The sequence below is a fragment of the Zonotrichia leucophrys genome, chromosome 4 (genome assembly GCF_028769735.1).
Source record: "Zonotrichia leucophrys gambelii isolate GWCS_2022_RI chromosome 4, RI_Zleu_2.0, whole genome shotgun sequence".
NCBI classification, from domain to species: domain Eukaryota; kingdom Metazoa; phylum Chordata; class Aves; order Passeriformes; family Passerellidae; genus Zonotrichia; species Zonotrichia leucophrys.
Genome location: NC_088173.1, coordinates 3,392,836 through 3,464,924, shown reverse-complemented (window position 1 = coordinate 3,464,924; position 72,089 = coordinate 3,392,836). Strand labels below are relative to the sequence as shown.

The window sequence follows — 72,089 nt, the reverse complement described above, 5'->3', positions numbered from 1 at the left end:
TCAACAGCATCACAAAATATTTTTGAATCATCTTGCAATTATCTGAGCAATATGTTCATTCTTCTTCTAGGTTATGGGAGAATCATGTCTGTCAAAACCCTGCTTTTTGGAATTTCTACCTTTCCTGTGAGACTGAGCCTAAAAATGTGATTTCAATAATTTATGATAATAGAGAATCTGGCCTAATCTATTTTTCTTATACATAGAGTCTTTGTGTCATTTATGCTGTGGTCTTTCCTTAAAGCTTTTTGCAAATAAGTGTCCCAGGGCAGGGAAAAGAATGGGTTAAGCTGAAGGGAACCATCTGTTTCCATTTCAAGTATTACTTTAAAGGTTTGAAAACTTTGTAAATGTCACGGTTTTCTTTTTGTGGCCCTTGGCTGAATGGGAGATGTCATCAGATGACAATGAGCTTCAAGCTGGTTTCCTATTACTTTTGACAGGTTGTTCATTAAGCTATAATAAATTGATAGAACTGAGGGCTGTAAAAGGTCTGTGACTTTTTCCCAAAGATGTACTCTGTCTTGATTTGAAGGTCTTGGTACTTCATCACTCTTGCAGTTGAAAATTAGTTGAGTTTCCAATTTGAATGTGTTCAACTTGACCTGTATTCCCTTGATTCCTGGTTTTCCTGGAATGGCTCAGCATCCTTGTAGGTCTCTTCTTGAAAAGGTAGGCAATATGACTTAAATTTACTCATGGTTGTATCTTCAGTTTTGTGCCATGACTTTCCACATGTGGGCACCAGAACTGGAAGCATCATTTCCATTTCAGTGCTATCAATAAATGCACTGAAGTTTTCCCAGGTTCATATACTGAAGGAATATAATAACCTTCCTTGCATCTTTATAGCATTGAGAATAATGATAATTCTGTTTATCATTTATTTGTCCATTTTAACTCCAGATTAATTTAAAGTCATTGCTTTGACAATACACCTTTCACTCTGCAGGCATGATTTGCACTTTTTTTTCTATGGATATAATGTGAATGTGATTTTATTAAAATATTTTGTGGGCTTAATTGTTTCATGTGCTGAATTACTTCAGATCATTCTATATAACACTTCCATCTTTGCCCTTTATCATCCCACCTGTTTTTGTCAGCTGTAATTGTTCTAAGATTGCATTAACCTTACTTCAAAATCATTTATGAAAATGTTCTATATTCCAAAATCCATGCCAATCCTAAGGGTTCATATTAAAATTACTTGAGTTCCATAGTGTTTTTCCTTTCATGACTATTTCTAGGTGTTCGTGGGCCACTTTTTAGTTCACTTATTATGTGCTTTATTAAAAAAGCATAGTGTTGATTTTTAGATCATATGATCAGTTGGTTATGTGTAAGTCAAATACCCTATAAAAGTTTAAATATGTCTTCACAGATATCTTTCTTTAAAGAAAATCTTGACCTCATCACATACATAAATAAGATTTGGTCCATAAGGTCTGCTTTCTATAAAGTCATCATCCTTGGCTGTAATTATATCCCAACATTGGACTTAAATGAGGATTTTTCCATGTTAAATTGTAATCATGCTGAGGGATTTACCTGTTTTTTCTAAATGTATAGGCACCAATTAGCAATCTTCTGAATTTGTTAAAAATATACAGCAGAGGCAGTTACCTCATTAGGAAGCTGTAGCCTGTCACTGAAGTGAAAGAAAAATTTTGAGCATGTTGTCAAAATATTTTATATTTTAAAAGGCTAATCTGGAGAAATTATTTTTGTCACGAGACCATTTTTAATGCTGTTTTCATTGGAAGAAAAAATTAAATGAAGTACTATTAGTTAATAGTTAATGTGTTTGCTTAATATGAGCTTAATCAAAGCATCTCCTCCTCTCAATGAAATCCTTTGTCTCATGTAAATAAAGCAAATTAAATATAATTTATATCAAATCACTAGTTAAAGCACCATGACAAGACAGGAGGCAGGAGGATGATATAATTATTGGTTTTGTCCACATTTTAATGCCCCTTAGAAGTCAGACCAACCTGTGTAGGATTGAAATTCAGAGCATGTGTCCTTGGTTCAAGGACAGACTGAGCATCTGGCAAGAGTGGCAAGCTCATTCTTTGTATTGGCACAAAATAAAGCTGAATCTAAAAGCTTTAATCAGATAGTGGCAGGGAAATTCAGCACTTTATGGGTGCGAAGAAAGAGACAGAAGAGAGACATCATCAGAGGTGGCTGAGAGGCAGCCTGGAGCTCCATGGAATGCCCAGTCCCCAGAGACAGCTGCAATCGAGCTGCAGCTGTCACATGAGTGAAGGAATTATCTAAACCAAGAGATCTGGTGCCTTATCAAGATAAAATAGATCACCAATGGGAAATCCTTAAACAAACAAGATCAGAGGCAAAGGAAGAACATGGCAGAAGCATGTGTGGGGAGGATGAACCCAGAGCTCCTCCAGATCTGGAAAGGTAAGAGTATGAATCACAGGTTTCATTTTGTGGTAACAGAAAATTAATCTGGCTAAAATTCTTGATGGAAGCTTCCCAGCAGGAAGAGAAACAACCATACCCAAGTCACCTGTGTTCACCAGAACAAGGGGAAAGCTCTGATGGTGGTAGGCTGTGTACTTTGAATGCCAGGATGTGGATTGTCGGATCTCAAGATCTCAGTCCTGAGATGCTGAGCCACCGAGACCCTGGGGGGGCTCGGGACTCCTGGAATGTTGCCAGAAGTGTCTGGTAGCTGGACTTTAACCCTACACAGGAGACGACAAGGATGAGGGCTTCACAGGGTGAAGGGTGAAAAGATTAGCTAATTAGAGAGTGAGACACAAGGTTTAAGATTTATGTACAGGGGGGTTTGGAGGAGTAAGATGGAGGAATTGGGGTGTGTCCTACCCTCCTTCTTCTTCCTCCTCTCCTCCATCTTCTTTGGCCACGGTGGCACTCCTGGATTGGTTATTACTAAGAGTACACCGAGTTATAACAATAGATGGTATTGGGGAAAAATGATAAATATTGTACACGTAGCAAAGGGTATAAAGATACGTGGCTGCCCGGGAGAGAGGGACAGTGTGCCCATGGCTGACTGCTGAGCAGATCTCTGGTGGCTGAAAGAACATCTTTTAGATAAACAATTAATAAACATAAAACCAGAAAGAAGAACTGAAGCCTCTTCTCGTCCTTTGACACGCGGGCTGCCCCAAGGCCACCTCCGGGCCGTCCAGGCCCCTCAAACAGCCGAGATAAACCGGACACTTGGCGTCCCTGGGTGGGCTCGAACCACCAACCTTTCGGTTAACAGCCGAAAGGGGCCTGTGTATGTAGATGTCATGCTGGCATCAGGAAATGGCGTTCCCTAAAGCAGAGAGCCCACAGCAGAAAAGAGGGAATGATCAAAGTCTGTGCTCTGTAATATCACTCTACATTTTACTTTGTCTTCTGTGTTGCTCTGTGTTCCAGGAGTGAGCAGACATACTTCTGTATGCCAATAATTATGATGTTTTTGATGATAAATTCTTCAAGGGCAACCATGTTCAACTTGAAAAATACATAGTTTTTCATGATTTATTAAAATATCCTGTTTCACTCATATGCACCTGTTTACTCTCTTTTTGTAACAATGGGGTGAAGAAGCAATCTTCAGAACTGTTGTGACAGTAGGGGAGTACCTTAATTTATTGCTAGATGAGGCTGGCAGATAACTCCTTCTTCACTGGGAGCAAGGGGAAAGCAGGAAAGGATGTGCTTTTAGATGCTTCCAGAGCTAATCTTCTAAAACTTGAAGCATGAAAGCAATTAAACTCACTTCTGTCTTGTTTGATCACAATTGAAATAACTCTGAAATAATTAAAAGGAGCATATTTTTTTTCAACCTGAAGCACTGATAGAGCAGCACTCAAAAAAAGAAAGGGCATCAAGCAGCGAACATGAGCAGCAGTATCAGAATCAGAACACGGTATTTTTTTCTCAGAATTTTGTTGTATTTCCTCTACACCGCTTATTAGATAGCAATGAGTATGTTATAAGGGTTATCATGGTATCCATGTGCACTATTACTTTCTGAATGTTTGATCTCATTTAATTGCCATCAGATGACATTGTGTCTAGAACTGCTTCAGAGTTAATTGTGCACAGGGAGATGAGAGGATGTCACAAATATCTAGCAAGATCAAATACACCTACAATTTAACAAAGATCAGTACAGTTTGTGAGCAGATTCTAGTTTACATTTTTCTGCCATTATTTCATTGCAAAATGACCCCATATATTACATTATGTTTACCTAGTTAACAACAGGAGAAAAAAGTCATCACTATGCAATATACTTGTGGAACTAAGGTAGTGGAAAAAGAAGCAAAATAACCTTTGTCTCTAATTTACTTTAAGCCAAAATTTATTTTGTTTCCTTATTTTTCCAGCTTGCATTTTGAATTCAAATGACAACACAAATCATGCAGGGACAATAAGCTTTGTTAATCAGAAATGCAAAATAATATTTTGAAGTCATATAAGAAGCTTCAAACAAATATTTGAAAATAATTTTGTTTGTGCTCTTCTTTCTACCTTACCAGTTTGGGACACAAGACAGAGGCCCTTTGAAGTCCATTTCAAAATGAGATTTGCAGTGCTTAGTTTGGTATCTAAGAATCATCGACTTTGATAGAAGACCCTGCTTCAACAAATGACATTTGTTTCACTAAATAAATGATGTGCTTTCCTTATTTACAGAACTTCTGTCCTTAAATCCTTTGAAGAGTTGTGCTGATAAATTTAATGTATTACTCCCTAGAATCTTTGGATGTTCTTATACAATGAAATAATTTCAACAGATGGTTAGTGTACAACCTCAGAATTCCAGCAGATGTCAGCAAGATGTGCTTGACTAGGTTTATCCTTGAGGAATCAGATATTTCCAGGTAAGAAATGGATCTGTGTACTCTACCCACTTCTGGCATTCCTCTCAACAGTTTATGTATGACCAGGATTCTTTTGCAGTACCAGAAATATTTTGAGTCACTGTTTTATTGTGAATGAATTTTTTCACTGGAAGTTATTATTTTATGTGCTCTTCAAGCACATGTACTTTTATCCTGCATGTTTTACAAATACAAAGGAAATCTGCAATATTCATGATATTTGCAGATAAGATGAAATTTGAAAGAGAGAAATAGTCAAACAGGAAAATGAGAGCAATTAAGAATGCCTGCAGAAGACAGAAAGGAGTTAATTCTATATGGTCAAACTCTAGAGAAAAAATAAATAGACCAAACAATGAAAAAGTCAGTGGTAGGGAGAAAGTTTATATTAAACACTGGATGGCAGACTTACAAGTCCAGTTATTTTATGATTAAATTTCTCTAATGGTTTTTGTAGCAGCACTAGTCCAAATTCAAAATATTAGAGAAATTATCCTCACAATACATTGTTATAACACCATGACATTATTTTATAGATTTTACAGCTGAGAAGCTGGTACACATGTAGATGTAGCCTTCACAGAGCAAAACATTCTCAAGAGAAGCAATTTTCTGGCTTATACCAGACAAGCTCAAGAGGCATTCACCAAGTGAGGACATGGGAACTTCTTCCAGACTGAAGCCAGAGAGGTCCTCTTTCCACATCAGGAAAAGAAATTGTGCTGCTTTAGTGCTGATATGAATTTTAACACTAGAATTGTTCAGTTTGACTAAAAAGAAAGAAAGAAATGGAGTTTATAGTGAGTTTACATTATGGGCAGAAAGGACTTTTTATATGTCCTATATATGTCCTATGTCTCCACTAGCAAAATGCAGAAGATATGCCTGCTTTTTGTGACTTTTTGGGCCCAGAAAACTTTGGGTTTCAGTTCTGGACATGACAATATCAAAAATAAGCAGACTGTTTTTCAGTAACTACAGCAAAAAAAAAAAAAAGGTCCGGAATTAGCAAAAGAGATGAAAAATATTTATGCTAAGAATACTTGGTGATAATTAGCACTTAAATTAAAGATATGTTTCAAATTGTTAACACCCAGCATCCCCTTTGCAATGTTGGTTTATATGTGTCAAATAACATTTTATTGCTAGTGCTATTCAGTTTCAGTAGGATTGCCTTAGCCTTCAAGGTAGCCAAGATTTCTGCTGCAAAGGTTGCAGGAAAGGCATTTACCCATGGAGGAGGCAATGGCTTTTTGTCTAGAGCACTTTTAGGGTTCATGGATGTGACCCAACCTGGTATGCTCATTCTGCAGCAGAAACTTGAATCAAAATTTGGTTTGTTCAGTAAGTGGAGTGTCTGAGTCTGTCATCTGTCTACAGGTAATCTTTCAGTCCTTCTTCTTGGCATTTTTCTACTTTATATTAAAAATGTACAGTTAATTTTCAATATTGTTTTACCTCTGTGGAATTAGAAAGGAGATCATCTACTGTTCTTTTGTCCTCCGCAAGATCTAAATTTAATTTGCTCTATTTTAGACCTACTTGTAAGAAATCAAACAAATTAATTTGTAAGAATTAAACAAAAGAATGTTTAAAACTAAAAAAAAAAAAAAAGAAAAATAAAAGACCTGACTGCTGATTAACATTTTAATATTCATTCCCACTTTCTTCTGCTTGCTGGGACCATTTTGTCACTGCAGAGGACAGGATCTAATACTTACCTGACATGCCATGCTCTCCCTTACTCCCTCCCTCTGCAAGAGCATTGAGCTGCGCTTCTGACCATGGTTTAGGACTGGACTGTTGCTGTGCCTCATAGTGATATGCAGAGAAATGTGTGAAACAGGCTGTGTTGTGCCCCAGGCACTGCTCAGGAACACAAATTGCACTATCCCAGGGCAGCCCCACAGCAGATCTTTCTTCCCCAGAAGCTGCTCCCTCTCCTCCAGGAAGCTGTCTCAGCAAGGAGGGTCCTGGGCAGCGCTCCTGCCAGCGCTGCTTGTGTTGTGCAGGGACAGTCATTATTGTCTGTTTGCTTTCTCAGTCTCATTTTAAAATCTTTTGTTGCTTTAAACACAGGCAAAGGAATAGGATAAAAATCTTCACCAGATGGCAGCCTCACTGATGAGAAGGTGCTGACTTTTCTCACTTTGTGATTTGTTGAAGCTTCCTACTCTTGCTGTTTTAATTTCACTTTGTTGGCTTGTTCCCAGTGAACCTGTTTTCCCCATATGTGAATATTCTTTTTTCTAATCCGAGGTAACACTGCTGGCAAATGTCCTTGGATGTAAAGTGATCCTTTCTTTTTGTCTTGTGATCAATAGCACTTGTTTTTTTTCTATGTCAAACATATCTTTACATGTGGTCCAACAACGGGCCAACATAAAAGCACCATGTTATTTGACCACTTTTTCTTGTGTCTAAATGGATGCTCAAGGATTTTTCTTTGTATCTAAGGCAAAGAAAGTAAGGTAAGTTTAGGTCATGTCTCTTGGGTTTCCAAGACCTCAAGATAATGTATTCCCATATTTCTGAGATTAATTTTTCACCTGTTTTTCTACACAACTTGGCTATTGCCACATGACGGGTATGCATTGTAGTGTGTATTTATTTATACAAATGTATAGTGTACAAATTTATACAAATGTATTAGTGTATTTATTTATACAAATAAAGGGAAAAGGATTTGAAGTTTATCCCATTGTACGTAGAATGAGGGAAAACACAGAGAAAGTAAACACTGGTTTGCCATAGATATTTATCTTTTGCAGGACTGAACTTCTAGATCACCTCTTGCCATGTAAAGAGGTGATTAGTACAGTGAAAAATATCCAAGGAGAGGCAGGCTAGCTATGATGTGTTACTAAACAAGAGTGCAAGGGCCTTGAGAGTGGCTTTGATGAAAATGACATGGCACTTTTTGCATCCAGCTTTTCCCCCTCCCCAAAGTGGCATCACCTGTTTTGTAACCTGGACATATCCTGTGAGATTCGTAGTTAAGCATAGGACAAAGCTGCACTAGGGAAGCCAAAGGTTTAGCAATACCAGCAAAGATGGCAAACTCAGTCTGGCTTTTATTTTTTTATTATTATAGGTGTAGCCTCAAACCCAACTGAATTATCTTAGACCAGATGGAATGTGGTTTAGAAGCACTGAAGATGCCCAGACAGAAACCAATAGATTCATTCACATTTCAACTTGGCTAAAGTCCTGCTTAAGTTTTTCTGCTTAAGTCTTGTTTCTCCTTCCATAAGGAGAAAAGGCCTCTTAGAATAGCTATTAACCCTCTCCTTGGGGAAATTCCCAGAAGTTTAGGCTGGGTCCAGCTTCTTCCTGGACTGACTAATTTGGAAGAAATACTTGAACCCACATCTGCTTCCAATTCAGAGGAAGGAGATGAAGAGTTCTTTGTCTGAAGGTCATGGTTTGGAGCCATTCTACTTTGTATTAAACAATCATCCAATGACATGAGAAGGTGAGAAAATAAGAGAACAGACAGTATTTGCAAGAAGAGTGGTGAGCTTGCTTAGTGGTGGATCTGCAGCTGATGCACGGTGACTGATCCTGTCTGTGTTTGCAGTCAGTTGTGATACACAGTAAATCAATAATAAAGATGATTTGTGCTCCTCCATTTGATGTGAGTTTGGGAGTTTACAACTGGATGATTGTGGAACTGGTTGTCAACATGAATGTTCCTCTCTTCTCAATAAAAATGGATGTGGGAAATGGAACCATTCCTGAAGCCATGCCCTATTGATATTGGTGTCTTGTGATCAGGAGCTTATTTTGCTGGGTCACTGTGCACATCTGTCTGAATCCTCATCCAGAGGGAAAAAAAAATACATTTATATGTCCATATTTATATATAAATAATCAAGGAATAGATTTTCTGACTTCACAGACCTCTGCACATTAACCAATATTTCTGAAATTATTCTTTCTTTTGTTTCATTTAAACAACTTCTGCAGACATTTAATGTGGAAAAAATAAAGAGGTTAAGAGATGTGTTTTCTTTTTCTCATTAATTCTGTTAGACACATAAGGACTGTAGAGTAATTAACATATTGATTTAGAGTAAATATAAATTAGCCTCATAATTTCTCACGTGAAAGCTTGGGGAATAAAAGCTTGATAAAAGTGCTAGAAAAATGTTTTGATTTTCTATGGATGTAAATTTTATGGTCAAGGAATGGGAAGGAAAGGAGGGTTATACATCAAGCACTGACATTCTTTTTCATCTAACAGATTTCATCTTTCTAGCTTTCCACATCAAGAGCTAAAGGCAGACCGTAATGACTGTGATTAAGATATGCCCTCTTACATCAGGGCACAACGTTATGCCTGGTTATTTGAAGGGGAATAATAAACACCACAAAGCTGTATTTTACTTGGCTAGAGCTCTTCTTGTATTAACCAACACACTGCAGAAAAGTTATGGGATAATGAAATTTTATAAGAGGACTTTTAAACATAAAACAAGCATAATTACTGAAAATTTATGGGTCATTTATTCAACTACTGTAGTAGTATTCTGGCTAGATCAAACATTTGGCTAGTGGACTAGAATTTTTTTTTTTTTTTAGATGAAAGAAATCAATAAGAAATAGTATTGTCCTCAGACCTGTAGCCAGCCTGACCTCTGTCTCTTGTAGATTCTTCTGTTCAGCTATAAAAGAGTCATGGGGCTATTTCCTGAGCCTACAGAAAATCTATTTGCTTCAGTGCAATCAAGGAGGAGCAGCAATATATTACTAGAAGTAATATTTTACTAGTGTATTAAATCACCACCTGTTAATTAAAATGAGACTTAAGGGGACCTATACCTGGAAGATTAGATCATAAAATCTGGTTTCTAAATACTTAAATATTTAAAACATCTCAGTGAAAGCTGCAGTTAGGATGGAATTCTCTTCGGAAAAAAATGCTCTGCCTTGCTCATTGGTGATTTCCAGCATCTAAGTATATTTTCAAGATATAAGTCTGAAAACATAACAGTGTTAACTAATAGCAGAACTTTTTATCAGAATTTAAGAGGGACAAACTGAGTTCAAACTAAAGAACTGTCTTGCTCAGACTGTGGTTCTAACAGTTTCTTGGGGGAGGAGACAAACAGGGCAGGTGTTTCCCTGTTCTTGCATTTTGCACAAATCCTAACATGTCCCAAAGCCATGTATTTCTAGCAGTTAGTACCTCTATCTGCGAACTGTACTGGATACAGAGCTTATGGAGTTTGCAAAGCCCTTTGTGTGGATTTACAGCAGAAAAACAAAACAATCTTCATTTCTTTTCATCTTCCTTCAAAGAAAGATACTCCATTCCTTTTCTTGCTTTACTCTCTCAGCACCTGCCACCTTCCTCATTAGATATTCAGGTGAAGCGATGGGAAAGACTTTGGCTGAGATCCTTCTGCTTCCTTCTGCCAGGATGAAATTCACTGAATCATGTCCCAGATCGTGTTGGATTTGAATATCACCCTTGACAGACAGATGAGCGGAGCCTTATCACAGCCTGGGGGCTGATGAGGTGATGGGACTGTGACAGGGAATCTTCTGGGACTGCATTATCCAGGTGCAGAGCATCCATGTGTCCTAAGTGTGATGGAATGAAAACTCCAGAGGGAATTTGTATTGCAGATCGTGTAAACAGGCAATTCCAAGGCCATAAAAAATAAAATTATCTATGATACAGCACTTGGAGACCTAAACTCTAGGGTACAACTTGTGCCTATCCACTCTGAAACTTCTCATGTACTTCAGAGAGTCAAAAAAGTGAGTGTGCTCTAGTGCATACAGATGAAGCCATGTAAATCTCTGCCCTCACAGACAAAACTGTAGTCCTGCAGTCCAAGCTAAAGCCATATATTTAAAATAAGGGAAGGTTCTCTTCTTGTCCTAGCTTTTTCCTGATACACTTTGGTGAAGTTAAATACAGCTCTGGAGCCAAATGAAATAATTTTTTTGTGAGAATGAATGAGGATGTATGGAGAGAAAAATATTTTTATTTGTCTATTCAAGTCTTGTATAAACTCTCCTAAAAGTTGAATTTGATTAAATGTCAAAACCAATTCGCTTGGGATCAGAAACTCTACATTTTGAAGGAAGTTCATGTCAGGATAAACCTCCTTTCAAAATATTGTTACAAGCCTAGCACAAAGGTTCAAGTTGATTCCCCTTCTCCTGGACTTATTCCAGTTTGAATGAACAGGACCTGGTGGCTGCTCTCTAACTACTCCCAGGCAGTCTTTCCTAGCAGGAGAACACTGTTGAAAATGTCACAGCTAATCATAATATTTAAAATCACTGGCACTATTAAACATGCAGCGTTTGTTAAGGAACATGAAAGAACAGCAATAAATGGTTTTCTGTGTAGTTTGAGATCTGGCTGTACCAGAAACAAAATATTTGCCACATCAAGAGCTTTTAATGATTGAATATAGACCAGAAGTAAACATCCCTAATGCAAATAATTTGTTGGTCAGATGTGAAAGCTTGGACTAACCTTAGGTCTGTTCACTGTTGGAGATGAGGATCTTTCAGTGCTTCTTTGCCTTTTCCTCCCCTCCCAGACTCTTATCCAGACTGTTTTCCCAAGGTCTGCCAGAGCAGCCCTCGTCTGTGTGCTTGTAAACAGCCCTTTGTCCATCTTTCCTGCAGGATTTCTCCCCAGACAGCGATGCAATGAAAATGTTGTTGATGTCCTGTTGTGTAAAGGTGGCTCTCCAAGCCCCTCCTGTGGGGCCCAGGATGAAGCTCAGTGGCAAACTGGCTGCCCGGGTAGTGCTGGCTCCCTCTCACTTCCACCTTCTGCTGAGAGGCCAAAAAGCATCTCAGAGTATGTTGCTAAGAGCAGTTTTTTATTTCTTCACAAGAACCTAATGAAAATGGATAATGAGGTTCATTAAACTGGACAGTGGTTCTAGGGATTCACCAGGGTTAATTGCCGTTTATAGTGATTAGCATAAGAACTAGCTCCCCTAAATTCCTTTTGCAAGGAGTGGAGAGCAGTAAGCACTTTACAGGGAGGGTTCTGCAGCCTGGTTAAGCCGTCTGCTACTGGATGAAAGGGAATTTATTCCAGAATTGCCTGATTTTCTCCATTAACTCTGAATGAATCACATGGTGCCTGGCTCAGGTATTACTCTATCACAGGGGACAGCAGACCCGGCCTCTATATCTTTAAAGAAACAACTACTGCCGATTTCCTTCCCTCTAGATACATTTACAGTACAGGAAAAGCTGAAAATCACTTAGGACAGAAGTGAGTGGTGTTCTGATGCAATGAATATGCTTGCAAAGTCCTCTACATACTTACCAATATCCAGAGATCATCTATTCTGTTTAAGTTGTATAAACAAAGGGACTGAATCTAGCAAAAATTAGTCATAACACTGTTTTGTTTCTTGCTATGAATTCTATAAAAGTCACAGCAGTTTTAGAATCTAAACACTGTTTTTATTTCAAACCCACTGATGCATCACTAATTCCTGCACAGAGTAAGAATTTCATCTTGAGACGTTGTAGAATAGTTTTGCAAGTTAAAGCAAGCTACCCACCAATGTGATCTGTGACTAGACTGCGATTCATTTTGGATTAGGAGATGATACTGAGATCCATTTCTTAGGATCTACCTGTATTTTTCCATGCAGCAGTGAGCATGGCTTTTTGAATAGCCTTTTTCCTTTTAGCAACTCAAAACACATTAAGGAACTATCCAGCTTGTGAGAAGTGCTTCAGTTTTTCTTTTCATTAGCATAAATATTTGTAGAAAGTTTTGTTCCTTGCATATTATAAATACTGATCAAGTGTTTATATGTCTGAAAATCCTACAAATAAAGGTCTCAGAGGAAAACAATATAGGAATTATGCACTTACTGATTATTGTCTCTGTGTGACTGTTCAAGTTAATCTCTGAAAACAGGTTAGTTTGTTACACAGGCTGTTTATAATGCATATTTTCTTGGCATTTTATCTACATGTGTGTGAATATTTATATGTGTGTGTAGGTATGGGTAGTTTACTTAGAAATGCATTGCAAATTAGTTATTCTTAAGTTCCCTGTAGCTACTGGCTGACTTTCAAGCAATCACAGGACAATCCATCATAAAAATTCTTGATTTATATTCTGATTATAGGAACATTGATGCCATTTGAATACATTTGCTCTATGCATTATGCATACAGAAGTATGCATATTATGAAATACGTTTATCTATTTTCTCTACTTGTGATATTTTTTGCATGCTAGTCCAGGTTTATGTAAGCAGCTTTTCAAGGGGAAGTTCTGAGCACCCAAATGAAATTAATCTGATTTTATCTTTTCATTTGGTCTGAGCAGAGACCAAAGTATTTGCTGTGTGCCTTGTGAGATGACTTTTTAGCTGTTGGGGTTTCACTCACTTGGGGTCACCAAATGTGGTGGTGTTGTTGCGAGGGTCCCCAGGATGAGGTGAGAGATTAGAATTGACTCCAAGTTGTCAGAAGACTGATTTATTATGATATGATATGATATGATATGATATGATATATGATATATTACATTACATTACATTACATTACATTACATTATATTATGTGAAAATTATATACTAAAACTATACTAAAGAAAGAGAAAGGAGACATCAGAAGGCCAGCAAAGAATGAATAATAAAATCTCATGACTGACTCAGAGAGTCTGACACAGCTGGCTGTGATTGGCCATTAATTAAAAACAATTCACATGCTGGGTAAACAATTCTCCAAATCACATTCCAAAGTAGCAAAACATGGAGAAGCTGAAGCTTCCCAGCTTCTCAGGAGAAAAAAATCCTGGCAAAGGGATTTTTCAGAAAATATGTCAGTGACATTTAGCAGACTAAATGATGACCAGTATTAGACTATTACAGTTGTCCAGGAACAAAGGCAAGTTATTACCAGCAGCCCATTATTTGCTGCACGAGAAGTTAAGCACTTTGGGGAGCTACAGCATTTCAGCAGGGGGGTCCTTCTGCCACAGCTGCTGTGAAGTTTGTGTGGGCTGCTCTCAGAGAACAGGGATCCCCTCTCCCTCTGGGGCTTTGCTAAGGCCTGGAGAAACCAACGTGGTTATTGAAATGAAAGCAAGGACATCTCTTCTCTTCCATCCCCCCAGCAAGGAAACACACAGCACAAAGAGTTTGTGTTCTGCTCCTCTTACAGGGGTGTACACAAGCACAGAGTTTCTGTAAAATTCTGTTTTCTGCACTGGCAGGGTGTGACACGTGTTTGCTCTGTTTCACTGGTGTGTGATGTCAGGCTGTGGAGCATCAGATTCAAAAATGTGCTTGGGCAGCATGAACCACCTCCTGTCTCACACAATAGAGGGCCCAGTGCACAGGCAGAAGGGAGGAACACAGAGTCCATGCTGTGAAAGCAGTCTGAACAGAAGAGAGCCAGCTGAAAATACGACCTTTTATCAGCTGCAGGCTGTTGTCATGAGTGACAAAAGCAAATATGCCTAGCTCTTGTGTCTGGCTGGGAGCAAACAACACTGCAGCCTGACAGAAGCATTTTAAATTGCTATTTCCCTCAGCATGGGAAAGATGTGGCTGATATTGATGTGAGCTGGTACCCACAGCCTGAACCAAAAGCCTGGGATGTTCCTGCAAGTTACGTGTGATGCTGGTGGGACCTCAGAGCAGGGATGTGTCACAGCTACAGAGAAAATGAAAGTTGGGCCTCTCCTAGAGGGAGAAAATCTGTTCAGCTGCCTTCAAAAATGTGCTGAAGAGGTGAGATTGAACCAGTTACCTACCAGTGCTGATGGAGGAAGCCCTGTCTTGCCACTTAATTTTCATCTTTTCAGTCCTATAGCACTAAGGAATGTAAGCTGACAGCACAATGCAGAGTTCTCAGAGGCTTAATGTGTTAGTGTCAAATGAAACAAAACCTGAGCTTAGCTTTTTAAAGGATTTTGTATGCTACAGATAGGAACTGAAAGACTTTTATAAATCAGCTCTGTAGCTTTGGGGAAGAAAAGGGCGAGATGAGCATCAGGAAGGAATAGTGATGGACTAATTAAATGGATTAATGGATAGCAACAATAAAATGGTGCATTTGCCTACATAATTAGTACCTGCTTGGGTTTCAGAAACTCAAGGTAATTGAAGCTGCAGATCATGCAGTAAGCTGAGAAGGATAAAAAATACATTTCTAAGACCTAAAAAACCTTGAAATTGTGATGATAATTACTAAATTCTAGGTTTGCTGGTTCCTTTGTTTCCACTTCCTGAGCTGTGTCACTTAATGTTGTATAAATGAATATTAATTTAGCCAGAAAAAGTATATTCCCATATAGAAAAAATCTTTTGTTTGGTGTGATGGAGAGGGGCTGAGGTTTGTCTGACTGTGCCTTTTAAGTAAATCTTTCCTTCCTGCAAGGAGGAAGGAAAGTAGGAATAGGCTCATGCAGAGGAGCTGGGTGCCTGGGCTTGCATCTTTGAACACAGGTGGCAGCTCTGCTTCAGTCCAGGATGGACGTCTTGGCTGTTGCCAGTAACCTTCAGCTGCATGCTGCTGGTGCCTGAAGTCTCCTGCTCAATATATTTGTGGAGTTGCTTCCTTTTAATTTTAATGAAAGAGAAAACATTATTTGAATAGCAGTTTTTCAGAATTGGTTTTGAGTGATCCCATCACACAAGTGGCTGAGCAGCAGAGGTGAGCACAGATCTTCCTGGAGGAGCAGAGCAGCAGCAACACCCTGGGGCAAAGACCTCCATCCAGCATGGATGGACCTAGGAGAAAACTCATTCCTACTACCATGCAGTGAGGACCACAGTGCAAATCAAGGAAAAACCTCAGGAGAGCAGGGAAAAAATTTGCCTGTTCAGATCTGAGATAGATGTTCATGTAACAGAAAATGTCTCCTGGTAGTGTTGTTCAATTGGTGGTCATGTTGCAGAGGGTAGCTTCACTTTTGACAAGCAGACTTCTTCCAAGCCACAACTGTTTTGTTAAAAAATCCCCAGGCAGTCATAATAGTGACAGCACAGTCTGAACCACTTCCTGTGGGTATCTTCTGTGCCATCAATCTTCTCCTGAGCAGCTGGTGGTTTCACCAAGGTGCGTGTCCTGGCACAGGCTTGACAAGTCACCCTGTGGGGAAACTGAGATTTCATAAAGGCTTTTGCACCTTGGTGCCTGATTATACACAGTACAAGTGTGTGCTGAGCAGATGGCTTTCCAAACCTCTCTGATTTGAAGAGCTGAACCTGTCTTTCTGAGGATGCACTCTTCAGTACTATTTATAAGGCCTCAGAAAACACCAGGAAAACTTTTCAATTATACTATTGCTTCTAAAGTACTTATGTGCTTACAAAAATGCCAACTGTACTGGTGACCCCCACTTAAGTCCAGTTCTCTGGGTGCATGCAGATAGTATGTGTGGGAAAAAATTCCATTTCATTTCAGCATCACTCAGTTTTTCATAGTTCTTCTTGTAAGATTTTGTAGAATTTTGTTTGGATATTCAGTAGAGGTTGCTATCTGGCTTAAGTAGTTAACAGATGATGCCATTTATGAAATTCACAAAAGCTTAACCTGGGAAAATACCACAATGAATAAAACTCCCCTTTATTGCATTTAATTTCCATTTGATATTTACTTTTCTTTCTTTAACCTTTATTTATCCTCAAGTCCAGGGCTTCATGGCTGGTTTACACTTAATTAAATACTTAAGCAGAAATCAGTATGAGGGTGTTTTACAAATCTGGTTCTTACATAACTTTGTTAACTGTCAAACAATGTGAAATGTTGTAATAGGACACCATAATTTAGCAGATAAGGAGGGAGTTAGGATAGCACGTGCAGCTTGCTTTTTCTTATGAGTGCTTGCATGTGATGATTTCTGAGGCCTTGTTAGCATCAGACCCCCAGCCTCCATCGGCACTTTAGACTGATTAAATTAAAAAGTGTTTAGTCCTTCTGTGAGCACCTACAGTCAGAATAAAGTAACCTTTGGTCAGCTTACCACTAAGGTTAATTATGCTAAACTGAAATAACATTTTAATTCCAGTTAAAATGCAGGGTTCCTGCCACAGGACTTTAGTGTGCAGATCACTTTACTGCTGTAGGTGTGCACTGTATCCAGATGTTGCTGCGGGGTAAGGTGGAATTTAAAAACCAGAGGCAGCTGTCTGTGTGCTAACCCTGAGACAAACAGTGGGTAAATGGGGTAAATTATCTTCCATTTTCTGAGTGGCAGAAAGATGTACAAACACAGCTGCAAGAGTTGTTAAAGTTCGGCTCTAAATTCACTGCATCTCACCCCTTGTATCCTATTTGTGTGTTGAGAGCCTTCACTAATTCTGACTGACTTTCTTTATTGCTCCCAAACAGATGAACTTTCAGTCTTTTCACTCTCATTGTCTGTTAATTTGTTTGTTTTCTTTGCAAGAAAATGTTATTTCAAATACCTCCTGTTGGTTATTTCCCCTAACAAGCAACTGTCATTCCATAGCTGAAAGGGACAGGCTGTCCCAGGAGAATGCAGCTCCCCTTGAATTTCTGCATTCAGAGTTCTGTCTACACTGTCATTGAGGAAGCCTGGAATTGCTTAGGAGCTGAATTTGGAGAGAAGCAGTCCCAAAACAGAGCAGTGGAGCTGGCAACAATTCTACTGACAACAGTTGAACCACCGGCTCCATTTTTAGCATAGCAGGAGCCCCATCTGTTTCCAATATTAAAGTATACACAGATAAAATGCTGCTCTAGCAAACTGGATGTAAAGATGGTGTGGCCACAGTTTGCAAATATGCATTTCTTTAGAAAGATAAAAATTGTATTTTGAAACATGAGTACTCCACAAGTCCTTATTTTAGTTCTGGGACTTCATGTTGCTGTATGTCATGGTCACTTTTTATTTATGTCCCCTTATGTGTCATGGTAGCTGTGAAATGAGCAGGCACATTCAATTCTGTTCAAGGCTGTTCAATTGGTGCAGTAAAACCTTTCAAGTCTCTTTAGAAAATGGATTTCTCTAAGACCATCTCTGTAAGTTACATCTTTTATTACCAAACATGAAAGTATTTTAACTCCATGATGTCAACAAGGAGCAACCACAGCTGGCTTCTGATGTCAGCACAAAATGAGATCCATGGCAATGTCTTCTGCTAAATCTAGAGAACATTTTATCCTCATTCCTTCACTCCCATGCAGGATGAATCAGTGCTACCTCACTGATTAAAGGTAGTGGAGTTACAGTAGCAGAAAATAATTTTAAGGTGGCGGTGAAGTGCCAAAGTATGTGTTGTGTTTGAGGTGGATTTGAGATGCAATGCAGAGATACAGTGATTCATGTAGTTGTCTTGACCATACAAACTATTTCCATAAACCAGCTAATTTTGGTCATTTCTTAAATACTCTTTTGTTTCAAGCAAAATAGGTGTTTCAAGTTTCTTATCTTTTATTCTAGAATAGAACTGTGTATAGTTTGAACTTCCCAGGTGTAACTGGAGAAACAAACGCAACTATTTTTTCAGAGGATTCTTATGTAATAAGGCACCCGACTTGCACAGAATATAGCTGTTCTCTGGCAACTAGTCAGAAATACACAGAACATTGGAAAGCTGCAAGAACAAAATAAAAGAAAAAAAGCAACGATAAAAGCAGAATGAGCCATCATAAACACAATTAAAAGATAAACAGGAACATAAAGAAACAAAAAGGAGCCAAAACAAACAAGAAACAAAGCTGGAGAGCCAGATAAGACGTTAAAAAAGTTGTAAATGGCTTGGAAGTTGGGATGAATTCTAAGAAAGTGCATGTAAATAAATTTTACTTGTCTGTTCTTGTTTTACCTTTCCTTCTGCAGGCAACACTTCACTGAGTAATGCCTTGTCTTTACCAGTCAGTATAATTGTCTAGCACCATACACAGACATCCCACACAAAATGTAAATCCAGAGTTTTGCAGCTGCTTGGGCCACTGCCCTGTCATCACTCAGACTGTACAAGCAAGGACCCAGCCAGAGCTAGAGCTGCCTTCCCACTGGGTTATTCCCTTCAGCTGACCTGCCTGGAGCATGGTTGAGCTCAACCATCTCCACCAGCCTTGTTCTGGGGAGTCTGGGCTGTTTCAGAGGTGGTGAGACCCCAGCCAGGGAGGGGTGCAAGCTCTGAGAAGGATCTTTGGCCTGGGGAAGGCAAAGTGAAAAGGCAACACTGGGGTAATCTGGTTTTTCTGTCCACTGTGCTTTGGATCAGCTCTAGAACTTGCTCTCAGGAAGATAATAGTTCTTCTAGTCCATGATACTAAATTTCAGGTTTAAACTCCAGTAATGAATGTTTTCTGCTGTCCCTCCCCGCCACGCCCCTTTTCTTATTTCTTGGCAGTCTCATGAGACACCTCCTTCTTCTGTACCTGAGTCTTAAAATGCAAAAAGCACCAAGGACTTTCTGGGGTGTTGGATCATAATGAAAGGGATTATTATGGGCTGCTACTGTTGTTTCTCTGTTAATAAAGAATTAGCTATTTGAAGCAAAGGACATTGTCTGGAGTTCTACTATGCAACAAAGTTATCAAGGAGAAATAATGCAGCAGACAATGATTATTTCATAACTCATACAGAAAGCTATGATTAAATCTCATGATAGGATTTATTGAATTTTGAGAAGAAAAAAGCTAAGGCAAGATAGTAGAATAAGAAGTACTGAATGGATGATGATTTACAGACAATAAGAAACTGCATCTGTGCTTCTGCCTCAGGTGTCAGATTTGGTCATCTCACAGATATGCACTCTTCAGTGTCAATAAAGGGAAAATTAAAAGCCATTTCCAGATTTTTCAGTATGGTGGCATTGCATTTAAAGAAGCTCATGACTCACACTGTGTTTACTTCATCAGGAAGACTGACATTTAGAAGGATGTATTTAGTAAGAGTGGTTGTATAGACGAAGAAAATTAGTTTCTCCTAACTACACTTATATGTTAAGCACTAGCAAGATGTTTAGATCCACATTAGAGATGAGGCCTAATTTTCTTCTCAGTCATGCCTGTGTTAATTAGCAGTAATTCTAATGCAGCAGCAAAGTGACTTGGTAAAGTGACAGCAAGTATGAGCTTTTCCTTCTTATGTTGCTGCTGCTGTTGGCAACAGACGAATTTTCATACATTTATTTACATTAAACAGAACCCAAATGCATTAGACATACCAATGAAATGCTTGGTTTAGCACTGGACAATTGTAGCTTTTGTGTTAATTTTTCATCTATTACAAAGCTAAAGTAGACATCTCTGTGTGTGGAGACACTAACTAGGGAACACAATTTCAGTAATTTTTTTGTGGCTTGGCAGTAAGCATTGTTAGCCTTGACTTTTTCAGTTGCACATGAGGCTGACATTTTCCTACAACAAAGGGGACATTTTCTTCTCCTTTTAAAAGATTTGACTTGTACTTTTCTCAGGAATTATTCTTCTTTGGTTATTACGACAAACAGTGAGGGCTGCAAGACCAATTTGTTTCAGAAGCTTAAAAATCCCTGTTTATGCAACAGAGACACATCTTTTCAGCACAGAAGGGCTATGAGTGCCAAAATGGGAATGGACAAAGCCTACTTTTCTGAGAGTATCATGTTTTCCCGTTTGTCACGTCTGCAAGAGGAAGAAAACATTTTCTCCCTGATTTAGCTGTGTGATTTATTACACTTTCAGCTCTTGTAGCAAATTTCTAGCTGCTCTTCTTAGTGATTCTGGGACATTCTTTACTGATTCAGGGGAAGGAAATCTCCAGAATGGCTTCTGCTGCCTGGAGTAAGACCAAACCATTGATGAGAAGGGCTATATTTCTGGGATCTCTAAATGCAAGCACAGGTTTTGGTGCTGCAGATATACCCAAGGCTGAGCTACAGCCACTTCATGACAGAGCCTCATGTAAAGTGTGTTATACTTCTTTTGCCTTTTTTTTTTTTTTGGTGAATTTTTTTGGTGAAATTTTCTACTTTCTGAAGAAAATGTGGATATTTTTTTCCCCTCCATAGTGGAAAAGAAACCATATACTTTAACCAGCTTGGGTTAAACTTACTGACAGATCGAAGTATATCCTTCTGCCATGCTAGGGAGATACACAGGTGCTGTTGGAAAGTTGATGCAAAATAACAGGCGTGTCAAAAGAAACAGCAACAAAGCAGAAACCTTTTGCAGCACTATTTGCTTTCATTTCTTGCAGTCACAGCTTCTATAAACCCCAAACTGAGAGGATTTCTTGGTGGTTCCTACCCATACAACCCTTGTAACCTGCCTGCCTCTTTCAAGCTCGTGTACCTTCAGGCCTCAGAAAATATCTTCGGGAGAACTACAGAGTCCTGCCCAAATTGTTAGCTTCTAACGGACTCAATGTCTCAGAAGAAAGGAGAATCCTCCAACTTATTCACAAGAACTGTTTTTAGTGACCCAGTTAAACAAAAATAAACAATGCTCTGAGATGCTGCTCCTTTGCTGGAACCTTTGATGATCAGAGCATTTTACCCCATGCTGTACTTTAGTTTTGTACAAAGAGTTGTTAAATTATCGAAGAACCAGGCTCTGCAGTCTTTATAGATTTCCATGAGTCATTTTGATTTTGGGCTTCCCAGTGATGATTCTTTACATGATGAGATCATAACTTCTGCGGTGTCTGTTGTGCATGTTTGCAATTTCTTAAAATGCATAAAGAGGGCGGGGTCCTTCTGATTTGGATAAATTAAAATAGTTAAAGGATGTTTCATACCATCCCTACTGTACTGAGATGGCTGCTCTAGGAGCGGCTTGAGGCTAGGGACAATCTGCAGTGCCGCCCCAAATCTTGCCTTTGTAAACCTGAACCTGGTTGCCTTTCAGATTCTGTCTGTAATAACAGATAGTCAAGAATAAAACCATTGTCTCCTGAGGTATAATAGAAACTGAAAAGAAACAATCAAAGTCTGGAAAACATCATGGAGTGGAGTTGGGATACAGCTGGGAGAGGTACATGGGAGAGTAGGTGAATTAGTTTGATGGTAAAAATTTAACACTGGAATTAAGGCTGAAGGAGAATGGAGTTTTGAACTAGCTGGAAGCTGCCTTGGTACATGAAGACATATTTTAAAAATTGAGAGCAGACTGAGGTTTGTGTGCCTGTGACAGCTTGTGAATCTGACTGCACGCCTGCTTTTCCTACACAGTGTAGATGAAGCCTTGGTGTCTGCACGAGAGGTTATTCCAGGACAGCTCTTCAGAGACTCAGAAATACCTCCATGCAGCTATTCTGTGCAGATGCAGCTTTGGAAATATGTCTTGCTTTAACCATATTTTTCAGGATTTTTTTTTCCAGTGGAATGTGTTCTGCCTGCTGGCTCAGTGCTGGCAGTGTTGCTTGCTCCTTTGCTCTGCCATATCATGGTTCCAGCAGGAGGAAAAAGCTCCACAAAAGTTAGCAGCAACAAATAGCTCAGTAAAGGAATGGCAAGTATGAGAGCCATTCCCTTTTGGGCTGTCAAGCACAGAACATGGATCACACAGCTTAGCATTTGCTATTTGTTATAGCTATTTTGAAGTGTAGAACAGGGAATCACATGTTTGCCTGTTAAAATTAATGCCTTAATTAGAAAAGCATGCCCCATTGCTATTTTGGATTAAATTGCAAGGAAACCTGCAGTAAAGATTTAAGTCTGATTCCTCCTTTCTGGTGCTAGCAGCTAAATAAATGCAGTGTAGCCTGGCAATATTTAGGAGTTACTGAGAGAAGTGGAGGTGGTAAAAATGAATCTGTAAGGTACAGAGAAAATAACCCAGGCTGAACAAGATTTATTGGGTAGTAGTGGGAGGACAGGTGGTGGACACTGCCTTTGGTTGTTTTGGGATTCTTTTTAAGGGGAATGTAACATCAGATCAGTCTGCAAATAGACAAAATGCAAATTAACAAATGCATTTTACTAAATAAAATATAACTATTGACAGGGACTGCAAAACCAGGGAAAAGTACAAAGCCATAACTCTTCCTAAATAGCTTTCACTTTTTAAGATTTAGGGATATCTTATCTTGTCCTTGAATTTCAGGGTGATAATTCATTCCTTTCCCCAAATCCTTTTCCTCTGGTTTTGCATAATAATTATAGTCCTTTCCTTCTTTACCACCTCTACATACCATCTACCTGATACAGAAATAGCTGTTACAGTTCTGACCAGGCTGCCTTATAAATAGTCACTGCATCTTCAGTATTAGGCTTTAAACTCTTTTCTGGGTGAAGAAAAAAAAAAAAAACCCTTATAAGGAAAGAATGTATTGCTGGTGTTCTTGAAATCTGAGCAGTCTGTAAAGCCTTTCAAATTTCTTCTTGAGCAGGCTGTGGCCAGTTCAAGCAATGGAAAAGCCCATTACCCTAAACACCAGCTGAAAGCAAGGCTCCCTAGTGCAATCTGGCTTAGAAGAGGAACTGCAACCCTGCAGAAGCAGTGGCAGGTTTGGATGAGGGGCTCCAGCTGCCCCCCATCCTTGCCTACAAGAATGTTTGTTCCATCCCTTATTAAGAAGTCATCCTTCTCCCCCCATTTCTACTTTGAGCTGGTTTCTGTCTTTCACTGTACTGCATTTAACAACAAAACAAAAAATAAAAAACCAAACAACCCTCTGCAATTATTGGTATTTATAAACCTCCAAACCCATCAGTTAAATTGGGAGCTCTGAGGAGCTGGTGGCCTCAGGTAGGAAGGTGGGGTGAGAACAGTGGGAGGGGCTGGGGTTGGCAATTCCCTGGCCTGGGTGGGTGCTTTTGATTTTGGTTTAACTGAACCTGATGGGTTTGACTGAATCAGGTTAGGGAGCTGTCAGCTGAGCAGTTTGCAGTGAGTGATTTGAAAGTGCCGCAGTTTCCAAGAGAGGTGGTGGTGAGGAGCTACTGCTGAGCTGGGGGATGTAACCTTTTCACCCAGCTGAGCTCCAGACTGGGCAGGGGGTAACCAGATCCTTCAGCAGAAATAAAACTTAACAGAAATCTCTCATGGATAGCTGGGAAGAAGAGAGGGTGAAGAGAGGGTGAGAAAACACAGATTTGGTATTAAATGCTAAAATTTCAGCCTAGTGAAATTTGAAAATGAGTGGGGACTTAATAGCACAAAGGTTTTTGTACCAACACATCTCTGGGAATGATTGAAATTTTTATTTTTTTAGCCTCTCTAAAAAAGCTCTGGACAGGCTTCCAGCCAGAATCCTGTTCTTTCTGCATTTTACTTCATTCAGTGTTTCTGCCCCACTCAGAGCTGTTCATCAGCCACCAGTGCTGGAGCCACCTCAGCAGAGCATCATTTCCCCTTGCCAGGGGGTGTTTTGTTCCTTCCTTGGGAAGAGGCCATAGCACAGCAAGGGTTAAACTGCAGTCTCTCTTATCCACTCAGTTAGGCTGAGAGCCATGCACACCATCAAAATTCAAGTCAGAAAGGAATCTGAAGACCAAGGAGTGTGTTCATATAGTTTCTTCTTTTAAGAAGTTCGCCCATTTTTCTAGGGCATTTTTCAACCCATTGAACCATGCTGAAACCTAAATTCAGCATGAATTTATGAGGATGGGAACATGCTTGCAGTTTTCAAGATTTTAAACATCAGTACCTTAGTATTTTGTAATATAAAAAACCCTATATGATATGGTATTACATCTATGTATCATGTATCATGTATCTATAAAACAGTTTAAACATAATCTACTTTATAATTTATTGCTTGAAAATTATTTTTTAATTTTGTGTAGGAAAATTAATTGTGTACATATGTAAACTGAGATAATTGCTTCATATTATTAAATTAGCTTTCAAGAGGTGTGCTTTTATTTATGCTTTTATCATAATTACATTAAAGTGTCAATGTGAGCTACTTTGAATCAAAAATTCTAGATCATTGTTTAAGTAATTTTTAACTAATTTTTAGAGAAAGCGATAAGAGGTTATCCATGTTGCCTCAGCATGCAGCAAGAGATGAGAAGTAAATTTCAGATGTATTTATTAGATTTAAAAAAAAAGTTTGATTTCCTATTTTGATTGCAAATATTCTTCATGTTACCTTGAAAAGCCACACAATAAAAATTGTACTAAACAGAATATGTTATGCCATTAATGCTTGAAAAATATTTCATGGTACTCTTGAACAACTCTGATACTTATATTGACAATATAAACTACACATATAAATACATTTCCATTAAACACAGGTAGAGTCATAGTTAGAGTCATATGTTCTTTACCACTTCTAATTAATAAAACTGGGAAGCTTTCTATGCTTCTTGCCCAGCCTTTGCTGTAGTGGGGCTCTCCTGTTTTCTTTCTGACAGAGCTAAGACGTTGTGACTGCAGGGATAATGTACAACTGAGCCAAAAATTTCAGATCCTGAAAAAGGCCAGGTTTGATGGGTACATGGGCAGTCAGGGGAGCCTGCTCTTTCCGGCACTGCCAGCAGCACGTGTTGGCTTTACCAGCCTGCCCAATTATCTGCATTTAGGGCATACCTGCCCTGCTTCTGCCATCAGAGCCAGGATCTGTCTGGGGCTGTCACTGACAGGAAATTTGGGCATCCTGGGCAGCCGCAGCCTCACTGCTCACCCAGTGCAGGGCTCTTTGTCTGCACTGAATGTGGCAGCAGAGCTGAGCTGGGGATAAATTAGTGCTTCTGCTCTGACAAATTGTAAAAAGCATTTCACTCACACACACACACAGTCACACATGTGCTTTAAAGAACTGTACTGACAGTTTGGTAAATGAGCCTTGCTTGGTCTTATCCTATGCAAGCTGTTACAGCTCCAGAGCTCAGTCCCCAAGGGGACTCGGTGCTAGAAGCCAGCTCGCTCTCAGACCAAGGCCGCGGGTCAGCCCCTAGCAAGCAGGGAATATTCAGCTCTTAGTGATTAGGCAGCTCTTGTGATTTCAGCTTTGCTTGCTAGGTAGCTTTTCCCTTGGCCTAAGGCTCCAGCAGACGGTAGAGAGAGGAGAAGCAGAAGACGCTGGCTGTTCCACGAGTATGGCTTTATTGTAGGGGTCCGTGAAGGGTCTCAGCTCTTCTTCTTCCGAGTTAGTAGGGGTACAGTGTGCTACTTTTATACCCTTGGCCTGGATCCAATCCTGACCAATGGCAAAGGTGTTAGAGTGACCATAAGTGACCAATGGTAGGGTTTAACACAATATTGCCTTACATGGCTATAGGGATAAGGTACAAGGCAGATGTCCCTGGAGACAGGAAACTTCTTTGCCGCTGTGTCAGCATTCTATTCTCCAAGGGCCCTGGCTAAACCTGAGGGGTTTACTACAGTTTGGGGTTTAGCAGGTGATGAATTAAGGGGCAAGAAATAAAAAGAGTCCCTAGCATGGTCTTTTTTCAATAGTGCACTCTGGTGTAATAACTACTCTTGTAGTAGATATTTTTAATTGAAGGGTATCTAAGTGTGAGGTATTTTAGGAGCACAAAATAATATTAGCTAAACCTTAGCAAGCTGAACTTCTGATATGTTATCTTGCTTTTATTTTCCCCGGAACCTAATTCTGTAGTGTTATCTCAGCAGTCCAATACCTGAGTCAGGCTTCTCTTTTTTATTTTTCAAGTGGTGTCTTTCTGATATTGTGACAAGTAATCTGTGAAAAATGTGGAAGTGATAAAAGAAAAAGAAATTGTTTACAGGTAAGCCCGCTTCATCCTTGCTCTTTTACCAGAACAAACAAAATTGCTTTGTGAGCTTGAGCAAGAATATATGTTTTTCAGTTCCTGAAAAGTAGATATAAAACAAAGCAGGACTCACTGAAATAAGCTTACATTGCTACAAGAGAAATGGCATATGTACTATAATATCATATACCTCTTCACTAGCAGCAACTGTTAATTAATCCCTCAGAGCCAAGGAGTCTGATGAAGACCTTTGGATTTGGCATGCTGCTAATAAGAAAGGCACAACACATGTCTGTATTCCATGGTTTGGTTCCAGATTTCCTGTCCTAGTCTGTTGCCTGGAGAGCTTCCCAAATCTTCCTTTTCCAGCCAAATTTAGGAAAAAAATAATTAACAAGCAACGTTTCACATAATCTAAATTTTCAAATATTCAGATGTTTCCAATCCATCTTCTAGTCCAGGTCCTTTTACAGAAGTAGTGAACAGTTTAAGGAAAATTGTCCTTAGCTTGTACCATCTGGAGGTAACTGTCTCAAGGCTGAGCCACACAGATAAGTCAGGTATTTCTTGCTCACCTACTTCTGTTCAAAGACAGCCCAGCTAAAAAAGCCCTGAAATAGTTTGGATTAGCTGAGCTCCCTGTGCACAGGAGATGCATATCAATTAAATGGCCCTTAACAGATTTGGGTTGCAACTAAAACCACACTTGACTGTGACCATGTGGCTGTGTCTTAAAAACTAACTAGCAAAGCTTAGCTTAAGTAGCTGAGGCTCAGATGCTTTGGTGGTGATGTGGTTTTCTGGGTCTGGTGGATATTAGTGTTCCAGCTGGACATTGGAAAAGCTGTCATTTCCTGTCAAGTGGTGTCCCATCCATATTCATCCACCACTGCCTGCTGGCTCCTTGCTTTTCTGAGGACATCTTGAACAAAAATTCTAATTTGTTACTGTCTTCTTGGTGCAGTGGATGAATCTTTAGAGAATGACATGCTTGTACAGAGCTGAAAGAAGCACTGCTCCTAATGATGCACTGATACTCATGTGCCATTGGAGGTGGTGTTTTTTCCAGCCCCACTTCTTACCCAGTGACTTCCACCACAAAAATCCTTTGTTTACCAGGAAAACAGTTCCTAGGCTTCCAAAGCCCTTCTTGTTTTCATTTTATCTGCTGCTTTGTCCTTCTGCATCTCTCTGGGAATTGATGTAAGTTTTCACAGCAAAGGCTGCCTTACTTTTGATTTTGTTGCATAAATGTCAGTGAGGAGAACCCTTTCTGGAGAGCCCTGTAGAGGAATTTAGAGGAATCTCCATCAAGAGCCTGCTGGGAGCTGGTGCGGCTGGCCCAGGGCAGGAACTGGCAAAGGAACATTGCCAGCCCACTTTTAGGCTGACACACATTGTTTTGCCCAAGACACCACTGGACAATCATTTCTATGGCTTGGTTGGGTTTTTTTGTTTGTTTTTGTTTGTTTGTTTGTTTGTTTTTGTTTGTTTGGGTTTTTTGTTTGTTTCTTGTTTTTTGTTTTGCTTCCTTTGGCTGATTTATTCTAGAAACTTGATCCATTCAAAAGAAAAAAGAAAAAATAGACAAAAAGAATTCCTTTGAAGCTAACAAATGGTATTGTAGTTCTAACAAAAAGTGACTGCTTGGTGGACTGTTGAAAGCAAATAATTTATTCATTGAATTTAGTGCTTTCATGTTTCCTAGTTGCCAGCAAACAGATGATGACAACAAAATCCAGAAATGTGTATGTTGCTCATATGCAAATCAGTAGAAGAGTATTTGTGTGGATAAACAACAACTCAGAGATTATTCTGGCCATTAACTTTATGGTGCAGGTCTGTATGTATGTTTTATAGCCTCAGTAATTGTGATTTGTACTACAGAGATAGGTACCTCACATTATTTTCATGAAGGGTTAAGTGTTAGTGTTAGGAGCAGGACCAATCAAACTTAGTTACTATAAAAAATGTGCTGAAAAACCAGCAATTGCTAAAAAACATTCACGTGCTAAAATTGCTTTTTGAACTATGTCTAAAATAATGTGCCTCATTTAAGTGATGTGGAGTATTAAATTCTTAACTGCTATCAAAATTACTTTAGCACCTGGTATAAATGCAGTGTTTAACACTGCTGTTAACAATCAGAGAAGTGTGTTCTTACTGGTGGCATGGTTGATGGGGCCATTACTGAGACTTTTTGAAGAACTGTTGGGATAAAACATGTGGGGAATTATTTAAATATGGATGATCCTGCTTTAGCACAGAGGGTAGGACTTGGGATGTCCCTGTTTTCTGGGGGTCCCTCTGCAGCCAGTAGATTTGTCTCCAGTGGCTCAAGTGATGGACAGCCTAGAAGTGATGGTCCAAGCAAACCATGTTGAAATTATTAGCAGCCAAATCAGCCTGCAGGGTCCAGTTTGGCATAGAATCTGCAGGATGACTGCAGATTACTCAGCCAGAACAAAAGCTGGGCCCCACTCCAGGGAATTCAGTCTTATTCTCATGTCCTTTGCAAAGCTCTTGATGAACAATTCAACCCTTAAAAAGAAAGAAAGTCATCTTACCAATAAATAGGAATAGGAAGTGTTTTGCATGTAAAGTAATAACTGATTGTACATTATTCTTTGAAGGCAAATTGCTATCAAATAAATAACTACTGCTCTTTTAATAACTATTTTTCTTATGCTGCTGTTATGTACATTTAATACCAATCTATTATGCTATGAAATATGCACACGGAACTAAATATGTTGACCAGGATTTCTCAAAAGAGCAATTTTCTACAGAGTACTTCAAAAATTCTTCCTGAAATCATTTTGCTGCTCCTGGCTTGGAAGAAGGGACAGACTTTTTATTTTCTAGAAGATTAATGTGTAGTCGGAAGAGAGTGCTTATATTTGGATCATTCTTCACAAGCAAAAGGCTGAGTTTGTTTCACAGTGATTGCCTTTGTTTGATAAATAGTTTGTGGTTGAAATGGAATACGTAAACATTTAGGGACATAAATAACTCAGTCATGGTAATGACTTGTAGACAGTGATATATCAATGCCATTATGGAAATTTGTGTTCAGCACCATAAACAAAAGCTAAACCATATAAAATGGGAGGATATTTCTATATAAGGATTCCAGGAAGCAAAAGTTTTTCTGTGTATGCTGCAGATTAGCCCAGATTTTCTAAAGTGAGGTATAATGAACAAAACTTGTTCTGCAAATATGTGTAGTCAGTCAGTGCAAACCTGGCCTAAGGCTGCTCTGAGTATTGCTGCGAGAGTACAGAACAGAGATCTCAAGTCTTTAATATATAAACAATATCAGACTGGCAAAGAACTGCCCCAGGTAAATAAGGCAATAGGTGATATCAGCTTAGTGCAAAAGGTCCCTTGAACATCTTGATTTGAGCTGACCTCGGCTGGCTTTGTGCAGGTGAAGCAAAACTATGAGCAAAACTAGCACAGAGGTGGACTCAGGTATCTGCCAAAGAAGGTCGCTGCTCCCAGGCTGGGGAGGTGGAAAGGAGCTGGAACTCCTTTGTGAAGTGTGGGAACCCAGGGCACAGGGAATATTTCTCTGTCTGCTCTGAGGGATCCTGACTCCCAGAGAAACACTGACTTTGACCCTCACCCATGGAGACAGCTTCCAAGACTTAGAGATAGACTAGACTCTTCACACAAGAGTGTGAAATAGATATTAGAGAATAGTACAGTTTATCACAAGTTGTTCTTCTTCACCTTCTTTCTTCTTCTTCTTCATGGGTTTGGGTGGTGATTTGTAATTGGGCAGAAAAGTCCACATTGCAGGTTCTGTGGGATCAGTTATTGGGTTAAAAGGGAAATAATCTAGGTGTCATTTCTTAATTGGATAGTTTAGTCTTAAAAGACCTGGTAACAAGACATAGTTAGCCATTTTGTGGTGCTTTTCTGGCATGCAGGGTCTGGTGCAGACGGCGTGTTGAAGTTTTGATAACTATAAACAACAAGCTGAAGTCCAGTGTGTCTCTCTTTCCTAACACAGAACTGCTCCAGGAGGGTTTCCCCTGACAGGGAAACCCCCAGGGAGGGGCCCAGCATGGGCCAGAAACTGATAGTGAGGAATGTGCAGCCAGCCGGAGATGACAGTGCTTGGTGACCCTGCCTTTGCACATTTGTTAACTTCTGGTCCTGGATTGTGTTAGAAATTTTAGCATGGTTGTTTATTTGTTTATATTGTGGGTGGAAATGTGTGTAATGTCTTTAAACATGTGTTACCATCTGGAAACAGGGATGGGAGCCAAAAAACACAGCCAGCTCTCTTAAAATCTCCACCCAGGGCTTTTCAAATCACATCAAGACTTTCTGATTTATAGGATACACAATAGATGAATATTGTGAAGCACATGGAGCCTGACAAATTATGAACTTTAAAGGAGATTTTACAGCTTCTCCAGGGACTCTGAAAATAAAATGGCCTCTCTACCCTGTTCAGCTATGGCATGCACTGTGTTCAGACAGGTATTGCTGACTGAGTGTGACTTCCAAACACTATTGTTATGCTTGTGATGTACTTTCACATTTCCAAGAGCCACTGAGGGTTCTTTTTCTTGTCAGCAAAACTTCTCCACTTCTCAATCAAAATTAACAGGGAACCTTACTGACATAAATGCCTTCCTGAAGAAAGAATTTTTTCCTTTCTGTCTGAGAATACGCTTGTCAGAGTATATGAAGCACCTTAAGAAAAAATCACAACTCTTCTATTAAAAAGGAAAGCTACAAGACATTAGGAAGAAAGAAACATTTATTTCAGCTTCTCTTAAAAATGATGCCTGCATTGCTCACCAGGTAGAGTATACATTGTTTAGAGCATCCAAAAGCCAAAGAAAAGATAAAGAATATATTTTAGAATAGTACATTGCTCAAATAACACTGCCTGAAATGAGTCACTGTAGTGGCTTTTGATATACCAGAGCTCAAGCAGTTTATAGAGAAGACTAGATCTCTTCAGGTTCATAGGTCTATTTTTGTGTGAGGCAGAGGAATAGATCTTTGATTTTCTGTAAAAATATTTTTTAACTTCAGATGATTGCTAATTTATTAATTTGTCATTTTACCTTTTCTCTCCAGTGAAAGCAGTGTGTGTTCACATTCCAAATATAACCAGCCAGGTGCTGGAGGAGGCTCTGGAGGATATATGCACACAGCATTCTTCAGGAACTTCTGGTCTTTTTCCTCATGTGCCTTTAATTTTGTTCTCCTCCAAAGTAATGAGCAGCTTTGAGTTCAAACAGCCAATTTCATTTGCTCTCCCTGCCTACACTATTTGCACAAAACTTCTTTTCTTTTTTCCCCACACTTGTGATAACCTTAACCCTGCATGAGCATAGGGAACTGTGAACAAGCTCTTCCAAAGAAAAAGTAATTAAATAATTAAAAACCTAGCTAAAAAAATCTGACTAATTTTTATTTATTGCAAATTTCCTCCCTGCAAGGGAGCAGAATGATGGTGTCAGCCAGAGAAAGCACATCATGGGGATGGCGACTGGGATGTGACAGGTCTTGGTGGAAATACATGTTACACAAAAATTTACCATCCTTCTTTTCCCTGTCAAATGGCAGCCTCTGTTTTCCTCTAGGATTCCTGCCAAAGCCTGTGCAGCTGCAGAGCCTGAGTTATGTGAACACCAATGTGAACAGTCATGGTAGAGGTGGGAGGGTGAAGTCACAGCACTTCCACCATGGCTGGGTTCCACACCACAGGGATTGGAGCTGTTCTCAGACAGCTACAAAATCAAATATAAACCTCTAAATGGCCCTGAGGCCATCTCAGTTGGTTTGAGCATGAAGGTCATGGGTCATGATGCATGAAAGTCACGATGCCAAGGTCATGGGTTTAAACCCTGTGCAGGCCAATTGTGTAAGAGTTGGACTTGATGATCCTTGTGGGTCCTGTTCAACTCAGAATATTCTATGTTTCTGTGAATTTTCAATGTCTGCACCTGAATCAGGCTTGACAGCATTTAAATGTAATTTTACTTATATTACTAAATATGATTTTTTCCCTTAACTATATTTATATTCCATATTAATTGAGTATATAAATATTTTCAATGTGGCAATCCTTACAAGACCTCACAGAAAAGGGCAATTTATTTTTATTTTACAGCTGGACAGTCAAAGCCAAGAGGCTGCTTGTCCCAGGTGACAGAGGATGCCTGTGTGGTCTTTCACATCCATCGAGGAGTAAGCTTGTTAACCATCTGGGTGCAAAACAGCTTAGATTAGAAATGCTGAATTATCCAGGAGGATTTAGCCTTTCAGCAAGAAGGAGCCATTTCAGCCTAACACCAGGCTGGTATCTTCAGCTGAGTTCAAGCATGAGCTGTGTCTGTGTGCAGGACCCTTCTGTTATCGTACTTTAACTTTTCTGTGCCCAGACTCTGAAAATCTGTGTAATTCCAGGCTCCTCCAGATCCCAGCTGTGGAATTAACCTAAATTACCTAGAGAAGCTGTGGCTGCATCTGCATTACATATTGTCTGTGTCTCCTGTGGTCTAAAATGTAGGTAGTGCAGAGCTGGGACAGTTTTGCTCTGTGCACTGCAGACACAAGAAAACCCAGCCTCACCAGGAGACTCCCAGAGCTGCTGTGCTGGATGGACAAGGCAGAGATGCTGGATTTCTTGGAATAACACACAGCTCAGAGATGAAGACAAAAATCTACATTTTGATTATTTTTCAGGAGTGAGAGGTGACCCATTATGAGCAAGGAAAGCCATAATTTGTTTTCTAGGTAACTCCCTTTTGGTTTCAAAGGAGAGTGAGGCTTACCACTCCATGATGTAGCAAGGCTGTAGGAATGAAAGCAGGAGCTACAACAGATAAAAAGTGGTGAAGAGAAAACAAAGTGAAGCCTACCAGACCTCAGCTAAAATATTTAAGTGTAATCTCCAGCATGCTACCAAGAGATGAAATGCAGCAGATCCCTGCGCAGGAGAACTCTACTAAATGAAATCATACAGTGCAGCAGTCAAAAACACGTGGGGTGAGAGCTGAGCAGAAGTGAAAGTAATTTTCCTCTGTGCCTGCTGCCCATGATGGAGATTATTGCTGCATGGAACCACACATGGGCAACCGAACAACAAGGGCCACAGCTCCTGTGCCTGCAAATAGAGTGCAAGGGACACAGAGTAATTTTGAAAAATTTCTTGTTCAGCAGCAGTTGCTGCCAAAGGGAGATTCTCCTCCAGGATGAAGAACAGACCTTTACTCTGTCCTATTCCCGGCTGTTTAGATAGCCTGGAAAGGCCCGGGGTGGCCTTGGGGCAGCCCGCGCTTCAAGGATGAGAAGAGGCTTCAAATCTTTTCTCGGTCTCGGTGTTTATTAATTGCTTATCTAAAAGATTTTCTCTCGGCCCGACAGAGGTCTGCTCAGCAGCCAGCCATGAGCACACTCCCCCCTCCGCCGGGGCGGTCACCTATCTTTATACTCAAAGTTACGTATACAATATTTATCATTTTTCCCCAATACCTTTTACCCTTATTAACCAGTGCACTTTTAGTAATAACCAATCCTAAAGTGCCACCATCACCACAGAAGATGGAGGAGAAGAAGAAGAAGAAGAAGGACAGGACACGCCCCAATTCCTCCATCTTACTTCTCTAAACCCCCCTGTACAGAAATCCTAAACCCTGTGTTTCACTCTCTAATTAACTTATCCCTTCACCATTCACTCCGATGAAATCCTCCTATCCTCATACAGGTGTCGTCTCCTGTGTAGGATCAAAGTCCAGCCACCAGACACTTCTGGCAACATTCCAGGACTCCCGAGCCCCCCAAGGGTGGTCTCGGTGACTGCACCTCAGTCCTGAGGTGCTGAGATCCCACATCACTCCTTGTCCAGGGGAGTAGCAAAGAGCCCAGAAGGGGGCTGACATCACTGTGCCTGCTTTTGGAGCAGTCCCATCAGCTCCAAGCCTTTCTTAGTCAAAAACCTCCATGTTCACTCACAGGAGGGTCCAATACAAACTTTCTACATGACTGTTCCGCTGCTTTTACTCTTTGTGCTCTTGAGTACAGGGGTTTATTTCTGAGGTTAATGACAACTGATGGTGAGATTTCAACACATGCAGGGCAGCAGCTGGTGCTCATTTAGGTAGCGAGGGTACTCACAGCTGGGCAACCACAGCAACATGGCTGTCAGGATGGGCTCTTCTAAACCCAAAGCAGGAGGTGATTTTGAAGAAACCTATTATATTCACTTTTTCTTGTTAACTGGCATTTATCTACCCTTGGTATATCTGGAAATGCTGTGTTGCTACACAGCTTTTCTATGTTTCCCTTTTCTGCTTTGCATTTTTCAGACCTAAAAGAAGCAGCCATTTTCTACAAGTGATCTGAGTACCAGAAGCAGAGGCATGAGTAATGCAGGGAAGGAAGGATGAAATTTTTCTCCATAGGTTAATCACAGGTTTTAAAGATTCCTTGTTCTCAAGAATGACAACCTCTGTGTAAAAATGTGCTTTCATTCATGCTTTTCTTTCTCTAAAAATGTAATGAAATTTAATTGCATCCCATTTGCTGTAATCATTTATATGGTGAAAACAACCATTGTGTCTCACCTATCAAGATAAGGTGCTTGATCTTGCTTTCTTTAGCCAACAGGCAGTTTGGCTTTTTTCCTGCATTGCTCTTGCTGCAGAGATCTGATCATATTCCTGATGGATTTAAACCAGCAGGTGTGTGGTTTGGTTGTTCAGTTCACACTCTGGTATTTATAGTTTCTGTTAGATTAATAATGAATCTTTGAAGAAGCCCATCTGTTAAGCAGCACAGTCACAACTTTGAAGACTTTAATTTCTCTTGAATTGCAGTATTCTCAGCTGCACAATGCAAGTCATCTTTTGATCAGTCCACATCATTATAATTTCTCTGCCAAGCTTATTGTACTTACAAATGTTCTAATTTGTATGCTTGTGGTGCTTAGGACCTGCAGTACAGAGCAACCAGTGTGGGACAATCACAGATTCACATTCAGGCTACAAAGAGGCGCAAGAGAATGGGTGAAAGTCCCCTCTTGTTTTTAGCCTATTGCCTCATCCAGCTGGCACGAGTGGCACCTGATAGATTTTTGCTAAGTCTGAGGAAAATGTGACATGAAATGTTTCACAAGGATGTGCAAACATGTCAACATGAAAAATTACAGAATTTCTGAGGCTGTAAGGGTGAGGGTGCATTGCTGCCTCATGATCAACTTGGTGCCCAGCAGCCCCTCTGCTCAGACCCTTTTCTGCAGAGCTTTTCCATCTGGCTGGCCTCCAGCCTGCTTTGGTACAAGGGGCTATTTCTCCCCAGGTAGAGGATTCTTTATTTCTCTTTATTAAATGTCATGAGATTTCTCCTGGCACATTTCTTCAGCCCCCTGAGCTCCCTTTCAATAGCAGCACAAACCAAATCACTGGGACCCAGCTTCCCTCCAGGCCTGTACCCTACAGGACTCTGACAAGCAGGTCCCTGAGTGGGTCAAAATGAGAGCCAGCTAGTAGACTTTCTTCTAGATGTACAAAGACTTTGTTGCATGAGAAGTTTAGATTCAGCACTAATTAGAAGACCCCAAAAAACAACATAGCAGCTCCAGGCAATATCACAACAGACGTCTCAAAAAGGAATTTTGTTGCTGTTGTCGTTGGGTTTTCTACAGTCCTGACTGGTTTGTGCTGTCTCTTTTCAAGCAAATGCCAAACAATTTAATCTGTGAAGAACTTGTGACTCATGAGGTGAAGTCTGACTTCAGGCCAGAAGGAGAAACTGGGGAAAATCTTACGTGGGAGTGTGTACTTCCTTTCCTGGAGGAAAATTTGGGTTATTTGCACTATATTGTAAAAGTGGAATCATAAAATAGGAAAATGGGCTTAGTTGGCATTCACATTGCTTTGAGTATGCAGAGCTAAAGAGCAAGAAAAAATTTACTTGAGCAGTTAGAGGAAGTACACACATTTCCACATGACATTTGTTTTTATATTTTCCTACAGAAATTAAAAGAATAAGCCCCAAATAAGGAAGATGGATACATTTTGATGTAGTCTCTATTAGCTGTCTTAGTTGATTAGCAAGGTATTTATAGGTTTTTTGCTAAAAATAAAAATCACTTATTTTAACTTTTTTGTTGTGTTTAGTTTGTTTTATTGATATAAAAAGCCCAGAAATTATTAATTTAATAATATTACCAATTATTTCTAAGCTTCTTACTTTTCTTCAGAAGTTGGGGATAGATGAAAAAGAGATTTAGATATTTATGAAAATATCACAGTGATTTGTTTTACATGCAAATATTAAAAGCTCATGTGATACAGATCTAACTCACTTTAGGAAGGCTTAAATTTTACTGTGATGAACACTCTGAAAAGACAAGACTTGGAAGGACAAAAGAAAATATGGATTTTCACAGATAAAAATTGTCATGTTTCTAGCACAACTGAAGAGGACATGCAAGATGTGTGTTAGCTGCTGAGTGTGATCGGTTTGCTAAAGAAAACTGGCAAGGAAAGCACAGGAATGACAGCACCAGAGCTGGAGAAGAGATTTCTTCTCTGCTGTGCTCCTTGCCAATGCAGAAGGGTTGGATTTCACTTTCAGATCATTTACTGTATTTTACAGTCTAATTTTTACTGAATATTCTTTTGCTTCTATTGACTGACTAATGCCCATGTCGCCACGACTTTTTTCCTGAAAAGTAATCTCTGTGTTTCTTTTGTTCTGTTCCTTATGGCTGTATCATTGGTGATTCATCTCCTTTGTTTAAATAGTTTAAGCCAACCCAGCTTTGCTGAGGCATTTATTCAGGGAGTTCTGCTTTATCAAATGAGTTAAGCATGGCTCTGCAGGTGATCCTTTTCACTGGTGTGAATTAGGGAAATCCCTCAAATCCTTCAGATTTCATCTCTGCTGAGTAAAATGCTAGCATTTTTCTTTCTTATTATTTCAAAATTCCTTTTCAAACAGCTCATTTGAAAAATAATTTGAAATATAGGATTTCTCCATGTGCACATCAAAGATGTAATCTGTATGACAATACCCACATAAAAAGTTACACAAGGTTAAACAAGTTTCTGTAATTGTGTATTTTATACAGTTTTATCCAAGATTCTCCAGAAACACAAAGTAACTTTGCATACCTTTTGTTGTATTTTTTATTCTTTATAAGCCCTTTCCAAACGATACTTCTGCAAGTCTTTCCCCAATAATCATGTACATTAATACATATATTTTTATCTTTCTAACACTTTCAAATACTGTATTTTCTCTCCCTTATGTTCTCATTCTCCTTTTGATATATAAATTGACTTCCACAGACATTTGGATGCACATGCACTGCTGACAATCTTCCAGCCCAGCACCTTTTCTTATTCTGACGCCAGAAATCCTATTGTTGTGTTGTGATATTCTCTTTTCCTTATTTTCTATTCTGTCTGTTGCAGTCATTTTCCCTTATCTACCAAGTATGAGATATTTCTATTTACCTTATCTTTTATTAACTTGAATCTCCTATTATACTCTGTATCCTGGTGGGAGGGTAGGGATTGGATATTTGATCACTGAGATTCCCTGACTTTTGCTCTAAGAAAAGAGAAGCAGAGATGCCAATACAGAGCCCAGTAACCAGAGCCTCAAATCAGCTCTTTGGAGAGATGAGCCAAATTTTTATTGAAGAGTATCTGGCTAGGAACTCAACCTGCCAGGGACTTGGTTACAACACAGGCTGAAAAATGAATGTCTGGGGATTCTCTGTGCCTCACACTGCAGAGCACTTTGCCCTGGGGTAACTTTGTGAAGAGTGTTTGAAAGCCTGGGGCACTCAGAACACTGCCCACTGCAATTATGGGGTGTAGGAACTTGGGGGATCAAGGGCCAAATGCTGCAGGAAGGAGAGGTCAGCAGGGGCTGAGACACTCTGCAGTCTCTGGCCTGGACAAGTCCAGCAAGGTGAGCAAAGAGTCTTTGTCCTGTTATTTATTGCCCTCAGATATAAAATCGTTCTTCTAGAAGTATTTAAAATGTCTTTATATAATTTGCCTGGTTTCATTGATCAGTTTAGACAACAAAAAAAGAAAACTGTCAAATGTTTGCTGAGAACAAGCTGTCTCTCAGTGTCACAACAGAAACCCAACAATGTGCTTTACCAGAGCTTGCGCTGCAATCTCACCTCAAAGACAGACTGGAAGGCCAGCATTACGGCTTTCTCAAGATCATGGGAAATGCAAGTTAAAAAAAGATGGGGTCATTTTCAGAGAGGATCTGCTTCCCTGGGCTATTTTTAGTCATAGTCCTCATTTCCAGGGAATTGTGTTCTTTATGAAATGGGCTGTCCTCAGCAATATGTGGCTTGTACGTGTTGAGGCTGGTGCTTGGACTTACACAGCCAGAGAGAACTGCCCTGGTCTTTGGTGTGGGTTATCAGCTGCTGAGAGACCAGCTTGGATCTCTGCTCTGAGTTTAAGAGCACAGAGACATCAGTGTTCAAAATCAACATGAAGTTCTCATAAAACATAAAACTAGGCATCAGATGCAAGAATTGTGCATTTTGCCACCCCTTCTTTGCTGCCATAATTTAAGGGTTTCTTTTGGAGTGCTATTCTTCTATGGATATTGGTTATTGATCTGTATAGTGCTGCTGTCGGCCATTCAGGCATTTTTTCCCCAAAAAATAGTATCTCAGGTCTGAGGGCTGGATGGATGGATGGACTTAAATAATTTAATTAAACCTCTTTCTGACGTTGGTGTTTGAAACTCTGCAGCATTCTGCAGCTAAACCATTAATATTATAATGTTTATAATTGATTGAGCATCAAAAGTGTCTTTGGGAACATAAAAGGAGCAAAAGCCATGTGGTTTATGTACCTGAAAGTTTGTAATTGGATCCAACCAGACACAGATTACACTTGTGACTACTGAAAAAAACAAAACAAAGATCAACAGAGTCTTAGTATGGCAGAAGCCACTGCAAACTCATAAAATCATCAATTACACTATTTCCCTGAAAATCTGACTCATTTTTACCTTCAGTCAATGTCAAGGGACAAGGCTGATAGCAAAGCAAAAGGAACTTTCTGCCTTGATAACTTTTCTTTCCAACTGACTGATGTTTTCATATTGTTAGGCAATTTTTTTTGTAAAATAGTCCAAAGTTCAGCAAATGTGAAACTCATTTAAGCTCCACCACCTTCATTAGGAAAAGGCAAAGATCAAATTGATAGTGATGAAGGATTGATTCTAGGCAACCACTATGAAATTGTAATTTGAAAAGTGGGCAATCTCAGGCAATGCATTGTGCTTTATTTCTCTTGTGTACACTTAATCAATAAGATGAAATCATTAGTTGTATTTTTTTTTCCAGCTCCCTATAATTCCCTTTTAGTAGCATTTAAGGAACTACTATTTCAGGAACAGTTTTTGTCCTACTTTATAAAATTTGTTTTAAACCTTAACTTGTGCTGGGACACACCTATTTGCAGTGAAACTTAATGCCACCACCCTGTGAAAAAGGCTGTAACATGGGTGTTTGCTCACACACCGAATCCCTGTGTTCAGGGGGTTGGCTGAAAACCTTCAATTAACATAACAACATACAGATGGCCTTCAATAAAGAGCAATGAAAGGGTCTGTGGTTCAAAAGCAATTTATGTCTGAAACTGGTGTCCTTGGCAACACACCTACACACTTTGTCTGCGGAATGTGCTACTGTTTTGTCTGCCGGAAGGAAAAAGAAGAATATTTAATGAAAACAGAAGAATAAATATACCATTATAAAGGAGAAGGGGAAGAATCTAGATTAACGCAGCATTTCTCTATTTTCATTAATCCTGATCAAGATTTATCACAGAAGGATCTGCTATGTTTTAACTCTGTATAGATGTTCTATCTTGAGAAAAGAGGATTAAAAAAATGGGTCTTTAAATAACAGCCCCACAGGAACACACCTTGAGGTGTTTCTAGATATAAGTTACCTCTTTTAAGATGGAAATTTAAAGCCTCATTCCTCAATTTATAATTGTAGAGCTGTCAATTTTCCTTTACAAACCAGAGGACAAAACACTGAAAGTCATATAAAAATTCATGAAAGAAAAAAAGAAATGAGCACAATAGTGGCTAGGAAAGGTTATTACTGGAGCTGTTTGATAAAGATATGCTCATTGTGGTATTTTTTTTACCTGGAAATGCCACTGCTTCTGGACTGGCATGTCCATAAATATTTACCATGTGCTCCAGGCAGCCGTGCAATGGCTCTTTCTTGAAGCCTGACTCCATTACCCACACTCTGCACATAAACTACAGCTGCTTCTAGGGTTTTAAAATGCCTCAAAAACTTTCCAGCAGCCCCGAAACAGAAAGATAAATAAAAGCTGTATTTGTATTGTGTTTTTTCCCTATCCCTTCTCCATCACTCGTTCCCTCTTCTCCCACCTGAGCAATTTCAGAGGTTTCAGGCTCACACTTCTGACTGGCTTTGTACAAGCATTTCTTTCTGGGCATGCAAAATTCTGAGAACACAGGAATCCCATGACCTAGGCCATTCCTTGAGGATCTCCAGAAACCCTACAGCAGCAGAGTGATTTCTCTCACTGGACCTCCAGGGAGATTTTCCTTTTCTGACCAGATAAAGCTTGGGAGCAGAGAGGAGGACCTACATGGGAAACCCATGGATTGGTTGCTTTGTAGAGAGCACTTCTGTGACCTCTGAAAATAAAGTTCAGCAGCTAGGGAGGAACAGGAGAAATACTTGTTTATAATGTGGGAGGCATCACAGAGTCCCACCATTTTTTAAAGGAGGATTTTTTTTTCTGGGCCTGGACAATGCTTTTAAGAAGACCCTAACTAAGATACATGGTTTAAGGCACTTCTGAAATTGCCTTTTTCTGGGACTGAAATTGCAGCAGAACCAGGAAAAGGAAATCACATCACCCACTCCATTCCCACAGTCATACCATATAGTTTCTGTTAGGCATTTGTGTGTTTGTTGGGCTACAACTACAAATTTCTAGCATAACAGGGATTATTCTGCACCTATTATATCTTCAAATTAATTAATATCTTGCTCCTTTTGCATTGATCAGACCAGACTCTCCATGATCTAGCACTTAATAATTTCATCTTATTTTCAGCTTAAATATGTTCACAATGTATTTATGGTATCTTTTTATCTGTTTATTCCTCTGTCAATATTAGCCTTTAATAGAAACATTTCTTCTCCTCCTGTATTTTTGGAGGATGATCACATCCAGTTTTCACCTTTTATGTTTTGAGAGTGAACAGACACATCTATGTGGTCTCCCTTCATGACTCTCTTTATTCCTGAATACTTAGTAGCCTGCTTTCACACTAGTCCAGGTTGACAGAGAAACAATAATCCCACTTGCAAATACTGTCTTGAATGGAAATCTTGCACATTCAGCTGCTTAAATTCTGCTATAAAAAGTAGGAAGAAGTACCTGAAAACTGCTTAACTACCAAAGAATTTGAACACAGAGGGACCCCCTTCAATTTATACTGGGAAGTACAGAGGAACAGTAGATCAGAAAGTTTGGAAACCTTCCTAAAAAAGACAGGTTTTGGAAAATGCATGCCTTGATTGTGGTCTGAGCAATTTTACAGTCTAGTTAAAGAATTTTTAAAGGAAATGTTGTAGAAGTCACTTTTAATCAACCAATCATTCAAAAAGTAATCAGCATTAAGAAGTCATCATCAAATAAGTGTTGATCATTTAGAAAAGGACAGACAGCAACTAAAGATTGAGGAAACATTAAATCCAAACTACACTTTTAATCAGAGGAAAATGGAATAAAATTTTACTCAAAACTTTTAAAATGCTTTAGAAATGACACAACTCTTTTCACTTCAAGTGAATTTTCACTAAAATTAAAATTAAGATGAAGCTATGGAAGAATTAAGTTTCCATTTTTCATTTTAGATTTTGGTTTTCCCTTTCCCCTCTCTGAATGACCCTATTACAATGAAGATAGCTAAATATCTTCATAATACTATAGAGAATACCAAAGAGAAACTCAAGATTGGAAGTAAAAATCTTTCATCCCTTCCACCTTCAAATTTGGGACAGAAAGGTTATTTATCAGAAAATATGAAAATTCTGGGGCTTTTTTTATTAATTCATTTACTTAATTTAAGCTTGTGAATTATCTACAGCTATTATTGTAAGGACTTGTAGCAAGATGAGGTAAACAACTCAAATTTATTTTCTCCAGCATATTGAAGCAAAACAGTAATGTATATATAATAGGTCAACTTCACAAGTCATACATTAATGGCATTTAATTAATTTTATCTTCTTTTTTTCTTTTTATTAGCTTTCATTGAAACTTCCAGAAGCTCAGTCTTTCATTTCCTCATGAAAGCCAGGACAGTATAAAATATTTAGTCTTCTGGGAGCTCCAGTAAAATCATTTTAATCACAATGAAACCCTAACCAAATCTAGCAGTGAAAGATTCATCTTAAAGAAATCTTCCTCATTTTCCCAAACAGCATTCCTATGGGACAATAGACTCAAGGAAAAGGTCTTCAAAAAATGCCCCATCATGTTTCTTTCAGATGTGGTGTGAAATACAAATGCAGTGGAAGTAGTGGGGACAGTCTGGCCTGGATCAGCTGGGTGCAAGGCAAAGGGGTCCCCACAGGAACAGGGGCAGGACTTGGTGCAGTAGGACAGAAATGGATGTCCCCGTGGTCCTGGGAGGAGCAAACCATTCCCTGAGCAGCAGGACACATTTGGAGCACTTTCAGGGTCCTTGGCAAAAGAAGCTCAGGCTTTTCAGCATCTGCCTCAGGAGCCTGAGCAGCCTTTCCTGGCAAAGCTGAGACTCTCAGATCCACCCTCTGGAGACAGAGCCACTGCAAGCACTGAGCCTGGGGCAGGACATCTCTGAGAGAACCTGGGGGAGCCGAAAGTGGATGGGGGCTCCCAGAGTGATCCCCAAACCAGCCTTGATCACAGCAGCATCACCCTGTCTCCTTGAGGAAAGGCTGCAGCTGTCTGTGCTTTCAGCCTGGGATGGCTGAAATGGGAGTGTTCATTGAAAACTCTCTTTGCTGACTTTTTGTTGCCACAGCCACTTTGTTGCCCATCTAGCACCTTCTTGCTATTTGGGAGAGAAGAAAGACTATTTTTGATTTCAGCCTCTCCCAGTGCCCATACCCCTGAGGCTGACAATGCTGCAATAATCTCTGTAACTATCCTCCATGGTTTGGTTTCAAAAACATCTGCATTTTTCTCTTGTTCTGTGTAATCCTACATCTCCTGCCTTTCCTCTTGAACATTTTCTATGATAATTCCTGCTTGCAGCTGTAGATTTAGCCTGCATCATGCATTATAGCAGAAATCACAGAATCTCAGACTAAATCCTTATTTCTGTATGATTTGGCAACGGCAGCTGTAGCAGCAGAGTGACATTTCCAGAGCATCTTTTTGGTGGTCAAACATTTTAGAGATTCAGCTCTCAATAAAAACCCAGCTGTGTGAACAGTTCTGTGTTTCTGAATATTAGCTGGAATCTTTCTAATACTTTATCCCTCAAAACCTTCTGGGTCTGTGAGCTCCTTCAAGAAAAGTGGAAGTAGCCTTGATTATTTTATACTGAGAAATTGAACTATTTTGTAGGAGGAATATTTTAATTCAGGTGATAGTAAGGTCTTGTGCAGATTCCTTTTTTCTCTGCTTTGGTAACATTTTAACACTACAAAAGGATCTTCAGAATGGCTTTCTTTCAGGAATGTGCTTGTTATCTCTTATATTTTATTGTTTAGAGATTTTAAAATTATTTTATCTCTGCTTTTTTTTTCCTCCCATGTTAGAATAAGTCACCTGTTCTTCTAACAAACAGTGAGACAAATGATCTTAGAAGTACCATACCCACATCTATCAGTGGGAGGTGCAAAGTGTCAAAAGCTTTCAAAAGCTTTTGAAACTTATAATTCAAAGACTACACTCTACCTACGTACCAAGAGCCTGCCACATCTAGCAGCTCTGTCACTGCTACCACCCTGGAGTCAGTGACACAGTGGCACAAACAGACCTAATCCCCATTTGCACCCACATCAAGTCTGACTGTTTGGAGGTGAGTTATTTACATGTAATTCAACTCTGCTGGACCAAAGGAATGCTGACTGCTTAAGAAGCACTGAAATTCACATAAGAAGAAAGTTACAGTGTGAGAACATCCTTTTGGGGTTTTTGAAATGTTTAAATTTTTCCTCTGTTGGAGTGAGTAGTCTCCTGACCAGCTGCCTTTACAAAAGCAAGTAAATGTCAGTTTGGAGAGGTAAAGTAACATCTACTGCTAGGTGATGAAAAACAAATTCAGTAAAGCAAATCAACCTCTGTTATTTACCTGAAGTGGCTTGATATAAGCTGTTGCTTATGATTTCTGCATCTAAGTCAAGTCTCAATGCACTTTCAGAATGTTTTAAATATTCTTATTTTGCCTGGGTGGTAGTTTCTGATCATGCTTTCCAAATGCAAAGGAAAGGATGAGCAGTATCAGTTTCAGTTTAAGTAACATGCTTATCAAATGTCACTCATGTCTTTGTGTTACTTTGAGCTGTTACACTGCATCTGATATTAGAAATGCACTGATGTAAAATCCCCCCTCCTATTTCCTGCAAGTCATAGGATTTTTTTTAAATTATCTGCATAAATGCATTTATTAGTGCTCTTAACCTTTAAATAAAACCCCCATCACTGCCATCAGTCATCTGTTGGGCTTTCCTATCCCACTAAAGCTTGTTACCTGTTCCTCCATCTTTCACATCCTCCTCCTTCTCTGTGCAGAGCTGAAAACCCAGAACTGCACCCAGGGCTCAGCCAGCAGAGGTTGCCTGGGCAACCAAGATACAGGATTTGGACATGAGGATAGTGAGAGGAGAGAAGGAAAACCTCTAAAAGGAAGAAAAAAATAATCCAGAATACTCTTTATTAATATTTTTTCATTTGTAAAAATATTGTAAATATTCCAGGGTAGCTTTTTACCAGTGCTTGAGGAGTCTCATCTCCCTTCAGTGAGAGTTTACAGGAGCTCACACAGCAGTTTAGCAAAGGGGAGGTTAATATGATCACAGCCTAGAATTATCCAGAGAGAAAAAAATATTCCTGATACAATAAGACTTTCTATTTTAGAAGAGAAGTGATATCAGTACCTGACAGCCAGATCTAGCTGAAGTTAAATACATTCAGACAAGAAATAATGTATGCATCTTTAATCAGGATAACAGTTAAACTTAGAAGAAACTCACCTCAGGATTTGTCTCTCTAACTTAATAATTGTCCCTTTCTAAAAGATGTTCTCCAGCTTCTAGATAAACTATGGATTTCACAAATATATCCCTCAGTATGTCATCAGACTGTTGTCTTCTCCAGCTCAAATTTTTTTACAATGGATTAAAGTCTACAGGAAGGAAACAGAGAAAAATAAAACATTAAAAAGGTACAACTTATTTGTTATGATGAATAGATATGAACACATTGGACTGGATCAGTGCTGAAGCCAGTCTAATGATTTTCATTTTCTACATCCTGAAGGAGATTTTTCAGTGATACTTCAGCTTTTTCTGGTGACAGGCCAAGCTGCAGTGGAGCTGGTGACATGGTTAGCATGGGATGGGTGTCTCCTAGTGGTCAGGGAGTTGAGACATGGGCAGCCTTAGGGTGAGCCTAGTCACTCAGCTCCCACACAGGGGCTGCTCATGAGCACAGAGAAAGCCATTCCTTTTGTTAATTCTCCTGTTACAGCCAGAGGTGACAGATGTTGGCAAATCATGGCACCCATCTGTCCCCTCCCTCCTTGGCCACTCAAATGGACAACTGCCAATGGGGCAGATAAGACAAACACAGCTGATACTGTCATGGTCTAACTGGAAGGTGGATGCCCCCCTGAGAACACTGCAGCTCCACACCCTCTTTCCCTAGGTGCCACACAAGCTCCTGGCAACAACCCTGGCAATGAAGAAGCCACATCCCAGCAGGCAGAGCCTTTGTGGTGGTATCCCCAACCCCAGTGGGGCTGGTGACATGGTTGACCCAGGCTGGCTGTCAGGAAGATTATGAATGGGCATTCTTAGTGTGGTTCTAGGGGAGCCCAGGGCCTTTAAGGGGCTGATTGCTCCATTTGTTTTCACCTCAGCCCTTGATCAGAATAAAAGGAGCTCCCAGTACAGACTGTTCCCTGCCTTGAGGCTGGGCAGTGTCAGGATATCCTCCATAGACATTTTCCTAAGGGCTACAGAAGGACACAGCCTTGGCTGAAGAGAGCTCTGCAGCACCCACCTCCTCTGTATCACATCATGATCCAAGAGCAGCAGGACAGTCCCTGAAGTCTCATGCAAAGTTCGCTCTACACAACTCCCCCTCTCTGTAAAGTTTATCTCAAAATAAGTTTTCTGATCTGGGATCCCATTGGCTGGTTTGTGCTGTCTTTTTTTGGAAAATCTTTTGGGATTTGTATATTAGGATTGCATAAGCCTCAATTTCTTAAAAATTCGTGCAAAAAAATTCACTGGATATAAAGCATCATATCTAAGATTAAAGACTGCAGGGATACATATATAAACCACCCTCTCCCTTATTTGAGCAATGTAGCAAATTTATATGATAAAGGAAAGAGCAGGTTTTTCACCTGAACCCACATGACTGGTGGAAGCTTATGAGAATCCTTTTCTTATGTAAACTCCAGAAGTCTGATGATGGGCTCTGGAGAATTCAGGAATGAACAAATCTTAGGTTTAGCATCTGAAGACAGTCTGTGAGCAGAGCAGAAAAGCTGAAGGACTTGCTTTGATTTATGGACATCAAATGTCACACTTGATAATGAATTTCACTGATGGGGCTGAGATCAGTATCTCCTTAACACAACATTGTTAGAAAAACCCTCAGGTGAAACAGCTGATAACACCTTCATTATGAGTGTGCAATACTTAGACTGAAGAATTTTTTGTTGCTGTTCTGGCAGGACTGCCAATGTCACAAGCAGCTGAACCACTTGCTACACTAGTAAAATAAGCTTTTTCTAAAGGATGGTCAAACGCAATGGACAGGGAACTTGTGTGTGTGAGGACCCATGCTCTAAAGGATAACAAACAAGCTGCAATAGCAGCCAACTGACCTACATTTACAGCTGGAGATGTAAAGCTGGCCCAGATGGACTGCTGGTCAAACAGAGCATGCATTTCAGATTATAAATCATTGCAGCAGCACAGGGATGGGTTTCCTGCTGCCCTGTGTAAGGAACAAGCCAGGTCAAAAGAGCATGATGAGCCACTGCTGGAAAGAAAGCACAGATCAGAGTGACTCCTGAAACCTCAGCACACTGAAGGGAAGCAGCCTCTGGGTGTGCAGAGACAAACCCAGCCCTGGTACCAGCACAATCTAGGGTGGCAGCAGGGCTGAGCTGGACAAGCAGGGCAGCTCAGGGACTCCGGTGCGAGCAACAAGGGCGTAGCAATTCCAGTGCCGCTGTGCCCTTGTGTTGTCATTATAGTGCAAGAGTTCCATTGTCATTACATTGCAAGGGTTCCATATGGTTAGAGTTTCATACCTCCATGATGTTTCTTGTGGGCATCTCCTCTAGGCACTGACTCTCTTCTTCTTGCAGTGGCCAAGTGACTCCAGCTCTGCTCATATAGTTTAGCATTTGAGTCCTTTATCCCAAATCACATCAGGGTCACCATTTGTTGCCATTATAGCGCAAGAGTTCCATATTGCTAGAGTTTTGTACCTCCTTAATGTTTCTTGTATGCAGCTCTACTTCCCTGTCCTCGCAGTAGCCAACTGACTCCAGTTTCCCCTCAACAAACCAATCTACTTTTTTATAACACATTTCTCATTGGCTACAGGTGTGGCCTGTTAAAATCAGGCCTGCTCCTAATCCTTGCTCAGCTGCAACTCTTTAGGGGGTAAGATGACATTCTATACCACCTTCATTTACCCATACTATATCCCCCTACACCCTTGTTGCCACCAAGCCTGTGGCATCCCAGCTCCCACAGTGAGTGACAGCCCACCATAAATGCAGCTTGCCCCCCCAGCATGGATAGCCTTTAACAAAAGCAAAGGTGCAATGCATTGTAGGGTCACTGGGCTCCAGAGAGAGGAGAGTAGGAGACCTTTCTCCACCTTTATCAGGCACAGTGGTGATACTTGCATCAGCAACAGGAGAGAATCACACACACATAGGTCCAGATTTTAGCCCCCACCAAACCAATTAGCTGTGTTGAGATCAGCACACTACTGCTCCCCCTGTATAAGTATGAGGTGACTCTGGCATTTCGGGGTCTCCCTGACCCCGGCTGCTGTGGGTGCCCAAGACAGAGAAGTCCAATAAAGCATGGCCTATCCAGGCCCCTCAGGCTGTTCCCAGCCACAGGCTACCTCAGCAAGCTCAGCTCTTAGTGAGATCAGCTCTTTGTGATTATCAGCTCATTTGTGATTTCAGCTCTTTGCTTGCTAAGTGCCTTGGGCAGACACAGGGAGAGAGAGGAGAAGGCTGTGTGAGGTTCCACAGGATTGTCTTTATTGGCCTTCTGCGAAGGCCTCAGGGACAGCTTCTCTGCCAAGCTGGGCAAAAAGAGCTCTTTGTATAGGACACAGGAGTTTTAGGAATTGTCCAACAGCAAGGGTCAAAAGGGAAGTGACCTATAGTCTTACAGAGAAAGGGTCTGAAGGCAGAAAAAGGGACTTCTTAGGTCCAGCCATCATGACTGGGCATTTCCTATCTTAGGCTGCTGAATGCCAGGGAGGCCTTGCAGGCCCTGTGCCTGCTGCATATAAGAACGTGCCTGCTGGCATAAATAAAACCCTTTAAAACCAGGCTTGTGGGTATTTTGCTGAGTCTCCCAAATACATTGAGTGGTTTTGAGCACAGCCTTCCCCACCCCTCTGTGGAGTTGTGTGTTTGTATGAGAGGTAATAGGCACATGAGCAATTACTGCTACAGTGGCAAAGGAAAGGAAAATTGAAAGTTGCTACAAAACAAAAATGCTTATCCTAAACTCACCTATTAAAGATAAAGCATAGGCATAATTAAGCCACTTTGCTTTTAGATAAATTGTTTCACACCAGTATTTTGTGGTTTTCTAGATCAAAACCAGAACAAGGGAAATAGCTATGCTGTGCTCAGTAAATGTATGCGAATAATCACAGCACGAAACTATTATTAATAAAGACCAGTTGGAGAGATATCTGTCAGAGTCCCCAGATTCCTCAGCCTTTTCTTTTTCTTTTTTTTTCCCCTTTTAGAGTTCAGAAAATTTTTTTCAAAGCTTCACACATACGAGACCTTTCCTGGGATCAGCTGGTGTGTTTCCACAGTGTTCAGGGAAAGCCTGAAACATTGCTGTACATGCAGGATCTTCATGGAATTTCTGTGACCCTGATGCTAAGTGTCATACCTCTATGTTCAATCTGATATACAACAGAAACTTGGAAACAAGATTTATGGTTTCATGTATCATATTTTTTGTCCTTCCACCCACATAGAGCCTTGTATCACAAAAGGACAGTAAGAAGCTCAATAAATATTTCATTCCTTAAATTAATCTTTGATGGCCAACATATTAAATAATGGCAAAAAGGATGAGGTTTGGTTTGAAGCCCAGGCAAGAATATTTAATATGAACTCCTGATCTGCAGAGATGGAACTGCTTGAGGAAATTCCTGTTACTGGCACAGATTCTGGAAGGAAAAATAATTCATGTGTTCACTGCTCCTTTCCTGAGACCAGAGCATTTTCCTTCCATGCTTAGTTTCAAACTTAACCACTAATAAAGGTCAGAGCATTTATCCATTACTATCCCTTCTCAGTCCAGCAAGCCACTTCCAAGACTTATTCCTCATAGACAGCAAAGCTTTATGGCCAAAGGCAAGCACTTTTTAACTTCTGGTAAATAAATAAAGACTTTTCTATTAATTCAAGGAAGTTAGACTAGAGAAACTTTTGACAGGTGATTACCAGGGTTAAAAACTTAAATTTTTAAGCCACTTCTTAAAAGTGACTTTTAAGATGCTGTGGACAAATGTTGACATTTTACCCTGATTTTCACCTGCAGCAATGTATAAGAATCTAAGAAGGTGACAGATCAACTCCCACAGACCTAAACAGCCTGTCAGACATCGTTTTTCTTAGCAGCATCTTGGAAGTCTACCATCTCTTCTAAGAATATATTCCCTGTGCCAAACTAAATCTTCCCCAGGACCTGTACTCATCATCTGGATTTATGAAAAATTGCAGAAGTCTGTGAGGGGAAACTAAAGCAACAAGAGGATAATTCCTCTGTAGTCTAGCCTGAAAATGTAACATCAGATAGAATATTCGTTCAAAAATATTTCCTAAAATGTCAGTTGAAAGGAGAACTTGGGTATGCTGGAAGCACTTTACATATTAGCACTAGATTGCTGGCTGCAATATTACAAAACTCCTTTTTTTATACAGTTTTAAGTGCCTTGCATCAAAGATCCATGAAGTAGCAACTTAGGTGATTATATGATCTTTCCAAGGTATTTTTCCCTGCCTTAGTTACAGGTGTGGAGGACAATTTTTTAAGTTTTGTCTTGCCCTAATGCTCCATGTGAGAGCTTATTCTAGCCTAGGCTGTCATTAATTGCTACATTTGAATGATGCCTTTATCAAAAGAGCAATGTCCAACTGAACACACTTAGCTGGCCAAGTCTCATCACATCTATGAAATGATGGTGGCAGGGAAAGGCACCACTTGCCTTTTCATGTGAGCATGTTGTACCAGTTATTAGCTAAAGGTTAAGGGGGCAAAAATCAGAGTTTAAGTGTAGCAATGAGTTCTTCTTTGCACTCTGGGCATTTGCTACTGTCAGAACAGGAGTCCAAACTGCCCTGGGGTCTGGCAGCTTTGCAGCAGGTTAGGGGTAGAGGTAGGCTGATGTTCTTACTGAAGATTCTTGCCCAGAGAACAATCACAAGAATTTCCTCTCCTTCTTCTGTGCTCCCTTCCTGCATCCCCTTACCTCATAATAATCAGAAAAAAAAACTGTGTGGGAGGCAACTTGTGTTTTTTCTTGTATACAGGGAAAGAGAAGTATACACACAAGCATGCTTTGTCACCTAAGACTCCATCAGAGGTATGAGCCATGTGTCATTAGTATCATTTTCTGGCAGAAATACCCTAGGAAGGTCCCAAACCCTGGCTGCCCACTCGGATCAGTCCTTCAGCTATGCTGAAAGGGAGGACAGGATCTGGAGAGATCCTGTCACCCATCCATCTGATGTGATAGTGGGTGTGGAAACCAGGGAGACCAAGACCAGTGCAATTCATTTTGTGTAGAAATGGGATATATATGAAAAGCTTTTTTTTTTTAAATGGATCTCATGAAGTAGCATTAGTAGAGTCTAACTTTGGCAGCATCAAAAAAAATTGAAAAATCTCTGGCTTTACTTAAGTAATGAAATGTAGCTTGGAAAGATTTTTGGATTGTTTGGCTTGAAGAGCACATCCCATATCTTGTAATAAACCACCAGCACAAGAAGCTGGCCTCCACATGCAGGCACACACAGAGGTACCAAAGTTTGCTACCGCAGTGGGCTTAGAGTTGAAGCTCTTTGGAGTGTGTATTTCAAGTACAGATACAATCTAAATATATATGTACTCTCTGTGAACTCAACCTCCCCCTACAATTAGTTCTGCTTTATGCCAGAAATAAAGTGAAAAAACACAGTGAAAAATGCTTGTTTTCAAAAATATCACTTGTTGGAAAGCTTTGTTGCTGTTCTGCTAGGAGAGATTGCCTTTACCTTCCCAAATTGGACAGCAGGAGCAATCTCATTATTAAAAGAATGAAAAAAACTTGAATTTTTAGTAGCCTCTCCTTAGAAATCGTACTTTCCTTCCCACCTCCCATCCTCTTTTGTTATCTCAAGCATTCTTAATCCAGCAAGGCAGGAATCATGCTCCTCCCCTTCTACATTCACTAATTGGGTGGATGCCTTTATTATTTAATTTCATCAAGCTCAGTTTTGCCCTGTGAAAGTTTCAGGGAAATTACTAAAAAGAAGAAGTGAGAATGCCCATGGGGTTTCTCTTTTCTTTCCCTTCTGATGACAGCTCTCAGTACTAAAGAATTTGCTTTAAATTAAGCCTGATGAATCAGCTGTAAAATGCTGCCACCTTCTTCTCCCCTCTCTAAATCTTTGGGAATTCACAATAACTCTTCCTGCAGACAAACTGCATTTGATGGAAGGTTTATCATGTTTCCTTTCCATTCCAGGATACCCTGGGCTGGGGCAATGTCGTCTCCACAGTTACTAACTATTCAATGAGAAAAATCTTTTCCTCTTCTGAAAATGTTCAGCCAAGAGGGACAGTGGCCAAAGAATGGAAAATTTGTACTAAAATCTAGTTCATTTTTTTATGGACAGATCTAGATAGATCCAGGAAAAAAAAAAAAAAAGGCAAACTTAGAGAATTCAAACATGATGAAAAAATTGTGCAGATTTCCTACAACCTAAAAACCAGATCAAAATTATACAACGGTCAGATCTTTAAAGAAATAAGTAAATCACCTGTATTTTATAAAAGTAAAGTGGTTGTTTCATCAAAAACTTAATCTGAGAGAGGAAAAATACATAAGGGAGGGAGGAAGCTACAAAAGAGGGAAAAATCTGCAAAGGAGGGAGGGAAAAAGCTGCAAAGGAGGGAGGGAAAAAACAAAGTAAAAGTGAAGCTGAAATGTATTACAAAGGAAAGATAAAAAGTATTGTAAAGGAAAGGGAAAAGGGAGAAACAAAAGAGAAAATAGAATGACAAAAGCTGAATCTCCAGCACATATATTTTCCAGACAGAAATGACAATTGCTGAGGAGAGCAGAGGAAAATAGATGGAGAGAGGAAAGTAAAATTAAACCAAGCAGAGATAAGGACAAGAAATATAAAAATTGCATTTCATTCTTACTCCCTAAATTAATGGGTTTAGGAACAGCTCACTGTACAAATGGTCTGTTCCTTGCCATAATCATTTATTGATGTTGACCCACTGCACAGCAATTGATAAGATAGAACCCCACTCCCTGTCCACCCCCTCTCCTTGTTAAGGTACTTTTAATATTGATGGACTAGGTATTCTGTGTAGATTAATGAAGTCCATGTAGGAAGTGTATATTAATTTGACAGGTTACTCAGACTCATCACAAGTCAATGGGAAGGAAGTCTTGCAAGACAAAAATGTAGTTCTCAGTTCTGCAGTCTTTTATTTTTTACTGAACCTTTTAAAATGAGAAAGCTTGTTGAACTCAAATTCCATTTACAAACTTTAAAAACTTCTAATGTTCTTAGAAGTAGAAAGATACTCTAAAAATGTTCCACAGTTAGATACATTTCCAAAAGTATTTTGAAGATAACTGTTATATAATGTGAGGTCTGAATAGCATTCCTTTGTTCATGAAGCTTTAATTCAAATAAGCTGTCTTGTTAACCTTAATAAGTATATTTGAAGGGCTCACCAGCTTCAGTTGGAGGTACATTAATCCTGCTGTAAGTGCCTAGAAGAGCACATCAGGTACATCATATACTCACAGAAATGGTCAGAGTAACATTATGTAGATAGTGGAGTCAAACACTCAGCAGAACAAAATTACCTGTGCATTCTCAGTTAATGCCTTGGTGAATAGCTTTTCTTTAATGAGTGTTAGTCAGATAAAACACATAAAGATGCTTTACCCCCCCATTACTTCTTGCATTTGGACAGAAGACAGTGCTTGTCAGTAAAGCTTCAGTTTTTCTTGTAGGTCCCTTCCAACTCAGCATATTCTGTGATTCTGTGACTGAATCTGAATTGGGAAATAAAAGAAGCATTTTGGAAAAAACCCAAAGCCCAAAACCCAGCAAAAACCTCAAACCATATTTACTTGTACATCTCCTGCAGTAACATCTTCTCTTATTTCCCAGTTTACTGATGGAGGGCATAGGCCCCAAATATAAATGCAACTTTAAGGCAAAAGGCAGGATTGACTTGCTCAGCATAACTAAGAACAACACATGTAGACAACTTTAGATTTTGCTTTTCCTTAGCTGCATTTTGGTTATTTATGAATAACATTTTAATGTTATTCAAAAGAATAACATTCCTCTCTTGTCTTTTTCCATCTAAAAAAATGAGCAGAGTAGTAGAGAGGAGTCAGCAGAAATGACCCATATATGTGCTTAATGGAGCATGATGTAGGTAAAAGGATGATTTTTTTCATCATGTAATTATCATAAACCATGGACTCATGGGATGAAGATAACCGGAATAAGTGCAACAGCAAATTAAGTGTTGGATTTTCATAACCATTGAATACTTTGCATAATTCTATTTTAATAGAGGTTGATTTTTGTTTTTAAAAAGAAATAAAATGTGAAAATTCAAAAAAATGAAATTGACCTTCACCTCAGTCATCACAAAATGTAGTCTATACAGTTACTGCTCTGGTCTTTGTCACATGAGACTGGTGATTTGATAGCTTATCTGGGGATCCTATCTGGAGAGACAATATGACACACCACCAGACTCCTAACAACAAAGTGAGAAGAGGCAAGAAGCCTGCATCCCTTGAGAGAGAGAGAGCATGGTTTCACAGCCCAAATTTACTCATGTCTGAGCTTCTCTTGAGGGTTTCAGCCTTACCTCTGCACTGTACCATCAGTCTTACTTCCCTCCCTGGGGGCAGTTTTCACATCAAACTATTCTTTAGTTTTTAGCTGCTGTGTTGGGGGTTTTTTAATCCTTTTTTTTTTTTTTTTTTTACTTGGTGTCATTATATATAATCTTTTTTCATGGATTTTGACCTCCTCTCTGAGTTCAAGTCCTACTTTCTCATTTTCCCTAGGTTTACTACCCAGACACATACAATTCTCCATAAACCCCGGAGCTCTACAGTCACTCTGCCACCTCTTCCTTTGGTTTCTCATTCTTCACCCCAAGAGTAGGAATGGCCCTCAATATCCCTGACCAGCCTCACCCAGAACTTCTCCCCAGTCCCTGACCATGGGCCCAGAAATCTCATTTAGGCTTAGACTTGGCCCTGACCTGGGTTATGCTGTAGATTATCTGTCTTCAGTCCTAGGTTTGGCCCTATCTCCAGGATGGCACATAGATCTATGTTGAAGATTTGGGTTCAGCTCCAACCCTGCTTCTCCCAAATGTCCAACAGAAGCTCTTTGGACAAATTCTATCCTGGTTGCACTTCTGCCTCAGCAGTGATGACCTAGAAGCTGTGGGAAGTCAAATAATTGGGGGAGTACAGTGAATGTGTTACAACCAATTGGCAGAAAAGAGCTTTTGCAGCTGCTAAAAGCTGAATTCACATGCAAGTCAAGTATTAAATCACATTTCAATTCTTTATCATGAAATCCATTACAAAATTTCATTACTTTTTCATATTGCTAGAACAAAATACTTTTTTTAAATGTATTGATCTCAGACTAAAAGAGACTTATTTGACATTAATTTAGCAGTATCAAAGTTCTTCAATTTAGTTACAAGAGTTGTAGTGTTTCATTGTAAGATAGTTCTGAAAGACTAGTAAAAAACCCCAGATTTAATGAGTTGATGAGTGTGTTATTGACTTCTAAAGCACTTTACAAACAATTAATATTTAGTCCTGGAGATAATTCTTTTCTATAATTGCCACAAAACTACCTGAGATTGTCCAATGGTTGTCAGTTTTCCAATCAGGTTGACTTGTCAGCTTCAAAATTTTTCTGCTTTGGTCAGTAATTGGGTCATGTGAATTTTTAGGTTGTATTTCTCGGTTTTAACTAGCCTGTGCCAAAAAACTGCCAACACTGAAATATTAGAAACATATAAAGCCATTTTGAAGAACCTGTTGTTATGAGTGAGCATTTAGGAATTAAAATAAAATATAATCTGGCACAATAAACTGTGCAGCTCTGGAATGTGAGCAAATTATAATGACTGTCAGATTAACAAGAACCTTCTTCAAGTGATGATGTCCTGTCAGCTGCTATTTTAGAAGAAGTTCAAGGAGTCAGGAAAGAGGCTTAAAGCAGAAGGGTGATGTGACACATAAGTTTTTTCTTAGATATAGGATTCAATTATTTCTTTCAATTTAGACTACTGAATTGCTACACTTTTGTTCCTTTATCTATTTTGCTGAAAAATACTGAACACAGTTTTTATCACTTCATTAAATCAGTATTTCTTGTATGCTCAGTTCCATTAATAGGAAATTTAAGAGCTTCAGCTAATTTCCAAAACCTCTGTGTGTAGATAGATACAGCTAAAAAACCATGCAAAATTCACTCCTGAAATCAATGATAAAGCCAAGAGAGATAAATCAAAGAGAAAGACAAGCATGTGTTTTGTTGCTATGACTTCCAGCTGAAGAGTAACTTCCATCTCTAATTCAGCAATACTTTTAATGACATGATATTGGCTTTTGTTGACAGGGGCTTTTATCCATAAGTGCCTATATAGAGTATGACTACTTTTTGCTTTTGGCTGGCAGGTTTTGGCAGTTATGCTCTTCAAATTATAATTAAGGAGCTTAAGACCATCATTGTGAATCTAATGTAATGGACTTTGTAATAGCTACAAAAATTTGAATCATGAACCATATCTTTACATAATTTTGAGCAATAAATAATTTAACATGGTTCTTCAATTTGACTTTAGGTGCAGTTAATGTACCATCTCTACTTGGAGCTAATACTGAATGCAGATCCTAGTGTAACAAGTAACAAAAAGTACTGGCATTATTAATCTAAACAATCTGCAAAGCTGCTCTACTTCTGAGTAGAAAAAGTATAATCATGGAATGAAAGCTCTAACTCATCTGGAGAAACGAACTCTGAGTCCTTCAGTCAACCTCAAACAGTGCTTTGGGAACTGATTGATGTTATCTATTATTTGGAAAAAACTTAATTTTTGCACTATAATTCTTACATGTCTATAAAGCACTCTTCTTTAAGGCTACTATGAGTAACATCGCAAAAGAAAAATTTTCTTTTAATTAACCATCCTCTTGTTGCCTCTTTAGGGAGAAGCTTATTTTAAAACATCTTGAGTTTTTCATAAGATGTGGAATAATATTTTGTACACATTGGTACATGTACTAGTACTTCAGAAGGCACCCAAAAGTATATGTTTATGTACAGCATTTGGAGTGGTGGGCTTGGCACCTGGAACACTACTCTTGTTTCTCTAGTGGTAAATTCACTACACCCCCAAACACACATCAGGGTTTTCTTGATGCTAGAATTACTCCATTAGGCTGTGAATCATGCTTGAGCCTCATTTGCCTTGCCAGACAACACAGTGAGAGTGGTGGTTGAAGCATGTGTGGGAACAGGCAAGGGCCTGGATGTGCCTGGAGTGGGCATGAGAGCAGCTGGAGGCAATTGAAATCACCTCTTTCAAAGACCATAATTTGCACCTGAAGAGGAACAGGTTATTAAATCACAGGACTGGTGAGCACAACGTGCTTCTCAAATTCTCTGTGTGGAGAGTAAGAAACTGGAGTGCAAATTCAGGAGCAAAAGTACAAAAGCCCAACCATTTGTTGTTTTTCTGCACATCTACTGATACAGAGGAGTGTGACACAGAAAACTGCAAACCTCTTTGGCAAAAAGGACAGAAGGATGAGTGGGTGTCCCTAGCTTTGTCTATGCTCAGCTGCTTGGATGTCTCTCTTTTCTAAACTAGTGGTTAAGGTTTATGTATATTGAGATTCTGTAAATCTGCCTTTCAGCTGGTTAACAAAGTGTTTAGACTGCATTAAGTGATTAGCTAGATAAGGGGAGATGAGAATTTTTGTATAAATTGGATGTCAAGTGGGTACATTGACTAAGCAGGGTCAAGAACACCTTGTTCTGAGAAAAATTCAGGGATATTCATCAGGATGAGAGAGCACAGAAAAAGGTCTCCATGATGCAGCCTGAAACCCAGCTGTGCTAGCGTGAGACCTGCCTCTGCAAGGAGGTGGCCTGGCTTCTGTGCTTGTGACAATGCCATTTTAAAATGCTTTCCCCTACAAGACACCCTGTAGACTTTTCCCACAGGGTAAAAGACAGAGATGAAATTTAAGTGGCCTGATGATGAATGATTTGTCTCGCCTGAGTGCCCAGCTGTGCCACTGAGCCGAGGGCTTCCAGCCCTTGCCATGGGAACAGCACGGAACACAGGGATCAGCGAAGGATGTTTCATACAGATACACTGGAATGATCATTTTGATCACTGCATGCCTGCTGGAAGTGAATTCTCTCATGGTGGCTAATAAATACTTCCTGCAGCCCTATTCTTTGGTGAAAATTTGCTTTTGCTTTACTGGACTTGTGATATGTTGAGCACTTGTCTCTCCACTGGAGCAACTCAACAGAGTTGAGTTCTACCACTCCCAGCTTCTGGTGACTTTTTTGGGACATAGAGGCCTTGAATGCAGTGCCCTGCAGGAACTGCACTCTCTCCCATTAGGAAGGAGCAGTTATTAATTATTGATTTGAGAGGAAAAGAAATTAGGAGGTTGAAGTCTCCAGTTGGCAAGAGGTTTGCATACAAATCATCTTCTTCCCTCAGGAACAATTAAATGAAATCCGTTATATTTGCATATAAAATAGCTTATTTTTTCCCTCATCTGAAAATAAGTATTAAGAGACTCTTTCTCCTCACAAGAATTCACATGAGAATTATTTAATTGGAAATATTAAATCTAGTTTTTTCTAAAACCAAATAGAAAATGGGATTTTTAAATAATATTCATAAATGGGAACTTGAGTAGCTTGGTAATCTGTAAAGAAGTTGCATTTAATACTTTAATGAATTTATAATGTTTTTGGAAGTTGTACTCATTAATTTAAAAATGAGTTTCAGTATTTTAAAGGCATTTTTTTAACTAGTCTAGAGAAATAATAAAGAAATCCTCCTGCAGAAGTATGGCCAGTTTTCCAAATTCATATTCATGAAGATTTTTAATGACTTAGTTTTTGTTAAATGTATATTTCCAGACTACTATTATAAATTAAGATTCAGCGTTGAGATTATCCATAAAATAACGATAAATAAATCTCCTTAATTTACTTGGTAGTTGTATAAGTAGTTTCATACCTGTTTCTGTATACCCTGATCATGCTAAACAACAGCTCTGCTTCACCTCACCTGCATTGCACATCTCTTCTACCTGGAGCAGGACTTGAAACCTCTTTTTCATGGTGATACACAGGAGTGACTCCAGAGCTCCTGAGATTAACATCCCCAGTTAATGGATTTTTACACTTTGATTAGTGGATCTGTGACTGATGATCCATTGACCAAAGGAGTGGATCTGTGACTCCATTGGCCAAACGAGTACTTCCTAAATCAGGAATTTTCAGGACTAAAAATATGACCTGCTACTGGGTATTGAACTCTACAGCAGGAAATCCATGGGCAATTCTTTACCCATGTTCATTTAAAGCATGTTCATACCATAGGGTTTGCCCATGACCAGGGGGACTGCTGGGTAACACAGTAGGCCTGGTAAGGGGACAGGAAAGCCTTGAAACCCATGGTTTTATCAGTCAGATACTAGATCCTGCAGGGAAATAGGGATGAGGCCAGCAGGACCTCTCTAGCCTTGGGATTATGAACTGCATGTGGCATTTTGGCAGCTCCCTACTAAACTGAGGCCCTGGCACTCCCAAATCTCCCCTCTTGCAGTGCATCTCAAGGGCACCAAAGCTGGAACAAAATAAATGCCCCAATTGTACTTTCTCGGAGTGCTGCTTGAAGCAGTTCTTTATGCCTTTACTAATAGCTCTTGCTTTGTCTATAGTTTTTATCATCACTATTTGAATTTTAGAGACCATATGTCAGAATTTTTGCATGCAGCCAACTGCTTTTCTTTCCACGTGTGAAGTTATGGTGCTGCTCTGCTTTCAGGCTTGGTAGGGTTTGGCTTTTTTCTTATTTTATTTTATTTCCTTGTAAAAACGGAGGAGAACTTGGAATTAAAAGAGCAGCTGGAGATATATTTTGTCCATGCATTTACTTGCATCAAACCTGACTTGTTATGAAAGAAAGCAATGGCTTCATCTGCTCAAGAAATACTTCAATACATGATTAATTTACTGCCAGCAAAGATTTTTGATGAGTTTTTGTCATAGGTGAATGACCAGTTAAAATGTATGTTTTTCAAATCTAAGCAGGAATCCACCATTTGAAGTTCAGAACTCAGCAGCATTAAGTTCTCTTTACTCTAAATGACTATTGCAGAGGGAGAGTAAGGTACAGGAGCAGAGCAGCAGCACTGGCAGGTTGATGCCTGAACTTCTGCACAGAAACATTATACAGACAGAAATCCCTCTTCCAGTTTCCAAAAGCCTGGAATTTTATGTAGGTTGTGCATAATGTGCCAATTTCTCCCCCTACCTCTCTTGATTTTAGAAAAGAGAAGATACTCACATTCTATCTCAGAAACTCTTTCAGCAATAATACTCCCAGCTCATTGATTTGCTCAAATCTGACAAGAGGGTGAGAAAGCCAAAAATATCTTTTCAGGTCTGCCTGATGCCCCCTCCCTATGCAGACCTGAGGCTGTTGGCTCCATGCTTGCCAGGGATGCCAACAGCAGCCAGCTGGCCCAGAGCACACCTCTGGCTCCAGTGGCACAGGCGTGTGCCTGAGCCTTCCTGCAGAGGCAGCTGAGGACGTGGAGGGAAGCTGAGGTTACTGCAGGGGAGGAGGGAGGGGTGGCTATGGAGCTGGGGAATTGTGCTGCAGCTTCAAGAAATCAGTCTTCATTAGCCCTGCTGCAAAGGCTTGGAGTGATTCTTCTCTATCTCTCAGGAGACAATCTTAATCATCTGGGACAGAGGCGTTTGGTGTCTTTCTCCTGATTGCCCCTCCAGAGCTTGTTCCTTTTGCCTGGGTAATCCACTAATCAGCACAGAAACACCAGAGGCTTGCTAGGGAATGTTAGGAATGCACCATCCATAGCTGCCATGATCTTCAGCCCACTGAGAATTGAATTATTTTATAACTACTTTTAAAAGGAAAGAGGCAGCTCTTAAAGGATAACAGTTCAGCACTGGTGGTGAATAACTTGTAATAGAACCAGTGAAGGGTTTGGGTTTAAAGGGACCTTAATGATCCCCTTGTTCCAGCCCCTCTGCCATGGACAGGGGCACCTTCCACTAGAACAGGCTAATCTGAGCCACATCCAACCTGGCTTTGAACACTCCCAGGGATGGGGCAGCCACATCAGCTTGTTCCAGTGCCTCATCAGCACTCAGTGAAGAATATCTTCCTGTGGCATTCACATTCTCTGAAAAAATTCCTTTGCCCAGGATTTTTCTCTTGGGAAGCTGAAAGGCAGTGAGAGAGGCCTCAGAGAAAAGGAAAACAATTTTTATCTCATTTGCTTCTCCTGTGTTGTGCTTATGTGGAATGTGTTTGGCGATTGTTTACCCGCAGGTGATTGTTTCATTGGATTCTGGCGTGAGTTGTTTTGACTCTTTGGCCAATTGGGGCCATGCTGTGTTGAGACTCTGGAGAGAGTAATGAGTTTTCATTATCTTTTTAGCATTCAGTAAGTATCCTTTCTGTATTCTTTAGTACAGTGTATTCTTTAGCATATTATATTATTTTTTAATATAATATGGTATAATAGTATAAATTATAGTATAATAGTATAAATTAGCCTTCTGATAAGGTGGAGTCAGATGCATCATTCTCTCCCCTCATTGGTGAACCTGGCATTTACAATAACTTCCTGCTATCTAATCTCAGTTTATCTTCCAGGGTATTACTCCTTGTCCTATCACTATATGCCCTTGTAAAAAGTCCTTCTTGAAAAATCACTCTTCATGAAGATGTTGCTTTCTCTGTTTTTATGTTGCAGGTTGCATGCTTTTAAAATAAAGTTAGTAGGAAGCTAAGTGAATTCAGAAAAAGAAAAATAGTCCTCTTCCACCCAGGAAAAAAGTCACATACCCAGGGGATATTTTGGATCAGTGTTGAAGGAGAGCTATCTTAGGCCCATTGCTTGGGCAAACATTTGGGTTCTCTGAGGAACACTCCAGGCATTGCTAGTTCCTCCCGCACTGCAAATCTTGTAACAATGGCTCAGCGAGGCATCCCTGCTAAAAACTGCTCAATTTTCTGTTGATTTTTCTCTTTTAGATTTCTCAAACCCAGGCTTTCTTACAGGGATAATTTGATCCTTCAAAAATCAAGGGATCTCACTGAAACAGTATGTTGTTAACATATTATCAGTCAAATTCAGATGACATCAGATTTTTTGCAAAATGCTGTTGTCAAGCCCAACAGATTTTTCATTCTTATTTGAAATTAATTAGAGCCTCTGCCTTACTTTGATTTTTTAAATGACTGCAGCAGGGGAAATTCAGTTACTCTCAGAGCTCTCGCCCTATAAAAACATCTCTGTTATGACAGTAGGCATCTAGATGTAAAATATGTATTTACATACAGTGTAGTGAGACATTTGTCTGGTTTAAGATACTGCCAAATAAGCACTTGCAGCATTTCTTTGTGTGCAGGTAAACTCATATTAATTCCAAGACAGAAGAACAGAATTAATATTCTGGTAATTGTCTATTTCCAATTAAAAGATCACTGTGCAATGAATAATAATAGAAAAGAGCCAAGACTTTCAAATGTTTGAGGCTGAGTGCTTTGAATTAATATTTATGAACAAAAAAAACATTCTGACTTTGTAAGAATGTTATACACTCAGAAGCATCTTCTGCAATTGACAAAAAACATGGATGCAGCACAGAGTAAATTGTCCTTTCTGCATTTTGATTAAGGACAGACCTTGCTGCCTTGTTAAGTGCACAAAGCTGCAGCTTTTAGATCAGTTGTGAGTCAAAATTTCCTTGGTTAATGATGAAAGTTTACAGTAATAACCAGTTTTGAGAAGCACATGTACTTACCACTTTGAAAAGCACTCAGCAGCTTCTCCTGAAATCCTGGTGTCTGAAATATAGAACTCTTATTTAGTTTAGATTTGGAGGGTTTTTCTGTTGTTGTTGGTTTTTTTGTTTGGGTTTTTTGTTTTGTTTTTTTTGGGTTTTTTTGTGTTGGTGTTTTGTTTTGTTTTTTGTTTGAGTCTCTTCTCTTCTCTTCTCTTCTCTTCTCTTCTCTTCTCTTCTCTTCTCTTCTCTTCTCTTCTCTTCTCTTCTCTTCTCTTCTCTTCTCTTCTCTTCTCTTCTCTTCTCTTCTCTTCTCTTCTCTTCTCTTCTCTTCTCTTCTCTTCTCTTCTCTTCTCTCTGTGAGGTTGACTTGTCTGGGTGTTAAGACTTTGTTTTGATCTCTGTGATGGTTTTGCCTGTCTGAAGATTGTGGGAGTACAAGAAAAAAGGTTTCAAATTGCTATCATCCCTTTCCCTTAGAAGAATCTTTAGCTTTCCCAAGGGCTATGAATTATGTTTTAGCATTTAAAAGCAGTAGTTCTTTAAAGAGGTACAAGATCATGCATATGTGTGTGCAGTCCAAACACCTTTCTGAGAACTTGGTTAACCACCACATCTTTGGAAGTACAAGAGGAGAGAGGAGAAGACAGTGGTGTTGTTTGCTAGTGCTGCATCCAGATTTGTAGCACTGCCCCCAAATGGTGTCTGGGTGGTGTGGGATGCAGGAGAGAAAATTGTGAGGAGCTGGACCCTGCTCACTGAGGCTCCTGGCTTTCTTCAGAACAGTGTTCTGATGCCTGAGAAGATTCATGAACCTCCTGATATTGAGGGTTGGCATTTCAGTTTGTCTGCTTGGTGCTGTCATCTGCAGCTCTTTTCTAACTGCAGATGTGTTCCTCAATGCCATTCTCAGCTTTGAAAAACTGCCCAGTTTTGGCCTTTTTCTTGTTGCAGCTGTAGGCTAAACCAGCTCTTCTAAAAATTCAGTAAAAATGTTCTTTATCTTGTCTATTAATGACTAATAAAAGTGTATTTCAGCAATGGTTAATGAAACCCCCTGCTTTAGACCTCTCAGAGTAGACAGTTAGAGAAAGGGCCAGACCAGAATCAGGGCCCTGCTCTCCCCCTGTGCTGTGTATCTCCTCCCTGGGACTCTGGACCTCTGTCCACAGTAATCCCACAGTGATGCAATGAAGTTGTTTTATAGTATCCAGAAAAGTGTGGTTTGCATTCTTTATCCACTCTTAACTGTGAATGTCTACCAAGTAATAAGTAATAAAATAAAATCTTTATATGGAAAGATGAGTCATGGTATCAGCTGGAACTAAATCTGGAGGGAGGGTTTCCTAGTGCAAGTGGTCAATATATATCAACATTTTCTGATTTATTCATTATTCCCTGACTTTAATTCTGTTTTAGATTTGTTAAATAACATTCTGCTTTGCACAGGAATTGCAGAACTGATTGTACCCATGGGATATGTAATATAACACTCAGGTGGAAGCAGTATCAGCTATTTCAGTAGAAGGTGTAATACTCAACCATTTGAAGAAAACAGATAAAAATATGTCATTTTAGACCTTTGTATATGACAGAGATTGGTCTATAAGCTTATATATGACATTTCAATTAGTCAATTCCCTTGAGATAATTCTGAGAAGTGTTATTATAAATACACACGCCCAATTCTTTCCAGTAAAAATAAATTTTTGCCTGCTTATGGTTTGGCTCTTCCCTGCAAGGACTGTTTTGTCCCAGACAGATGAGTGGTTACATTTCTTAAAGGAAACTATCTGTTTTCTCTTGGATCAAATTTGACTTCCTCCCTCTTTACATTCATTTCTCAGATATATCTGAAATAGTAATTTGAAAAAAAAATGGGAGCAACTTCTTCCACCCATCCAGTTGTCAGGAGTCAGCAAAAATCAGCTCCTGGCATCCGTGGTGCCAGGAGAGTTTTGAGAAAGCTGGAAAAGTTCAGCAATCCAGCAGTGAAAATTACTCTGTATTTCAACATCTCTGTTCTTACTTTGTGCCAATCTGCAGGAATATAGATTCCTCTGTAGATTGCAAGAACAGGTTTTTGTTTGACCACAGGGGAAATTATTTTAAAAGTCTCTCAAAATATTGCCAGGTTTAAAATCTGATGAAAAACTTTATCTGCTCCATTAATTGTTTTCCAGAACTCCATTTTCTTTCAGAAATGCTTTCCTTCCTCAGCTCTCTGTCCCTTCCTGAGCCCATGGTGTGTGCAGATGGCACCAATCTACTACTACCAATGGTGTAGTTGACACTGGGGGGAAGGGATGCCATTCTGAGGGACCTGGGCAGACTTGGATGTGGGCTTGGGTGAACCTCAACAAGGCCCAATTCAAGGTTCTGAGAAAGTAGAAGCCCTGAGAAGAAGGACCTTGGGGTGTTGGTGTACAAGAAGCTCAACAGGAGCTGACAATGTGCACTTGCAGCCCAAAAAAGCAAATGTCTCCTGGGCTGTATCCAATGTGGCCAGCAGTGCTGGGATTCATAAAATTAGAGGGTTTTAAGAAAGTGGTAAAAAAGGCAGGCCTCAGACAGCAGACTTGTGAACATTGCTAATATAGCAAAAAGTTTTCTAAGCAGTAGAGCAGACGTGAGAAATAGAACAATAAGCTCCTGTGACTTGCCCTTATAGTTGCAACAAGTTTATTTAATGTATATCTTTAGAAGGTTAGTATGAATGAGTCTCTGTGCTTTGTCTCTCATAAATGAGCCATTGTGTTAGAAAATAAGTCCCTATTTTGTTAACTACCATTACGTGTGTTTCATATGATTAGATAGAATTATTGTCAATATGTTTTGCTCTATGTGTGATTAGCTGAAACCTAAGCTGAGATGGCTTTATGCTACCCTGTAACATGGCGTTTCCTTGGCATTCCATTTGAATCAGAGAGCTGTGAACATACTGTCTCCATTGTCCTAACAATGTACTGAGACTGATGTGTGAAATAAACAGCTCACGGCGCTGGTCCAGATTGTCCCATTCCGTTCACATCTGTATATAGTTGCCAGCTCAGCAAGCAGGACAAGGATATTCCTGCCCCTCTACTCCACTGTTGTGACACCCCACCCAGCACAGGAGGGACATGGGCCTGCCCTGCCGGACAGAGCCCAGAGGAGGGCTGCAAAGCAGCTCTAAGTGCATTGAAATTGGACAGGGAAGTTCCTCTTTCAACGGAAATCAAAGAAAATCTTTAACTCACATCTTATACAAAGTAATTTCCTTACACCTGACAAGGATTGCAAATTGGTCACAGGTTTCCTGAATTACATTTTGTGCCAGCTCAGGATTTTACTGGGGGAGTGAATTTTCTAGTCTTCTGAATTGCATAGTCTGTTGGGATGTGGATCTCTGGATGGACAAAGACCAGAGACAGCCCTGGACTGTGTGCATATTTCTCTTTGTTTTAAAATGTCGTGTGTGCAAAAAGTATTTGATTGCTGATGGGTTTTAAAATGTTTATGGGTTCTGCTCCATGATCTAAGGTATGCTTTTTTCTCTTTCCAACTTGTCATATTGAGGTATTCCTAAAAAGATCAAAGGCAAACCTTAAATTGATGTCTTTATTTCCTATTCTATTTTGAACATAAGGCTTTCATTATTGTCTTTCACGTAACAGTCCCCTGTCCAGGTACATCTCAGAGTCAAAGAACCATTTAGGTTAGAAAGGATCTTTAAGATCATTGTGTCCAGTCATTAAACCAGCACTGCCAAGTCCACCACTAAACCCTGTCCCTAGGTGCCACATCTACATTTGTAAGTCCCTCCCGGAATTGTGACTCAACCACTTTCCTGGGCAGCTTGTTCCAATTCTTGACAACCCTTTCCACAAGGAATTTTTTTCTAATAGACAGTCTAAACCTCTCCTGGCACAGCTTGGGGCCATTTCCTTTTATCCTATTTCCAGTTACCTGGGAGAAAGGCCCAAAACTGAACACAATACTTGTGGTATGGACTCAGCAGTGCCCAGTGTCAATGCCCTGGTCCTGCTGGCCACACCATTGCTGATCCAGGCCAGGATTCCATTGGCCTTCTTGGCCACCTGGGCACACTTGGCTCATATTCAGTCACTCTCAACCACCACCTCCAGGTCCTTTTCTGCTGGGTAGCTTTCCAGCCACTCTGCCCCAGCCTGTAGCAGTGCCTGGGGTTGTTGTGACCCAGGGGGAGGACCCTGTGCTTTGCACTGTTGTACCTCATAATCTCATGGCATCTTTGTTGTCCTCCTAGGTTACCCCTCCTTTCAAAAGTGATAAACTTTTTTCCCTGAGTTCCAGCCAAAGCTCTCTGCTCACTCAGGCTGGTTTTCCTCCCTGCTGATTCATTGTTTAGGACATGGGAACAGCCTGTTCCTGCACCTTTAGGATTTCCTTCGTGTAGATTGTTCTGCTTTCTCACTGCTGCCTGCTCGTCTCAGCCATGGTGTGCCTTCATATGGGCACTGATCTGATGGGCAGACCTCACCTCAAGAACTGCAGTTGAGCAGCCCTGTTTTGATGCCATGTGATTTCCTTCATGTCTGTCTCAAACAGCTCTAAGTCTCTCACCCCTATTTCTGTGGCATCAGCTTTTGCAGCACTTCACAAAGAAACACAGGGGTAGAGGGACCTGCAGCCTGAGTCAGAATGTGCTGTGACCTGTGGAATTAGCAGTGCTACCTGAAAGTCTGCAGTTTAACATTGAGTGCTGCAGTTGAGTTTGGGGCATGAAGCAAAACATGGAGGAAAGTGATACAATGGGAAGAACAGGCTGCAAATTTCACTGCTCAGGCCTCATGGCCTGCTGGCTTATGCCACATGTAAATGTACAACAAACCATTATATTGTAGCATATTAGTGTGTTTTCCTGTTTCAGCTCAATGAAATGATTTTTTTTTTTTTTTTCTGTGCCTGTACATTATTAGTTAAATGAGAAGCTCAGCTGGACTTCATCACCAGAGCATCCTGGTGGAGGTACTATAATTGAATCTCCACTCAAAGCTTAGTTATACAGTCAACAAGACTACACCAAATTTTGACACAGAGCTAAAAAGCTAAAAGCTTTTTCTTTCTGATAGTACTGATTAATTTATTGATCTGTTTCTTTTCAAAACTCTATAAGTAAATATATGATTTTCTGAGTAGCTGAGGCCTCACCCTGGGACCCCACTGAGCTGCTGAGATATTCCTGGGGAGATGCATCCCTACAGAGCTGCACTGCAGCTGGCTTGTTGGTGTTCTGCAAGTGGCTTCCCTGCTCACTAAACTCTGACAGAACAAGACTTGGTGGCTCTGTAACTGGTGGGTTTTATGCTGCCTGTATAACTAGGACAAACATAGATCATGAGCTACAGACTGCTTAAAATTGTCCAACTTTTTTGTCAGTGAAGAGGTTTATTTAAAATAAAAACCCCAAACATATATTAATAATGGAGAAGAAATTGAAGAAATCTTAGTGTTCATTGGATGAAAACATAATGGACCACCTAGGCATTGATAGGAAACTTCATGTTGTATTCACAGGGAGATGGAATGAACTGGAGCCCCTTTAAGCATTGGAAATACTGCTTTGGTACTGAGTATTTAAGCTTTCTGAAAACATAGTTTTGCTTGGGGTATTTCCTTATATTAAAAATCTTCACAAAGCTAATCTTTGTCTCTTAAAAAAAGCCTAAAGTCATAAAACTTGTTTTCTCTTATATAAATGAAATGAAATATTAGGGAAGACTGAATATTTTCCATTGAAACTAGTTTATCTATCTTAGATTTGCTCCAGGATATAAAACCAGCATTTTGCTTTGCATGATCTCTCTTTGCACCACATCATAAGAATTCAGTCTTAGAGAAAAAACAACCTGTCCATGCAATAATTTCTAGGTTATAAGGATAACTACACTGGTTAGTGCAAATCATATCTGAGGGCCAAGGTCACTTCCAGTTTGGGTGTTTCCTGCTAAAATGCATTATTCTGTCTTAATGTGGTTGGGTGCATGTCAGTGTTTTTTCAAGTACTGACTATTCTGATGCATCTGGTGTAAGTACAAGTTACATGGAGAAACTCTGCTGGAGCCATGGATTTTCAGAGTGTTGGCTCAGTCAAGATAAGTGGTTAAAGTGATCTGGCTGATGGGGAAATTTTTCTGGGTGTGTCAATCACAAATGAGAATGGATACTGAAGCTGGAATGCAGAGTGCCAAGGGAAAACCCCAGTAGGAACTATTCATATCAACTTTGTGTCTGAAACCAATGTGCTGTGCAGCTGCCTCTGGATAAACACAACACAGTGTCCTTGGCAAGACCATAACACATCTTTAGGTGTAGGTTGCAGGATGGAAGTGCAAAATCCTACTGAAGGATGAATCCTACTGAATCCCTCTGAAGGATGGTGGTTTATGCCTGTTTTTGGTGGAGGCTGATGACCAAAAGCAGTGGTAGAGGACCATGCTGGGGCTGAATCCCACACTGACTGAAACTTAGTGTTGTTGCCCTGTTTCCAACAGTTCAGCTGGGAGCTGCTTTCATTAGACACTTATGGCCAAATCTGTCTTGTCCTCAGAATCATTAAGGTTGAAAAATGACCTCTAAGACCATTGAGAGCATAAAAAGACAGGAAAGAAGCCATGCCAAGACTGCAGCATATTCATTGCTTGTTCAAGTGAAAAACTCCCACTGCTTTTTGTAGATGAAGTTTGCTACTTTCAACTCTGCTGTGCAGGGCTGGATGTCACACTTGCGTCAGGTTAGGCAGGAGGGTGCTCAGGCTGTTGGTAGTAAGGGCTTCAGGCACCTTAAGGCTCTCATGCTTTGTGAGTCACTACTAAAGGCTATAAATAGGAAATAATACAAAGTAAATATAAGAATCTAACAAACCACAAAGTGTGGGGATAGTGTGACTCAGCCTAGTCTCCCCTTCCCCAGTTTTATAATTTCTCTTGTTGCTATATTACATTTGATCACTGAAACACTGGGGACAAGGCAGGGTCTGATGCTTTGTTGAGGTGTTCTTGTTTCTCAAGACAATTTTTTAATAACGTGAAGTTGGAAAAGATCTGACTGAACTGCTAGTGGAAAATATGATAAAAACAGATCTAAAAGTAAGATGGCAAGAGAGAAAAAGGGGTGAGGGGAGAGGTGGGGAATGTTCATATTACAGATACCTCAAGATTTTAAGTGAAACCAGAATTCCTGAGTAGGAAAGAAAAGGAGAGTGAAATACATCTCATTCTCATGTTTGCAGCTCTCTAATCAGTGATATTGAGAAGGAAGGGAAAAGGGAACAACAGATTTCAGGATGTTTGCATCTTGACCAAGCTGGGATACAACCAGCAAGTGGTGATGGATGGGAAGAGACAGTCTTGTACAGAAAAGCCCAGGGAAGTGCAGAGTGTGCTGAAACTTGTCCTGCAGCAGAACTGCAGGGTGTCAGTCATTGAACAGGACTAAATTTGAGATGAACTTTCAGTTATTTTTTGGTCTTGTGGGTGTTTGGGGTTTTTTGGTGGTTTTTTTGTTTGTTTTGTTGTTGTTGATTTTGTTGGGATTTTTTTAATGGTTATTGTTTTGTTTGGATACTTTGTTCGTTTGGATACTTTACTTCGTTCAGGGAGGAGGTGGTCTTTGAAGTTCTTGGCAGGTTTGTATTCAAGCTTTGAATTTTGCTATTTGCCTGTCAGGAAACCTTGCCTCAAATGTCCTATTTCTAGAAGAAATTTCTAAGAAGATATTTGGAAGACTGTAAGAATCTTCAAAAGATTCTTGCACACCATGTGCTGTGCTGGAAACCCTTTATACCACTCTAATGTAACAGTGCCTGGTTAGATGGAAGTGTTGATGGAGAAGCCTGAGTAGACTCAGAGTTTATGAAATTTTCAGTATTTTGAAGAGACTTTTTACAAAAAGCCACAAACACTGAGCTGTTTTTCATTATGTTGTTTCACAAATCAAGCAGTCTTGCATGTGGCCATCCATATGGACTGTAAATACAAGAGACTTTGGATATTCAACAACAGATATCCCTCAAAAAATATTCTCCACTTCTCTGCTATAAGGTGCCTTTATCTGGATGAAAAGGTGAAGAGTGTGAAGGAGGGCATGATGTGACCTCTGCCAGAGGAGAAGGTCAGGGCTCAGGCGGGAAGGACTCCAAACCTGAATTCATGCAGAACTCAGTGCTGGAATCCTGGCTGAATTTTTCCTAACTGTCAAATTCTGAACTTTCACAGGAAAGGTCAAGATAATTTAGCAGGAAAAAAAGCTGCTGCCAAATTCTAATGAGTTTCTTATTTTTTCCCATGTGGGAATAACTCTGAACTATCTAGATAAGTTTAACATGATGCAATGCCAACAAAATGAACAGTTGCCCTGGGATGAGTTTATCCTTGGCATGACTGCTCATTGAGCTGCTTTTGCACCAGGGATTGGTTTCACTCAGCTTTCCTTTAAGGTACTTTTCTGAACTCTAACAAGCTGAGACATCTGAATAAAATAGTAATTTTACATCAAAAATATTAACAAAGCAGATATTTCAGATACTTCACTTGCAAATAATTCATCACACTAAATTAGTTTTTTCTAATCAATTAGGAGTCTGCCAGGTACCAGAAAATGGTAATTTAACAGCAGGAACAATTTTATGTATTTTTAGAGAGGATAAGAACCAATTTATTTAAAATTATTCCTCTAACGC

The 72,089-nt window shown here is 39.8% G+C and overlaps 1 long non-coding RNA gene across 2 annotated transcripts; it reads right to left on the bottom strand.

The window, feature by feature from the left end:
* Window positions 1-45,454: 45,454 nt before the first annotated feature.
* On the bottom strand, window positions 45,455-48,270 carry LOC135447461 (uncharacterized). 2 transcript variants are annotated; one of them, XR_010440144.1, is made up of 4 exons: window positions 48,056-48,270; window positions 47,624-47,736; window positions 45,759-45,910; window positions 45,455-45,585 (listed from the first exon to the last, which is right to left on the bottom strand). It is a non-coding gene; the product is annotated as an uncharacterized LOC135447461 (long non-coding RNA). The 2 variants fall into 2 exon arrangements; XR_010440143.1 differs by having other exon boundaries at window positions 45,494-45,910.
* Between the last annotated feature and the right edge of the window lie 23,819 nt (window positions 48,271-72,089).